The sequence below is a fragment of the Cynocephalus volans genome, chromosome X (assembly GCF_027409185.1).
Source record: "Cynocephalus volans isolate mCynVol1 chromosome X, mCynVol1.pri, whole genome shotgun sequence".
NCBI lineage: Eukaryota > Metazoa > Chordata > Mammalia > Dermoptera > Cynocephalidae > Cynocephalus > Cynocephalus volans.
The window spans coordinates 6,607,016-6,679,104 of NC_084478.1; positions in this window are offsets into that span (position 1 = coordinate 6,607,016).

The following is a 72,089-nucleotide window of genomic DNA, read 5'->3' on the forward strand; positions in this document are numbered from 1 at the left end:
CTAATTTGCTAGTCCAGGTACTCAACGGTGTTCATAAGAAACCTGGGTGTATATTTAAATCCTTAATCCATTTTTAGTTGATTTTAGTATACGGTGAGAGGTATGGATCTAGTTTCATTCTCCTGCATATGGATATCCAGTTATCCCAGCACCATTTGCTGAAGAGGCAGTCCCTTCCCCAGTGAATAACAGAGGAGAAACACTTCAGGAAATAGGACTGGGCACAGACTTCATGAATACGACCCCAAAAGCACGGGCAACCAAAGGAAAAATAAACAAATGGGATTATATCAAACTAAAAAGCTTCTGCACAGCAAAAGAAACAATTAACAGAGTTAAAAGACAACCAACAGAGTGGGAGAAAATATTTGCAAAATATACATCTGACAAAGGATTAATATCCAGAATATATAAGGAACTCAAACAACTTTACAAGAAGAAAACAAGCAACCCAATTAAAAAATGGGCAAAAGAGCTAAGTAGGCATTTCTCTAAGGAAGTTATACAAATGGCCAACAGACATATGAAAAAATGCTCAACATCACTCAGCATCCGGGAAATGCAAATCAAAACCACATTGAGATACAATCTAACCCCAGTTAGGATGGCTAAAATCCAAAAGACTATGAACGATAAATGCTGGCGAGGTTGCGGAGAAAAAGGACCTCTCATACATTGTTGGTGGGACTGCAAAATGGTGCAGCCTCTATGGAAAATGGTATGGAGGTTCCTTAAACAATTGAAGATAGATCTACCATACGACCCAGCTATCCCACTGTTGGGAATATACCCAGAGGAATGGAAATCATCAAGTCGTAGGTATACCTGTTCCCCAATGTTCATCGCAGCACTCTTTACCATAGCCAAGAGTTGGAACCAGCCCAAATGTCCATCATCAGATGAGTGGATACGGAAAATGTGGTACATCTACACAATGGAATACTACTCAGCTATAAAAACGAATGAAATACTGCCATTTGCAACAACATGGATGGACCTTGAGAGAATTATATTAAGTGAAACAAGTCAGGCACAGAAAGAGAAATACCACATGTTCTCACTTATTGGTGGGAGCTAAAAATTAATATATAAATTCACACACACACACACACAGACACACACACAGACACACACACACACACACACAAACCTGGGGGGGGGAGAAGAAAATATAACAACCACAACTACTTAAAGTTGATACGACAAGCAAACAGAAAGGACAGTGTTGTGGGGGAGGGGGGAGGGAGAAGAGAGGGAGGTTTTGGTGATGGGGAGCAATAATCAGCCACAATGTATATCGACAAAATAAAACTTAAAAAAAAAAAAAAAAGAAACCTGGGGGTCTTACCTAGGGTTCAGCAGAGATTCAGTGGACCTACCGAATTCACATTTAAAGTTTTCAGCAGTTTTTCAGTGCATTCTAAAGTGTACTTTCTAGAACAGTATGAAACTTTAATTTGAATAATTCAACAAAATAACATTCATGAAAATAGATAAATGAAGAATACTGTTAAATGAGAATAGTTCATGTTTGCTTATTTTTCTTGGAAATTCTCAATGCAATCATATACTATGAGAGTTCTCTCATTTACGGAATATATACATGGAATTTTTTAATCACCACTTAATTTGTTCCTTAAGTTCATTTTTTTGCATTGTCTTGTTTTTAAAATTATTTTTATTTGTACATATTTGTGGAGTATAGACTTGATGATCAGTATCTACGTACAGTGTGTGATGATCAAATCAATATTATGAGCACGTTCATTGTTACAAATTGTAATTACTTTTTGTGACCCTTACTCTCCCCTTTTCCCACATCTAGTAACTTTAGGTCTGTCCTCTCTTTCTGAAAGTTCAGTGTTTCTTTCTTTCTTTGTTTCCTAGCTCTCACTTACGAGTGAGAGCATGCAGTGTTTTCCTAACTTCACCTTGATCTTACATAACATATATGTGTATATGGCATAGGGTGGTATGCGCGAGGATTTTAGAAAGTAAAATAAAGTGGGGTTTTTTTTCTTTCATTTTTCAAATAATATTTCAAGCTTCACCACTTTTTAAAAAAAATCTGAACTATTTGGTTTAACTATCTGCATCACAGAATTTACTCTATTAACACAAAATCTTTGTTTGTACCACCTACCGTTTGCTGAATGGATTTTTGCAAAAGTGAGGAAGCCAAATTCATGTAGGGAAAAGAATATGGGTTCAAACAGCCCAGAGGAAATAATATAAAATGTGGAAAAATGTAACATAAACATGAGGTGATTCACTTTTTTAATGATAGGAAACAATTGAAAAATTTTAATGTTCACCTCAGGTGAATGGTTAAATAAACTATAAAACATTTTCTCAATTCAATATCTACCTTATATCCTCTACGAAAAAAATTACCATAAATTAGATAAATACGTGATATATCATTAAGTAATTGCAAAAGTGTGACAAAAATGGGAATCATGTGGAAATATTTTAAAACATACTCTTATGATGTTAGAAAAGCAGATAACAAAATTCTGTATCCTATGATTAAAGAAATTAGAGTACATATATATCAAAATAATAATGGTTGGGAATCTTTCCATATGATTTCCAAGTTCTTCATATACGCTTTTCATATTTTGATGATATTATTTTAAAATATAAAGTGCATTGGAGTGAAATCCATCAATACCTGGTTCAGGCATGATATAGCTGCTTAATGACTTGTCTCCCTTTTGTTTTTCTCAGTTTCCTGCACCTAGAAGGCTGGTCCAGATTTGTGCTTCTCAAATTTTCACTGGTAAAGGAACTCTTGTATAATTTCCAACTTGGGGGGGATGCCTTCATAAAATATATTAAAAGGGAATTATGAAAAAACAATCAAAAAAAGAGTTTAAAAAGGACATTTGAAGTAAAAGCCCCAATTTTTAACTCTATATGCCACTGACATAAAATTGTATTTTAGTAATCAAATTATGATAAACATAATGAAGGAAAAAGTGTAAAACCTGTACACATGGTGCAATGACAGTATGCATACAGATGATTGCTAGTGAATGACTTGTCTTATTATTTGGCACTCAAACCCAAACCCGGAATTATAAAGGAAATAGTGCTTGTTCATGTGGAATGCCAAAAAGCACACCATGAATACCAACCACACCAGCAATGTCAGTAATTAAAGTTATAATGTTCTGAGGGTGCCAACTTCCTTACGCATTGCTGTTGAATTCTCTAACCCAGGTTGGATCGAGGACCGTGCTACTCACAGGGGTTAATGTTCATCTGAACTCTTTTCTTCTATTTGTGGTAGAGAAACCAGTTGCAAAAATATGTTAAAGGACTAGAAGAAGGCTTTATAAAGCAATTTTAGCAAACTTGGGGTATTTTTTAAAGTAGCCCATCAAAAACGAGGCAAATTGTATTGAGCTTTCAAATTCATCTTTCATATTTCATTGGTAGCCAGCTTCAAAAATGTATCCTGTACAGTTTTACTTAAATTTAAATTATTTTTCCACAAAGTGAGTTCTGGATCCATGAATTTCCTATGCATAGTTCTTCTAGTGGAACATGTCATTTTAGATGTTCTGTCACATTTGTAAGGTGTTTGGGGATAATTTTTAGCAAATGCACAACATCAGGAGCGTCCCCTACTTCTTTGATAATTGTTGTCAGACTATGGAGTGTGTCCAACAATTGGTAGAAATTCTATTCTTTCAAGGTTCCAATTTTATTTGTTCTCAGTAATCTTATCTGATACTGAATAACATGCTGAATTCCTTTCTTGCATATTAAGGAAGAAGAATACTACGACCATTAAAACACCAAAGATATGAAACGGTTAACTTTGGTTGTCCAATTCAAGATCAGAAACCTGGTAAGTTTCCCATCTTGCAAAAGCACCACAAATATATTCCATAAATTCAAGCATTCTCAACAAAAATGTCCCCTCAGTTATCGGTCTACCTTGCCATTAAATAGTGGCTATTTAGAAGCATCTTCTATATTATTAGAAAATGAGAATGATCTCAAATTTACAGTGGCTTTTGGGTATTCACAATTTTTATCGCATCACTAAACACTCCGTGTAGTAAAAAGTACGTTTTTTTATAGCAAGGCTCTGTGTGACTGAAGCAGAGATTTGACTTACACTCTGCTATATGCCTCTTCATTTGGTGATGATTTGGAATGTGCTTCTAGCTTTGCAGCTGCTCCATGAGAACCTTTTCACACACAGATCTTCAACACTACGTTGCATTTGTGTATGCTGGTCATGAGCTTGAATGTTGCATCATGTGAAATTGCTATAAAATGTTTAATCTCAACATCCTAAATGCATAGTCTCAATATCCATAACGAACAGTTAGAGGACTGGCCCCGTGGTCTCAGAGTATCTAGATTACTGTCTAGATTAATGCTTCTCAATGCGAGCTTCACCTTTGAATCACTTGGCAGGATATGGGGAGGTTATGGGGAGGGGTGAAGAGATTTTTTAAAGGGTGATGCAACATACTACCCAGAACAATTAAAACTGAACCTCTAAGTTTGGAGCCCTGGCATCAGTAAGGGGTTGTGCTTTGAGGGTTTTAATTTAGGCTGCCTATGTTGCATCCAAGGCAAGATGCAGTATGGGGGCTGCATGATATCATACAGATTTAGGGCTTAGCTGTGGTGATAAGGGAAGTAGGAGACCCAGTTTATTCTATTTGCACTAGCAAATATGAAAGGAGATCAAACATGTAACTAAAAATAAGCCATAAAAATATTATAAAAATAAAAGTGAATGATTATATAATCTTAGTGTAAAGGAGAGTTACAAAACATGATACTAAAGGTGGAAGGCATAAAAGGAAGAGCAGAAAAATGCTATTATATAGTCATTAAAAATAGCTCTTTGTCCAAAATAATTAAAACGTTAAGACAACGAATGTTAAAATACAGGAAATTTTTTCAAACTATGACACGTGTCAATATTCACAATAACAAATGAGCTTTGTATGTCAGCTGCAAGAAAACAAAAGCTTCAATATATGTTATTTATTAAAGAAATATAAATATATGAATTTAAGTCCAACTTTACTGTTAAGCAAAACATACAAAAAGTATATGTATGTGTGTACATATGTATATATACAGAATTCTATATAGAGAATTATTTTTGTAAAATATCAAATACATTCTGTATATTTAGAGAGAGACCATAAAGAATATGCAAATATATTTAATACTCGGAAAATAACATGGTTGTAATCCTGTTATACAAACATTATCATACTGTGGTAAAATCATAAGTGGCAAAATTCTGGTAAATCCCCTTTCTTTATTTATTGCCTGTAATGAGCAAGTATTCATCTTGTCATTTTAGGAAGTATTTTTAAGGCTTTTTGATCATAAATGGGCATGACGCTGCTCTTCTGCCTCACTTTAATGGCTGAGAAATTATTCATGTGCCCACATGACATGATATCAGATGGGCAGCACTGGAATTGAGTGGAAGAACTGCAGTTGGTAACAAAGCTGTGCAGTTGTCCAGGTTTTCTATCAATCATAAATATGGGGACCAGGAGTGCATAAAAAGAAGTAGGGATTTAGCTACCCATGACTCATGGCAAGCCAACAGTGGTCAAGTAAAACGGTCAAGAATACTGGAAGACAGTGTTAAGTCATAGAAATTGCTTCAGGCAAAAGCTCAAAGAATAGAGAGACATGATATCCAAAGGAATGACAAGGTGTAGATTGATTGAAGGTGTGTTGAGTTGAGTGTAGCTGACTAAAGAAAACCTTGCAGAAGCCACAGCATCCAGTGGAATTCTGGTAAAATTCTGGTACTGGTCACAGCATATGCCTCTTCTATTGAAATGTAATGTAGAGCCAATGGAATATTACTTAGCCTTCAAAAGGAAGGGAGTCCTGACACATGATATAACATGGATGAACTTTGAAATCATGCTCGGTGAAAGAGGCCAGACACAAAAAAGAGAAATACCATATGATTCCACTTACAACGAAGTACTTAGAATAGTCAAATTTACAGAGACAGAAAGTAGACTAGTGGTCGCCAGAGGCTATGGGGGAGGAAGCAGAGAGTTACTGTGTTATGGGTACAGATTTTCAGTTTTGCAAGACAAAAGGAGTTCTGGAGATGGATGTTGGTGAGAGTTGCACGATCATGTGAACGTGCTTAATGCCAGCTCACACACCTGCTGAGACAGAAGAGATGAATATATATTTGTTAAAGTCATGCTGGAACATTTTTGGCTCATTTTTGCTCATTTAGGCTAGAAGTTAAAATCTGCTTCCCTGGCTTTACTGATTTACTCCTGCTCTTCCATTGCAAATTATCAAAGGCAAGATGAGAAAAGATGGGCTGAATTAGGCAAATTAATACCTCTTTAAATAATTAGCTTAAAGGGTTTCTACGAGTGGACCAATACACAAGTGGGGCAAGGCTTGAACTTCAGCGTCTTTAGTCCTGACATTATTAGTAATTAGTCGAGTACAAGGACATGAGATTTCAAGACCTTTCTCATGATCTGAGATTCACAGAGATCACAAACATCTCAGTGGAGTGGACCAGAATTCAAATCGCTTTCTACCAGCTAGAATAATGACCAAATCATAAGGTCTCTAGGAAAGGATCAAAGACATATTCAAAACCAAATGCAAGATGACCTGAAACCCAGAAAGGAAATTTTGTAGTCCCCCGAGAAGTGCCTTTCCAGCTCAGAGGCCTCTGGGACAGAGGACCACAGGGTGGGCAGGAGATGCTGTGCAGAGATTGTCCTGGGGCTGCAGAGAGGAGAGGAAGCAGGTCTGGAAGGGAGAAAGCTGGAACACACATATAAGCAGCGCCAAATCCAATTCACCTCAAAAAAGAAGAATCGTGTCTTTGTTTAGAGGCAAAGCAAAGGCACCCAAGGGGTAGACACTTGCAAACATCGCCAACCAAAGTACATTTTAGCACGTCAGCCATCGTTGCTCTGTAAACATTTTTTTTTTTTTTTTTTTTACTTCTAGCTCTTTGTGGAGAATTTCACGTTTACTCTTAGTTGTCTGATAAAAGCTCTGTTTGAACATTTCTGATCTTGTCTCACGTCAACATGTCAGAATCAGAGATATCGACAGACTGGAGTCAGGAATCCAGTCTTCCCAGGTGAACACGGATGGTACAAACATTGCAGACTGGCCCACAAAAAAATAGATTGTGGATCTTTAGTGTAGCTTAAGAAGAAATAACCCCCCTTAAGTATCTCTTATTTAATAAGTGGACAATATAAAGAGACTACACAGATAGCTGAGATGGGATCTCAGATTTCATTCGTAGAGGATGGTGTTGGACAAGTGTCACTCAGTGCAGTGCTGGAGGTGGGCCATTTGGGAACCACACGAGAAAAGTCGCTCAACTTTGTAAAGGCTAGTTTGTCTCATAAGTTGCAAGGAGGGTCATAATGCTTATCTTAAATGGGATTTTATAGTCAGTGAGCTCACAGGAGACAGACATCCAGGAAATTTGTCCTTTTACTGGCTCTCTTATCCCTGGATCAAGTAGGGACTTCCTCAACTCTCAGTTTCTTCCCTTCGTCTCCTTCAAAAATGATGCAGGGAGGATTTGACAATGAACATGAGGAGTGAACCGAAGCTCTGGCCTCGTGGTCACTGTCCCTTCTCCTAGTAGCTTGGCAAGTGTAAGCATTGAAATTGATGGGAAAGAGATTACTCTGGAGACATGAGAGCCTGGGGTGGAAAATCCCCATCTAGATCTCTAGTTTCAAGGCCACCTGCCCCACACATGTGACAGGGGCAACTTTGGCACTAGATCCTGTAACGGTAAGGGCCATGGAAGTCCCAATCTCAGCCCTTGCTTAGGAGGATACTGATATAAGGAAAGGTGTGATGGTGGCCTCTGGTAGTAATGGGAATACAAACCCTGCCCCTTACCTCCTACACAATTATGGCTGCGGCACCATTCTGCTTCCCTACAGATAGAAGCAAATTAGCTTGTTCCAAAATAGTACATCCTGTGGGAAAACAACTTGAAGGTCGATAATATGTGTTGATATTGACTTAAGGAATAGTCAAGCTGCTAAAAGGGTCGATGCTAGTTTTCTTCCCTTGACATATGTATCAATAATTTAGGATATGGAGAAAATAGGATGCCTTCTGGAATTGATATTAGTTGTAAGATGGCATATATCAATAGGAAAAGTGAAATAAAGCCAGGAGACCTTAAATGTTAGGTTGAGATTAAAATAATGCTAGATATGTCTTAGAATAAGCAAACAACTCAAGGTGGGAGTGTAAATAAATAACCTGTACGTTGTTTTGCTTTTTATTATGGCTTATGGTGATGGTTACAGTTTGTATTTGTCCCTTTCTGCTGCCTATAACAGAAATATCTGAAACTGGATAATTTGTAAGGAAATAATATTTATTGCTTATGGTTTCAGAGGCTGGGAAGTCCAAAGTCCAGGGAACACATCTGGTGAGGGTCTTCTTTTGTGGGGACTCCAGTGATGCGGGGTCTCACATGGTGAAATGGCAGAAGCAAGAGCCATCAGAACCATGCCCACAACCATCATTAAACCATTAGATGGACCAATCACTATGGCATGGTCCTTACCATCTAATCACCTCAACAAGGCCCCCACCTTTCAATTATAATAGAATGTCACAATCTCAACAGTGACAGTGGGGATTAAGCTTCAATGAATGTGGGGGACATTCAACCCACAGCACAGAGAATATGATGTAATTTTCTAAAAAAATGTTACCAGATCTCCTCTATGCAAATGAAGATTGCCTTTTAAAGTATCAACTTGTAAGGTCACATAATTATTCTAATGAGGTTAACATTACTTAAAATATTTTTTAAAATGCCTCCTTCAGAGCCTAAGTCATTTTCTTTAAATATTCTTATTAACAACAGATTTTTCCACAGAGTTTAGAATGTTTGGGATAATGCAAAAAAAAAAAAAAAAAATCTTTACTTAGGGGAACTGTGTGCTTATATAAACAATGTGGAAGGTTGACAAAACCATTTGGACTAAAAATGAAAGAGGAGTAGATGACCCAAAATATGACTGATGTCTTCTAAATGGATATGTGTGTTCTGAAGCTACAGTGGGGGGATGTCAAGAAAGGATTCACGCTCAGGTGTGTCATTGCTTGTGCTATGATCTATCCAGGTGACTCTACCTTTGCTTGAATATGAAGCAATTCTACAGGTCAACATGCTCTGGGCTGTGTCAGTCATTTAGCCAGCACTCTGTGCAATGATGGCTCCATCGTCTGTACTGGTCACAGGCGTGCAGGAAGGAGCTGAGTCATGCCGGGGTTCGTGAGATTATCACACACGGAAAGCAATGGGAAATGTGTTGCACCAAAGTGAATGTGGCCAGGGATGTCTGAAGGTCCTTCCATTTTCTCTGGTGCTCTCCTCCACACTTGATGCAAAGAAGAGGAAAATGAGAGACTTTGGTCTCAAAGCTGAGTCAGAAAGATGGATGAAGACTTGGTTAAGTGTTCCTGCCCCAGTGACACTCTTACATCTCAACTCTGGTTTTCTATGCTTTGCACAAAGAAAGAATCTATGGGGATGGGAAAGGGAGGCATAAAAGCAGCTGTAGATTGAGAATAAGCCCAGGGGAGAACATTTTTGAAGCATCTGCTCTCTTCTTTACTCAAGAAACATAACCTTTAGGAGCCTTTGGTGGTTTGGGTGCTGCAAAGCAAGTTTTCTCCCAATCACTGAGTTTCTGTGTCATTTCTCCTAGAGGTACCGACATTGGCTCCATTGAGAACTTTTTGGGTCAAGTCCAGATTTAGAGAGATCCTACGTTGATTTTTTTTCACAGAGAGTAAAAATCAAGAAGAAAGACGAACATGTGTTGAGAGCACTGAGCAAGTTGTTCTTTGCTTTCATCAGGGACTTTTCCTAAGGGGCTCACTCACTAAGGAAGACAGCTGACACAGGAGAAATCTAAAACAAATACTGAGTCGCTGGAATAAAGTACAGGTTCTTAAGGTGGAAAGAAATTTGAAAGGCAGGACTGATACTTAATACAGAACACTTACTATTTTGTGGGTGTATTTTATATCACTTTAAAAAATTGTATGTGCGTTTTCTAGTTTAAAAATAGAAAGGCCAGGGCAAAACATCAGAAATGAAATTCACGATGACACTGAGAGAAGGCCATTGGGTGTGAGATGGAGTCGAGACGTGGGAAGGCTCAGCCTCACTCATTTGCCTGGAATTGGTGCTGTATGTTGGCCTTGGTTTTTATTTTATACAGCTTTTCACTACCCAACGTCTGCACTGGGCTTCCTCACAGTGCGGGGATCTAGAGTTTCTTTGCCAGAGGAAGCTGTGTCATCTCTTGAGGCTTGATCTCTGGACCTCACCCTGCAGCCTGTCTGCCACATCCTACAGTCGAAGCACATCACAAGGTTATCCCAGGTTCAAGTGGGTGGATGCAGATTCCACGTCTGTATGGCAGACGCTAAGAAGTGCCATTTGTCCAGTGTCGTTACGGAAGCAATCTGCACCATTCCTTTCTGAATCGACTCCAGAAGAGAATGTGACCAGCCTCTTGATTTCTGAAATCCATGTCTCTAACCCTTAAGTGATGCCTTTTGTGATACATTTCTACCACATGGAAAACTAAATCTAGGAAGAGGAAAACATAAAGGAAGATCTAGAGTAAATATTTAGTCCTGACCTATAGATGGATAGATATAATTCATTTATTTACTTATTTTTATAAACCTGACAGGTCTTGGTATCCTGCAAATTTGTTCATTTAATTGTTCAGTGATTTTTATTTACTTAGTTGACATATTTCAATACGTAATACACACATATGATACAAAAGCCAAAAGTACACAGGACACACACACATAGTGAAAGCTAAGCCTCCTTTCTGTATGTTTCCCTTTGCCACCCAGTTTCATCCTCAGAAACAACCACATTGCTGTATTTATGGAAAATTTACATCTGCATGGTTTTATTGTATTCAAATCGAATGAGACTCAATGGGAAGTTCCCCCATAGAGTTGCGGAAGGGGTGGTTTATATTTGGTGACTACACACTTTGAAGTCAGGAACTGACTGCCGCCTCCAAGATTAAAAACGGAAGTGGCAAGGGGAGAAGGAAAAAACTTGGAGATGTATCGAGATATGAATCCAGGAAGCCCCACTGCCATCCAGGCTCCTGAGAGACAGATAGATAGACAGACATATGGACAGATAGACACCCAGGTAGATAGATAGACCTATAGACAGACAGACAGAGAGATGACAGATAAATAGATGGATGATAGATTGGTAATAGAGATAGGCAGACACACATATCTATATCTGTATTTATATGTCTCTACCTGTATCCATCCATCCATTTATGATCTACCCATTTGTCTACCTACTGGTTTTGTTTCTCTGGACAACCTTGACTGATACAGTCAATGTGAAGAGATGGACTGAGATCACTGCACGCTCACGGGTTAAACTTACTTCCAACAACAGCTTTCTTTGACCATTTCTTGATGACTCACATGCAGGGATTCTATCTGGATAAATTCACAGCGTTTCATTTTTTATTTCCAATCACTCTGCTCTTTGTTAAATGTTCTCCATCTTCACCACAATAGATTTCTTTTTGGCTCCTGGTCTGTTTGTTTTCTTCCTTAATCTTCATTAGTACTTCTATGTTCTTTTAATTATTTCGTCAGACCTGTCAAACTTTCTATTTTCTGAGATTTAAACTTTCAGTTAAGGCAATACAGGCTCAGAAATATAACATTCCTACAAGAATCAATATTTACCTGTCACTTTAATACATCAATTAAGAAGCATTGTTTCCTGTGAACACACTTTGGCTGCATAAAATCATTTGAAAATCATGTCCAATCCAGTAAAACAAATTAATTATGTAATTAATATCTGAATGTGTTTGTATATCTATCAGTCCACCACTTGTCTCTCAACCATTTAGCCATGCATGAATGCTAATGGGCTTGCCTTACTGACGATACCTGATTATTGTGTTATTCTACATTTTCATGTGTACTTTTGGATTATAAACCCAATTGCTAACTTAGATTGCTGTTTAGAAAAGCAACATAGATCTATTAGTTCATCAAAGGTCATTCAATAAATTTAATAGAGGTTTAATACCAGAAAAAAAATCTCTTTACACAAATTAGCTCCTGCGTCTTACAATTTGAAAGCACCATCTGATTATTTATAACAGAAAAACAAACAAAACAAACTTTCAATATCTACAAACATCTTACGTTATTTTTATGCAATATTTTAGAACTAAGAAAATCTTTATCTTTTTGATACCCAGTTAGTTCTTTATCTTTTTCTAAGTATTAAATGGAAGAATTAGATTCCTAGGAGAGAAAGAACGCTTATAAAAAGATATGTGAATATTTAATAATAAAAGTAGAAAATATATTACAAAATAAAATCAGAAATTTTATTGTCTCCGAGAGTGTCTTCTTTATTTTTCTTGGTTCTCTGTGCTACTTAAATTTTCTCTAATGTCTTTGCAATGCTATTGCTCTGCAGATACCTAAATTATGTCAGATCTACAGATGATATGAGGATGTAGCCATAGCAACGGACAGCGCAGATAATGGTTCTGATTTTATATAGATTCGTGAGCCCTTAAAAGTAGACCTTTTCCATTTTAAGGAAAAAAGAAACATCTCTACATTTAAGAATTAGTAAATGAATATTTTAAGAATATTTTACATGCTACAATCATGTAAAAAATGACCATTTGAAATAAAGGTGAGAATACACATGATGCAGTGAAGGAAACACAGATTCTGCTTTGAAAGGCCAGAGATGCAAATTCTATGTTGCAAGAAAAAATTCCTAAATCTCACTACTTCACATTAGTAGAAAGAGTAGTCTGAATTATACCCTCAAATTGTAATACATATATAAACATATACAACATATGTTTATTATTTTAAAAATTTGCACATATATGAAGAAGATCTTTGTTTTGCAAAGGTAACAATTTGCTAGATGGTGTCTAAACTATCATGAATTCTTAATTAGTCAGATCGGCACTAATGAAAGTTTATCCTAGGAGAGGAATAGCCTAAGTGCAGCTTAATCTGGTGATTGCAGAAAAGGCTTCTCATCAGGCATGAACCTGGATTAACAGCTAATTTTCCTTTGGCAACACCATATCCTGTCTCTCCGAAAACTTTCCAGTATAGCAGATGACAATTGTAAAGATCTGATGTCAACTTCTCGGGCCATATATTACGATGCACATTTTCTAAGGTCTTTTAAGTTTTTAACTGCATTTTAACTCTATTCTTCTTGTGTTCACCTCATTTTCATCCTCAGACATTGCCAGCTGATCTCCATACTAAGTGACATTCCATTTTGGAAACCCTCCACCCGTTCCATCTGGCCTAAATTATGTCATTACTGTCATCTGTTGATCTTCCATTACTTTTAGGAATCGGCGTTCAATTCTTCTGCTTTCTCACTGTTCTGTGTGGTACAAGGATACACCCCAGTTCCTGCACCCCTGGGTCTTCTCAAAGCAAATCAGTGAGGGATCTCCATCCAGCCTCTCTGCAGAAAAATGGCCCATCTTGCTTCTTTCTTTCCTACTTATGTAGAATTTGTCATTTACAATTCGAGAACTGCTAAAGACAAAGCTGTACATTTCCTGCGGCTTCTTATTGCGGGAAGGTATAAGGTGTCTGGGTGTTTCTTTCCTATGTCTCCCTTTCTGCAAGCTCTTTTCCTGGCATTCCCATAAAATATGGCCTCTTGCAAATGGCAGTACTGACCAAGTTCATGTAATAGGTTCAATAGACCAGACCAGCCATTTCATCAGGTTCTTCAAAAGTGTATTTTATGTCGTTGTCACAAACACACTGCAGGGACAGTATTTTTTCATCACCCCCATTTTATAGGTGGTAGAGCTGAGGTTTCTTTGAGTTAGGTGACTGGACAAAGTCCCACAGTTGGAAAATTCAAATTTTATCCTAGGTAATGTCTTAATTGTTATTCCATTTCTGACATTCAATATTTAAATGGAAATAAAGTAAAATGAATCTCCACTAAAGAATTGGTGAAGAGCTTTGCTTGGTTGAAGAAATATCTGTACCTGTGTTCTTAGCTGACTTTACAGATTGAGAGATCCAGGGTCTTTCTATGAAGGAAGTCAGGAATCGTCCAAGAAAAGTCCCTAGATTCTCTGCCTGGTTTCCTTCTCATGAGTCTGCATTAGGGTCCAAGTTCCACCAATAAAGACAAATCCCATGGCGTTAAACTAGCCTTTTCTCAATTAAATATGGAATTTCATTTTCGTAGGATGCTAATTTTGATGCTCTGGGGAATAAAAAAAACTGTTGAGTGATTAAATAAATTTGGGAGTCCTAGATTAAATAAAACCTAAACAGGTTTTAGTTTTCTGTTATTTGTTTTGTTTGTGTTTCTTAAAAATCATGACTTCCTAAAGTGTTTGGTATTCTCACTTCTGTCTCTGAGACAGTGACGTAATATGCACAGATTCACAAATTTATGGGGCTGCAGAACCCTGTTTTTCTTGACACACCCAATACCTTTTAAATCTCAAAAGAGTGTTCCTGAAGGAACTGCTATGTTAAGGCATTTTTTTTTTCAGAATGCCCTGATTAATGTGCAAAACCCCCCAGTGGCTGATAGACTAAACCCACGGCCATCTCTTTGCCCGGGATTCATTGGCTACACCTTAGAATCACTGGGAGGGAGCTTTAGGAAACATTGGTCTGGAGGGACACTGGAATTTTTGAAAGATGCCCAGGTTATTCTGATGTGCAGCCAAGGCTGAAAACCACTGGTGTAGGCCTGAGTATAAAATGGGGTTATCAGAGTGCTTTCCAATAGCGCTCACTACTTGTGGAGGCGAAGCTGGCACTTAGAAATAAATAGTGATGATTGTTTGAGTTTTCTTGGCTGTAAAGTTATTTGAGCTCTTTGTATATTCTGGATATTAATTCCTTGTCAGATGCATAGTTTGCAAATATTTTCTCCCATTCTGTAGGTTGCCTTTCCATGCTCTTGATTGTTTCCTTTGCTGTGCAGAAGCTTTCAGAGGTAGAAAAAGGGGACGGGAGGAGAAAAGGAGGGGGGCTAACGAGGAATTGGTTAAGGGACAAAAAGAATGGTTGCGTATTGCAATGCTGAATAAGCTGACTATCCCAATCTCACCATCACACATTGTACACAATTATTAAAAGTCAACAGTGTACCCCACAAGTATGTATAAAAATTATCTTAAAAAAATAAAATAAAAATAAAAATTGGTTTACAGCCACCCCCTACAAGGTGGTGGACATGTCCAGAGTCCAGGGAAGCAGTTATTAGGGAAGTTTAAAACTCTACATGGACATTAGGAGCACTGAACGTTTTTGAAATTGGCATGAACAGTGTTGTAAGAAAGAAACTAAAAAAAATAATAATAATAATAGGGGAATACACTTTCTCCCACCATATGCTTTTGCTTGCTGCTAGTCTCAGTTACTTGGGAACATGGAGTGAAGTGTAAACAGGGCCACGGCTTCTGTCGCCGTGTGACCTCCATCGTGCCTATCAGTTTTCAGTATCCACAAACATTCATCCAAGTAAACTCGGAGTCCTGATTTTTAAATTCTAAATTAACACTTGACATAAGACACATTCATTAAGAATCAGCAGTGTGCTAGTCATGGTAATTGTTAAACCACTTCCAAATTATAGATTTTATTCCTATGAAATTGCATATCTGTAGCCGTGTGTGCAAACCACAAATAATATGCTTTCTCTCTGCCTGTGCACTGTTATATTCATTAAAATGCATTCAATTTCTCTTAATTTGTAAACCAAAGCAAGCAGTCAATAAGTTTCCCTGCAATCTATTTCTTCTCTTGCCTCTGTAGCTGGTGTGCAATGCCATCTTTCTACGGGAAATGGATATTTCTTTTCCAATCTTAAATACTTAAGCTGGTGTGATTTTCACCTTTCTGTAGGTGACTAAACACCCTGCAGTTGTGAGCATCATTTGGTTTACTATTATTTTACCTCCATCCCCATTTCCTCAAAAAAATAAAAACCACATGTGCAAGTACATTGCAAAAAGTGTATGGTAAGATTTATTTTAAAACTGTGTTTACTTTCATCGAAGCAGCTTTGGACTATAAATATATTTGAATGAAGAAGAAAATGCAAAACCAATTATTATTTTTTTTTGCTTTTAGTCTTCAAATCTAAAAGTTATTAATTTGTTATTTTCATCCCAAAAGCGTTTTCTCTTATCTATACATTGCTCAAGCATATAAAGGAATTTTAAGAGATAAAGGCAAAAAGGTTGTTTCTTATAAATAATATCGAGTTGAAAATAACCAGTTAAAGAAATGCTTTGGGCAAGTTTACATCAGAAGTTTACATACACTTTGCTCACTGTTCTGCTGTGCACTGTATATGGGAAAATGCGCTTTGGGCTCGGGTTTGGAAAGACCGGTGCTATGGGTTAAATGTGTCCCCCAAAAGCTCACGTGTTGGAAATTTGACCCCCATTGTAACAGTGCTAAGAGGGTGGCAAATCCAATCATGGTATTTGAAAGGGGGCCTTTGATAGGTGATAAGATTGTGAGGACTGAGCCCTGGTGAAAGGTTGATCCATTCATGGAGCAATGGGTGTGGTTCTGATGGCTTTATAAAGACAGGAAGTGAAAAAGTTAGATCTCTCTTGCTTGGCCCATTCTCTCCATGTGACATGCTGTGTCACTATAGAGTCACCCTACCAAGAAGAAGGTCCTTACCAGATGTGTTCCCTGGACCTTGGACTTCCCAGTCTCCAAACTGTAAGAAATAAATTTTCTTTCTTTATAAATTACTCAGTTTCAGACATTGTGTTATAAGCAACAGAAACAGACTAACAAAGGTTTTGAAGATGGTGATTAGCATCTGAGTTCTGCTCTCACCAAACCGCATTTGCAACAATGCGCTTCTGCAGCTCCCCTGCGTGCAACTTCCATCTGATGCACATGACCATTCTTGCACAAGCCCTACTTGTCACTTTGTCACCTCCAAGTTAGATGACTTCGGACGATTCTCAGCATCAGCCTATCTGCTGATCCCATAAAATGACCTGAGATGGAGAACAGTGACTGGACTCAGGACCAGACAACTTAAAAGAAAGGTGGACATGGGCAAACCCCAAGCAAAATAAGGAGCAAGCTGACATTTTTCCTTTCATTGGCTATTTCCACCCCCTGTTTCTGCCTAGCTGCCCCGGGCCTAGGGTACTGGTGCCCAAGCATTGCTCTGTAATTGTTCCGGATCTGAGCTACTGTGTCTGAGCTCCCTGCTTGCAGAGCACATTTTTTCCCAGAAATATATTACTCTCATTTCCCTCCCTTTCCCATCATCATACTTCCATCAGGCTAAATGTTAACAAATTAAGATGACTGAAGTAGTTGACATATAAAAGGCTAGCTCGTTCCACAAGTTAGAATAAAAGCATATAGCATAAACTTTTATTCGATTTTTGGTGTACATAAACATTGATTTAATATTTGGTGTACTTTCAGACCATTTTCTCTGCCATTTGAACATCTCTTCCCCTTTCAAGGCTTGGCTCCAAGGTCATCCCCCGCAAACCACTAACCCCATCCTCATGCCCCACACTTGTGGGAATGAATCTCTTCTTATTTAACACGATCACAACTTTTTTTTCTGACTTCCATTGTGCATTGTATTCTGTCTGGTAGAGTCAGCTGCTCATGTGTCCTTATTTATATAAGCCACCTGATGGCAGAGGTTTATATTACGTCATCATTTTCAAACAATTCTGATAGAAACGATGACTTACTTGGGCAGAGATCTTCCGACCTTTGCTTCCTCTCCCCCATCATAAAAGGCTGGATTTTGTCAAGGTTTGCATCTCCAGACATATAGATCTGAATAGAAAAATATGTTGACGTTCCGTATTTATTTGTGTGTGAATTGACTTTTTTAAAAAATGCAGTTTTTAATCTGCAGTTTAATAAAACTGTTGTTTGTGAGATCATTTTTATCCTTCTGATGGAATATAATACTCAAAGCAAAAAGAAATGTCTGTTCAAAACTTATGCTTATCTAAAAATTGTATTTTGAACCACCCACTGTATAAAATAAATAGACTGGAAAAAAAAGATAGCATCCCTCTGCAAAAACAAGGATTTGTGGTTTTTTTTTCAGTAAAATTACTAGTTAGATTTTCTTAATCAGTTGAATGATTTATGCTGTTTTCTTTTTCTTTTTTTGTTTGCTGAGTCATATTTGGCTATTTTTAACTTAAGTTTATGCAGAAACCCTAAAGTGGAGAAAAAAAAGCACTGTTAATACAGTGCTTATGTTCCCAGAATGAAGGGAAACTTTTGCCTGCAGAAGTTTAATTTACAAAGCACAATTTATAACACTGTAAAGAGACACTTCTCTTGAAACCAAGAGCCCTATCATTTCTTTTCTCATTCGACATTGCAGAGGAAGAGTAAATATTCCTTAATTTAGAGGAAGGTAAGGCTATTTTTCAAGTGAACCCTCTAAATTAATCCACTGGAGTAGGCATTATTTCCTGCATCCCACGTCTGCCTTAAATATAGTACCTGTGCAGATGAGGCCAATGCAAAAATAGCTCAAGATTTAAATAGGTGATATTGCCTCACAGGTAAAGATGAGTCTCTTTTGTGATATAAACATTGCCCTTTTTTATGCATTTAGCAATTTTCGGTTGCTTTATTTTTCATATAGTTCCTATATTTGGAATGTAGTTAATGGAAAGGTTTAGCTTTGTCCTTCAAAAGTTTTCATTTTTTTAATAGACTTGAATCACTTGCTCATAATGAACTAGTGCAATATTTTTAGCTGCTTATCCATCTATTTTCTATCTCATTCATTTATTTATCTGTAGTCTGTATTGCTCCAGAAGCTACTAAGGTGTTAGCACTTGTTAGGAAATGTTATCCTTATCACGAATTATTCTCAATTTGAAGATATTGTAACTATGACATATGAAGGTTAAATGGTCTGGATTAAAAATCTGATTTTAGTAATCTATTCGACAAAATATCCAGTGTCCAAAATATTTCCATTAAATTTATATATTATTGCTATGCACACAGAGATACACATACACACATTAACGCTGGACCCTCAGCTCCCACCTATACTGACTCACTCAGGTACAATTCCCTGGCCTATTTTATAGAGGAATCATGCCTCCTGCTGCTTTGCATTGTAGACAAAATTTTACACTCACATTTGGAGTCCTCTTCTTTGCCTCTAACATATAGGACTGAGAGATGAAGCATAGAAAGTAAAATTTACAGGGACAGCCAAACTCCCTAATGAGAAAATCATCTCCTATAAAAAGAAACCAAGAAGGAACTAAAAGCAGAGAGTGTTCAGGAGCTGCTGGACTCTACATCCAGAAGCAGGGAGTCATGAGGAGTTTAATTCCTGTGAGATCATGGGAGGTGCCCCATGAGTCTGGAAGTCAAAGACTTTTCTTTCTAGAAAAAAGTTAAAGTTGAAGTAGCGCTGCTGGCCACTGCTCAGAGATCAAATTTCTGGGATGTCGAGATCCTGGGGCGTGGAAGGAAGCAGGTACAACTTCACCTGCAAGAACTGAGCTAAGCAGTCTACAGACTCCGAGAGATATGGAGAGATGTGTCTGCACATTGCGGGGTGGGGGGTGGGAAAGGCAGGCAGACTCGTTTCACTGACCTGCAGATCCCAATCTCAAGACATGAAAAAAAAAATCTGAAAGTAGGAAGGATGGTCTTCCAAAGTAACCACAAATTCAGATTTTAAGATAGACCTTAAGTGAGGTTATTGAGCATGGAGGAGGCTTTCTTGAGGGGAGCTGTCACCTTCAGTATAGGGACACTAATGCCTCAGGGGACTGCAGGGGAGAACCCGAGGAATGTACATGAGACAAGATTCAACAACTATGAGAAGAGCAAAAAAGTTATGAAACAAAAACAGGCAGAGACCAGATAAGAACAAGGAGGTATAAAAATTGCAAAATAACAACTGCAGAAACGAACAAAAAGATATAGTTGTGGAAATAAAATCTAATAGTATAAAGTATAGATTCTCTACAGTCAAAGTGAACACTGGGAAATAGTACTGAGGAAGCCCAGTGAAATAAAGAAATCAGTCATAAAGACAAGTTAAGTGACATGTTTATCAACTTGGGTTAAAAAGGGAGACGAGAAAGAAGGTCAAGGCAACAGTAGTTGAAGAGATAATGGCTGGGGATATTCCTAAGTTAAAGAAAGATATGGGCTCTCGGATTGAAAGGACACTCTTAAATACCAAACAAGATATCAGTAAATGTACACATTGATGTAAAACCAAAGAATATTTAAAGTAAAGGTAAAGCAAAGTACCTACCCAAGAGAAAAAACTATTCCAAAAGAAAGATTATTAAGCAGTAGATTCATATGAATATCAAGAAGATATTAGAGAAGTAACTCTTAGGTGCTGAGAAAAAATAACTGTCAATCAAAAATCAAATACCCAGCTAACCTTAGATCAAGACGAAGGTTATGGAAACACATTTACCACCCATATATTTTTAATGAGTAAATTAATAAGAAAAGTTCTCCAGCAAGAATAAAGGAATAAAAGGAAAACAGGCAGAAAAAAAATGGGCACTTAACATTTGTTAAACATTGGTAAATTTCATGAACCATCCACTGAGATTAAATAATAATTATTGAAAGTATTTTTTTAAGGTAAAACCAATTGTAGACGACAATAAAGAAGATAGGTGTGTGTGTAGGGGGGTGATTTTCAAATAGTATGAAAGTGCTGAATTTAAGTAAGTAAAACTTAGACTTTATTGGAAATGTCATAAGTGTCATGAACTTGTATACATCCAACAGTAGAATCTCAACACTGTGAATTTGCAGTTTTCTCTGCCTGAAATGCTTTTGACATTCATATTCAAACATCAACCATGTAGTTCATCACTGGATATTTAGAAGAAGCACCCAGATTGTGCTGTGTTGATAAAGACTGAGTTCCTCTGAAGTCTGGTGCTACTTAAACTTAATATGGACATAAGCCACCCAGGGATCTAGGTAGATGCAGATTCTGGTTCAATCTGCAGTGGGGCCTGAGATTCTGCATTTTCAACAAGGTCCCCAGTGGTGCTGAGGAACAGATCTAGAGAGGGCATATTGAATGGTGAGATGGATGGGCACCTCACTTCTCTCCAGCTGTTATTGGTAAAGCAGGGGAGCTTTCCTTCAGGATCTAGCTTGAGTGTTTAGAGAATGCATGAAGTACAACCAAAGCTATCATGAGAAGCCAGTTGTCCCCTGCAACCTATATCACACTTTTTCATTTTGATCTCTCCCAAGGAGAAGATTGAAAGCAGAGGATGGCAAACTCTTTTCTGCAAAGAACTAGATGGAAAATATTTTCAGTTTTGAGGCCACATGGTCTCTGTCACCACTTCTCAATTCTGCCATTGTGGCACTGCAAGATGTGGCACAGCAGTTACAGACATTATGTAAATGAAGGGATGGCGTGTCTGTGTTCCAATAAAACTTTATTTACAAACACAGGTGGCAGACAGGATGTGTCCCATGGGCCATAGTTTCCAGACCCCTGGACAAAGGATAACCCATGTCACTAATCCTCACATGCCATTTTGAGCAGAAAAGTCCCCAAACATGCCTTGATACATCTTAATACCCTTTATGTACCTCAGTTGTTAATCAAGTGTTATTTAACATTATTCTAAAAAAGGAGCTACCACTGAAGGCCTCAGAACTTGTGCCTGAGCATGTTCATGGTGATCTGCTGTAGCTGGGTAACAGGACTTTGTACAGGGGATCTTGGTGTTTCCACATGCCCCCTGATTGATTTCTATCTCAGTGCAGCATAAGTCACCTGACCTTTCATTTTAAAACACAAGAAAATTCAATCCCAGAAAGGTTAGGCCAGTTACCTGAGCTCATAAGTCTAGTTCGCAACAGAGTTGTGACCAGATTCCAGCTTTCTGGTTCCTTGTCCAATTCTTTTCTTATAAAACAAACAATAGTCTCATTTTTATGTTGAATATGTCTACTTTCCACCCTTTTGGGACCTCACCCTCTCCTTTTATGTGTTATAATGTTTGTCTGCATGCCAATTTATTTCACCTCTGTCTGAATGGCTTTCAATCAACAAGAGAACTTGTAGTTAGTTACCAGAGCCTGAGAAGTGAAGAGGGATTGGGGAGAGGAGAGGAGAAGAGGTGGGCCAATGGGTACAAGGTTATATGTAGATATAGGAAGAGTCAGTTCTGGTGTTCTAGGCAGACTAGAGCTAATATATTACGTTGCATATTTCTAAATAGCTGGAAGAGAGGATCTTGATGTTAACACTACAAAGAAAAAATAAATCTTAGGTGACAGATATGCTATCTAGCCTAAGTGAACCATTGTACAATATATACATGTGTTGAAACAATACATTGTACCCCACAAATATGCATAATTAAGAATAAATTAAAATAAAATAAGTTGTAAAGGAAATTTCAGTGACATCTAATATTCAAAACTCTTTTCCTCTTGAAAAAAGAATATTTTATGTAACCAGAATTAAAGAGTGATTTCCTACAATAAGAAAATCTTCCTTTCCTGGAAAGGAAATCTATTTTTTTTTTTCCCCAGCTCTTATTGCTGTTTTCAGACAAGCGGTATCTAGCTTGCAGCTATCCTTGATAGTGCAGGCAAGAGACAGGGAAGGGCATAGAAAGCCCTGCTTCTTATACTGGATTTAAAAGGCCATTGCTGATATAGATATTTTGTTTTAGAATCCATTCTGCTATATCTGGGAGCAATTTCTTTTTGCGACCTCCCCTTCCAGTGGCAGGCACGGTTATCTGTTGCATGGCTGCAGCTCATGAAGTATCTGTTCACAGAACGTCTGCACGCTGATAAGGGGCAGCAGTTCAGGCCATTTCATATTTTGTGCCATGGCTCTTAACCAGATGCATCTTATTCTTTTATTTTTCCTTGTCCACTTGCTTTTGAGCCAAGTATTATAGCCTTATGTTAAATGCTGGACTTTGTACTTGATTGTTGAGGGAAAACGCTTACAAAGATATGGTTGGGATTTTTCATAGAAAATGCCACATTATTCATTCAGCTAGTAAATAAAACAACTGTCCCATGGAAAGGTTATAGAGGAAGCCAGGAAAAGGGGGAAGCAAGTTTGATTCCCCAATGCCGGGGCTCAAAACCGGTGACTGTTCTTTCTTCATTCTGCTGGCACATTATTTTATGTTTCTTTTTCATTTTTATTGATTGTACATATTCATGGGGCACAGAGCTGACCATCAGTACCCGTGTCCAAGATGTGGTGATCGGATCAATCCTATCCGCACACCCACCACCTCAAATTGCAATTATTACCTGTCTCCCCCACCCAACCTCTCCCCAACCCCCTTCTTCCTTTCAACCCCTTCCCACCCCATACACCCCACATCTCTGGATCTGTTCTCTCCCTCTGCAAGTCCAACTCACCACTGTGGTCTGTCTGTCCTTCCTTCCTTCTCTCTTAGCTCACACTTATGAGTGAGGATATGTGGTATTTCTCTTTCTGTGGCATATTTCACTTCACATAATTTTCTACAAGCTCATCCATGTTGCTGTGGATGGCTGAGTAGTATTCCATTGGGTATATATACCACATTTTCCTTATCCAGTCATTTAGGACATTAGGTTGGTTCCATATCTTCACTATTGTAAATACAGCTGTGATGAACATGGGAATGCTGATATCCCTTCAACGTGATGATTTCCATTCCCTTGGGTGTATACCCAGCACTGAGATTGTTGGATCGTATAGTAGTTCTATCTATAGTTGTTTGAGAAATCTTCATACTGTTTACCATAATGGCTGCACCAATTAACATTCCCACCAATAGTGTAGGAAGGTTCCCTTTTCCCCATATCCTCACCAGCATTTGTTATTCTCAGTCTTTTTGGTTAAAACCAGTCTAACTTGTTGAATGTGTCCAGTCACAAGAGGATGAAATGTATTTTAAAACACACACACACACACACAGACACACACACACAGACAAACACACACACACACACACACACACACACACACACACAGAGGCATTTCTTGGGGAAATCCATGCCTTCCCTGCATTTTGAGAACTTATAGCAGTAAGCTTGACTGAATAATACACAGTTTTGTAACTCATGATACTCTAGAGATAAAATGAATAAAATAATATTATTGAGCATGAACCTTGACTTCCAGAGATGTGAACCCTCCTGTGTTCTTTTTATCACTTGAACAGAGTCGAGGTTGCTAGAGAGAAAGACTCTTAGGTACCAAAGGCATAGAGTTGGGAGTTGGCATTAAAAACCGTGGGTTCATGCCCAACACTTAGCACATCCATTCATGAACAATCCTGTGATAGTGCCTTTCAGTCCAGACTCATCCAAACTTGGAGTTGAGAAAATGCTCGTGAATCTTGGCGTAACCAAGGGTACCCTTTGCAGAATTACACATACAATTATTAGTCCTTCAAATAAATGTTTTTGCCCTCTATGTCACTGCCTTTGAAGCACCATATACAGTCAAAGGAATACACCATAGAAGAGCAAACATATTAACCTGTAGTTTACTTACTCATGCCAATGTAAAGAATGGTACTGCCTAAAATGTCTCCAGAATGAATTGAAATCTGTGGCAATGCTCACTTCCAGAAGAAACAAAGGGTGCCCATCCCACCAGCTCATGGTGCTGAAATGAGATTAAAAGTCAATTCTTATTCTTTTTAACCAGGTAGCCCCAAATTCTCAACTTCATGTATTGCCTATATAGAGAGGCAATTATCAGTCTCTCACCCATTTATGCCAAAAGCTTTCCTTCAAAGGAAAATCTTGCAATGATGGAACTGTACTTCTGGAAGAAACAAAAAGCATAAGGCAGGTGTCTGTAGAGATGTAAGAGCCATGGGGGGCCCCTGCTTTGCCACTGTATGTCTCTGTGCCTGAGGGTCTTCAGTATTTTACATTTGTATTAACTGCTTATATTTGTTTGAAATCTTATGAAAATGACAGGAGGAATAGAATGTGGGTCCAATCATTTCAAACATCTAAGCCAGGAGAACTTGAAGGGAAGGAGGCACTTTTCACAGTCTAGTTTTCTAGCCTGTTGTCACGAGGTGATTCTATTCTTGCTCATCTAGTGACCAGCAGAGTCACGGTAGTTTCATTAGCATCTGCAGCCCCATATGCCACCTTAGGTGTGACAAGCAAAATTAAACTATGCTTCTTGTTAGAGGTGGGAAACAGGTGGTCTGTCTAATCATTCTCACTAAACCTTATGGTTTCCAAATTTAAACCACCTTGTGAGGTCTGCAAAAGGCTGTGGGATATAGACTCTGCTTAGTCAACACGTACTTTATTATCCTATCTAGTCTTCAGCGATTAAAGTAAAAGTCAGGCTCTTCCAGGAGTTTTTGAGCTGAGGGTGAAAGAAAGGGACAGTAGAAGAGAAACCGTACTTATTGGAAGGAATATCAGCCACGTGGCTCTTTGGATGACTGCAGATGATTCTTCTTTAAGTCTAGCTATTTCTGTTCTCTGCAAACATTTTGTTTTTTCTATTCCCATTCCCTCACTCAAGATCCAGAACACGTTATTTACAAACTTTGACTCCTCTAAGCTGATGTTTCTAATTCACACAATAGGCACGGCTTTATTTAACAAAACTCCATGGTCCTTCCTGACTTCCAGGCACTGTGTTAAATGCTTACTCCACATGATTTTTTTCCATGCACATGACAACTATATTTTGTGGGTACTCATATTATCCCTATCTACAGGTGAAGAAATGGAGGTATGGGGAGCTTAAGTGACTTGTCAGGCAAACGGGTGGGATGGTCCGAGCCACATCTGCTTCCCAAACTTGGACTCTGAAACTTGCTTCCTCTGGATATACCTGCATGAAAGTGTTAAGACATTTAAGCAAAATAATGTAGGGTATCCAGCCCAAGGACAGGTATGCAGAAGGCAATTGCAAAGTGGAATTTATCTTTTTTCCTGAAATAGTATTATTCCTGTGACCTAGTATTCTTGGCTGTAGCTCCTGTCGCCAATGATTGACCCCTTTCCTACACGACTTTTGTACTCTTTAAACTGCATTTAGATAATCACATTACTGTGTCCTGGGACCGTGTGCAAAACCATATTCTTCAGCCAGGAACCTCCATTACTGAAAACTTGTAAGCTGATTGCAAGTAAAATCTCAATCCCTCCCAGAACCCATACTGTTCTTATATATGGTAAGTGTTCAATCAGTAATTGATGATTGATCCATTCACCCAGTGTAATTCCTCATGTGGATGAGTTTGCAGAGTCTTTTCCTTTGGGTACAATAGTTAATTTTATAACAGGGCAGAACGGCATAGAGACAGATCATGGAAGTAAAATAAGATAATATCTCCAGATGCGGAGGGGAAAGGGGGCCTTGCACCTGAAGGAAAAGGCTACCTTTCTCAGGCTTTGCTTAGGTGATAGTTGACTCCAACTCAACTCTTCCTCACAGTGTGTGTTAATCTGGTGAGATGCAAACCTATTTCAAGGCAGAGACAAATATAGTCCTTCAAAATTTCTTTCTAACTTTGTGTGGGTTATCTATAGAAGTGTAAATGGCTCACAGCAAGGGACTGCTTTTCAGAGAAGCACATGCAAGATACAGAAATCTCTAGATTTATCTGTATCTTAACTTTGAAAAAGAGAAACATTTAAAAGGTAAGAGAAGTTCTCCCTAAAGATTCATTTTGGAAAATGTTCTGGGTCTTTCTGGTACATAATCAACCTTGGAAGGAATTGGGGTTATTTTGAAATTAGAATGTTTGGATTCTTTTTATTCTTCCAGTATTGCAAATTTGAAGGCATGTGTGGAGTATAAGAAGACAACAACATAGATGAACATGGATGTGACTTAAAAAAAAATTTAAATTCAATAACAAAATTTAAATTTGCATTAGAACTATTAAGGAATGGAACTGACACTAAAAAATAATCAATTTTCTGGCATGTAAAAACATGGGACACTTTCCCAGAATGCAGAAAAATAGGACGAATCACTTAAAACGAAAAGAGATTAAAATTACAAAATGACAAAGAAAAGAATCAACTTATAATTACTGTTCTTGAAGATGACTTGAAAGCAAATAGAGCAGAAATAATAGTCAAGGCTGTAACAAAAGAAAACTTTTCTAAAGTGAGAAAATAATTGCAGACTTAATGGGTTCACTTGGATTTCAGAAAATCCTAATAAAAATAGAACCAAACAAGACATTTAAAAATGAAATGACATCCATAACTACCTTGCCAAAAAAGGAGATGACATAGAGAGGAAGTAGGGCTGGGCTGGTCTCAAGCATCCCTGTAGTATCAAACAATAGAAGATCAGTGACTTCTGCAGAGTGTTGACACATTAGGATTCAGGACCCAAAAATTCAACACCAAAACAGATTTTCCTTGAGTGTGAAAGCAACAGAAAGAGACTCTCACAATACCTACCACACAGATAGCTTTTCTGAAAAAATTACTGGAATACATATAAATTCCAGTTTACTGAAATATAGATTAAAATAATGATCCTGATGATGAAAATGTGTTTGAAAATGTGATTGTAATTGAAAGAACAAACTCAACATAATTTTTGAACAGCATTTGATGGTAAACAGAATAGTCACTATTGCAACCTCTGTTTTACAATGCACCTACTGGATGTCACTCATTATATTTTGGAATTCAAGTAAGTCATCTCTTTTAAGACTAGTGATGATCACATGCATCGTGTATTATATAGCCCAAACACACAGAGAAAAAACAGCTGGATGACACCATGTACCCAAGATGACATGGGAATTTTGTACGAGACAGATTCAGGATTGCAACACAGGTGTCCCATTTTAAAGTGATGCCTCATTAATGACAACACTTTAGTCCTTACTTTAGCAAAAATCTAGGCCAGCAGTTTCCAAATTTATCTGCACATTGGAATCACCTGAGGAGTTTCAAAAAACTGTGATGCTCTGTCCCACGCCCTTTCCCCTAAGATTTCGATTTGATTTTCTGGGATGTCAGCTGGTCTTTGGAGTTTCAAAACAATCCTCAGATGATACTATTCTGCATACAAAATTGGGAACCACTAATTTAGAAAATCATATCTGATTTCTTCTACAAAGACCTGGAAATTGTGTGAGAGGTACAGAAAGAAATTTAGATCTATCACTGTTCATATAGAATAATCAACAGTTAATGGTGTTTTTCATTTTGATAATTAGATAAAGATTGGTCAAAGAGCATTTAATACATGTTAAGGGACTCACTGGTTGGAAACATTAGAAAAGTCTCAGGGGGAACATTCCCATAGAATGGAGTTGAGTAAGGACAATAGTGCCCAACTGGGGGTGACAGTGTCCCCTGGGGACACTGGGCAATGTTTGGAGACCTTTTGATTGCCCTGGCTGGGGCACTTGGAAGGTGACTATTGGTATGTATTGGGTAGGAACCTGAGATACTGATAAAAACTTGGGGGAAGGCATGGGTTCCTGCTAGGTAGCACACAGTAAGGTTAATAATATATGCCCTAAACATTTAGTTTTCTTCTCCTGATAGAAATTAACCACCCATCTGTGTCTGTGTGTGTATACTTACATGTGTGCACAAGCATATTTACTTTGTACTATATTTCTATTCTCTAATTAATTCGTTTCTTCAAATGACCTTACATCCAGCATGTCAGTAAATTGAAAGACACTCTATATTTACCTCTGTTTCTTTATAATCTTTCAACTGTGATCACATACCCATGTTGTTTTTCCAGGTCATAAATTTTGAGTGATGTCTGAATGATGTTCAGGAGTAAGCTTTGGAAAGGAAAAATTTTCAAGTATGTTGCCAGTACACTGTGATATTTTCAGTAGATGCATATATGTGTCGCATCTAGTGTAACACTCAGCTAAGTTCATATCTCCCAGCCTTATTTCTACATTCTCCTCTGGGTTGTGGATCTTTTGTACAAGAGTCACACAGATCATTTAAGTCAGAGATGGGAGCTCAGATGCCTGCAGGAGACAGGCACCGATCGCATAGGCAGGGTTCAGTCTGAGAGTGAACAGCAAAGAACCAGGGATGTCTACAACTGGTGAGTGCTTGACAACTGCAAGAAGGAGGAGGAGGAGGAAAGAGAAGGAGAAAGAAAAGAAGGACACAAGCAGGAGCTTCAGCCTAGCCAAATAACGTACTTCTGCAAAATAGCATCACCCCTTGTGTCTCTCCTGCCTTTGGTCCTGGTCATGCACTGAGGACAAAGGGGCGGGACTGGCATCTGTGAGCCTCCCAAGGAAATCTAGATATCTTAGATGTTTTAAAGTAAAATATATATAGAAAACAAATATTGCTATATTGAGTACTTTTCAGAGCGTGTCTATGATGCATTATTTCTTTCTTCTGTTAGAGACCACTCCCAGGAAATAGTGATGGGTGGAGGTGGGGGAAGTCTGAAACCCATCCTGTCCCACCTTGAGGACAACCACTGGTGTGGACTACTTGCCATCTTAAGGAAATAGCATGTTGAAATCTTCACAGCTGGCTTAAATGGACCTTTTTGCAAACACATGCAAACCGTGTTTTATCCATAAGTAACTAAGGCCAAAATCCCTACTCAAAAGGGTTGTGTGAAAAGGGATAATTACTGGCTCCTACAACTCAGTGGTTGACCATTTGCTGGAGACAGTTCTGCCTTATGTTGGAGCTGTTTTCTTTACCAAGGACTATAAATATTCAATAATTTTTGGTAGCAACTATGCAAGTTTTCCCTATTGTAAAATTTTAGGATAATTTATTCTGATGAAAGAAATTCTAGGCCTTATCCTTAATATTGATTGACCAACTGCTCAGAGAAATTGTTTCCTGAAACTCTCTCTCAAAACAATTAGTCATTTTCTGCACAACAGCAATGGGTTTAAAAGAAAATAGCATCCGAAATCTTTCAGAGAATGTATTTTTGGGGCTCAGGATACACCACCCCAAAATATGACTGTAGAAGAGCAGATTACGCCATCCCCAAATATACTTCTTTGGCATATTTTGAGCTGGTTCTTCTGAGAAAATGCAGACCCAGGAGTAGCTCTGAAAAGTGGTCCTTCTTTAAAGAAAACATTTACATCTATGAAGCAAATCCGCATTAGTATAGGTATAGGTTTCTGTATCAAGAAGAGACTTTTATCTGCACAACAGGACAGACTTTGTTCAGCATACATTGTCTTCCCTTACCCTCCCATAACTTGTCTCCACCAACCTCCAGAAGCCCCAATCCTCTATTTCTTTCTGTAGTTCAGGCTGCCATCTAAAGGTAATATGAATCTCTCCGTGAACTTTTTGAAGTATCCTCATATAAGCTCCAATCACCTGACCCTTCTTCGAGTCTCCTGTTTTGTGGAACTCCTGCACGTAAGTATATAATTAAATATGGGTTTTCTCCCATTAATCTGCCTTATTATAGTTTGTACCCAAGGTCCTTTGGCTGGGTACAAGTTGCTCCCCTACAGTATCAAAAGAAAAAATATAAGTTGAAAGTACAAATTGGCTTTCAGAATAAATTTTCCAAGTAAATTGTTAGTCAACTGCTCCTTTTAATAAGCAGTTTTAAACATCCGCTCTTTGACTTTAGCATAACGTTCCTCGGGTTCATCCACATTTTCACAAATTATAGGATTTCTCTCTTTTTTAAGGCTGAATAATATCCCACGATATGTATATACCGTATTTTCTTTATTCGTTCATCAGTCAATAGACACTTGGGTCGTTTTCACATCTTGGGTGCTGCATATGAAGCTGCTAGAAACACGGAAGTGCATACATCTCATCAAGATCCTGATTTCCATCCTTTTTGATACGTATCCAGAAGTGGGATGGCTGGATCATATGGTAATTCTATTTTTAATTTTTTGAGCATCCTCTACGTTGTTTTCCATAGATGCTGCATTATTTTACATTTCCACCAACAGTGTATAAGGTTCTGATTTCTCCACATCCCAGCCAACCCTTGTTATTTTTTGTTTTTGGTAACAGACATCCTAACAAGTGTGAGGTGGTAACTCACTGTGGTTTTGATTTGCATTTCCCTGGTGATTAGTGATGATGAGCATGTTTTCATATACCTGTTGGCCGTTCGTACATCTTATTTGGAGAAATGGTGGTTCAAGTGAAATAAGCCAGTCACAGAAGGACTAATACTGCATGATGACACTTACATGAGTATCTAAAATAATCAAACTCATGGAAGCAGAAAGTGCAAGAGTGGCTGCCAGGAGCTGGTGAATGGGGAAAATGAAGAGTTATTTAATAGGTATAAAGTTTTAGTGATGCTAGATGGATCAATACTGGCAATCTGGAGTACAACACCATGCTTTTGGTTAACAATACAATATTGTGTGCTTCAAAATGCGTTGAGAGTGCAGATCTCGTGCTAAGTGTTCTTACCACAAAATAAATTAAATAAAGGGATATAAGAAAACTTTGGGAGGTGTTCAAAATGTCTGTCATCTTGGTTGTTGCAATTGGTATCATGGGTGTTTGCATATGTCCAAACACATCAAATTGTTCAGATTAAGTGTGCACTTCTGAATATACCAATTACACCTCAGTAAAGCTGTTAAAAAATAAAAACTAAAGGAAAATAAAAAATAACTAAAAGTTCACTCACTGAAAAAAAATTACAGTATCAAAAGTAGAATTAGGAAAAATATTAAGCTAAATTCAAGGTAAAGAAGGCAGCAATTGATGGTCATTCACAAATGACTTTTCATTTCTGAAAGCCACAATATGACATCTCAAGGGAAAATTGAGAAAAGCACTTTAAGAAATAAAGCTTGTACATTTAAAAAGTCACAACTAGATAATGGGAAATTTTCAGTTTAAAAATTGTTAATCTGTATTAAGAGCGTCCTGCCAAAAAAGAACTAGGAATTTTTCATGAATTTATAGGCACTGTTTGCCAACCTGATCCAATTTTTCTCTTGTTGAAACTGCTTCATTAATTTAATGTGCAAGAAATAAATATTTGATGTGCAATTAGTTGGAGATTATTATGGCCATAATGGAATCCTTCCAAATAAACAGCTGCTCCAGCACTTTAAATGCATGAAAAGCAAGGCACAAATGGAAAATATAATGAAACGCCAACTCTACAGAGGAAAAAAGTTAAAATATTCAATTAATGAGTAAGATGGCTGATCATTTAGAAGTTTGATGGTGGTTTATCAAAGCATAACAGCAAAAAAGCTGTCACACATTTAGGCAAATATCCATCCACCTGAATTTTCATGAAAACATTTGCCTGCAGATGTAGTGCATTCTTGTCCAAGAAGAAAATATTACTGAAATAGACATTGACCAATTTCACCTATTCTTTCAGAATTTTTCTATATGAATGAATGTATATCAATGTATATTTGTTCAATTTTGATTATCCTACATTAACATTTACGTACATACTCTAAATAACTATCTACCTATGAATTGTAATGATTTTATTTCAAGAGAGAATGGTGTTTGTCTTAAAAGTTCCATGTTGACTGGACTATTTTAAGTGTGCATGAGCCTTTGGGGTTTCATAGCACATAGGCCATTAGAGTACTTAAACTCTCTTTAAGTTTCACAAAATTTCACCTTCTTTTCAAGATAGACCATAGGAACTGGAGTTAGTTGTCTACTCCCCTTACTGCATTGAAAACCACCTGAGGGTAGAAACTGAGGCTAATATCTCAGTATTTCCAAACCCAGCAATAGTTCCTGACACAAAGTATATCAATCCATAAGTATTCATTGGAAGGATGCCTAAAGCTCTGTGCGGTACAGACAGGGAGAGAGAGAAACATCAGAGGGTGAACACCGTGAGCTGCACAGAAAATTGTTTACTAAAAATAAATAGGCCGATGTCTTCTCTACAGATGGGAGCAAAGCCCGTGGCCACATCCCTCCACTTGGAGCTCAATAGCAAAAGGTCAAGGGAGTTCCTGGAATTGGTAAAATCTGTTTTGTAATTATGGATCTGAACATCAAAATAGTCGGATGGAACTGCTTACAATAACCAGTGCTCTGGTACATTTTTCTAGAAAACTGACTTGGGGCACATTTATTACATATTGAGCCTCTGCCCCATTTTGAGATTCGATCCTGCAATTAATGACATTGTTCCCTTCTTCTTTGCTGTAAAATAACCCCCACTAATTCAAGGAAGTTCACATTCTGTTATTTTTTTTCTCTGCTCCCTGCTGCCTCCTTAAGCAACACACACACGCACACACACACACACACACACACACACACACACACACACACACACACACCTACTATGGAGAAACAAATGAAAGAGTAAAAGCATTAATTTTACACTATTTCATTGCAGATCAGAATACAGACAAATGTAATTGATGGAAATGAACTGCCTTACACGCTGGGGTAGACTGCCTTGATGGTCCTCCCATGAATAAGTAGGGTGAATGCTTCCTCCCTGGATTCTGGGGACCTGTGATATATGTGGAAGTGATGCTCAGTGTTTCCCAAAGGAAATACAGCTTCTTCCTAGTTCTTGTGGCGTTCTCACCTTGGGATGCAGGCACCATGCTTTGGGCAAGCCCAGTAGCCCCATAGAGTCACACGTCCAGGCCAGCAGCCCCAGCTGAGGTCCTAGGTGATATACAAGGACAATTCCCAGACAAGTGAGTCAGACTTCCAATCCTTCAGCCCCCAGCTATCCTTCCAGCAAGCCAGCTGTCGCACAGAGCAGAGACAAGCTGTGCCCACCGAGACCTGCCCAAACTGCGGATTTGTGGAGAAAAAAAAAAATGACTGCTGTTGATTTCAGCCGCTAAGTATCAGGGTGATTTGTTAGGAAGCAAAACATAACTGAAACACATATGCACCAGGAACTGAAGCCAGTTATTGAGTAAATGTTTCTTTAGCTTGTAACGTACAAAAGCTATTCAAATGTGTGGCGTCGCTGCTATTGCTGCTACACGTATCCCGCCAACCCCACATTATACAGTAGGGAAAGCATATTTAGTAAAACTATCACAGTGGGAAGCCAGAACCTAAGTCATTTCTGCTGTCCAGGCGTTTGCATTAGAATGGGAGAAAATGGGGACAAATACATAAAATAGTACCATAAAATAGGACACAGGGGCACTTTGCAAGTTTATTATTCAACTACTGTGTGCCAGGAATACTGTTCTTTGCACTGTAAATGCAGCAGGAATGAAAACAGACAAAGACTCTGCAGTCAGGGATCTCATTTGTATACCCGTCGGGTCAATAACCAAAGGCAAGCACACATAAAGCCACTTTAGGCCAAGAAAAGCACAGCAAGGTGGAGCGCTGGGAGGAATTGGGACCTGAGATACTGAAGGAAACAAAGATGTGTCACCCGGCAATATTCCTCTTCGACAGGAAAATTATTTTTCAGCTGAAGGCAATCAAGAAGCAGAAGACAGAGCAAACACTCTCCCAACCTCCCACATTTCTGCCTAAAGACACAGTGTAAACTCTCCTTTACTGGTGACAACTGGAGACGTGTCAGCCCACAGGAATCTGCAGTTTCCTCTGTTACTTTCTTCCCATATACTTACCTTGCTACTATTTCCTGCCCCTGGAAGCCTAAAGCTGCTCTTCCTCATCCAGTCCTTCCTCCCCCAATTCATTGTTCTTTGCAGAAGATGCTAGAAGAGCCAGAGTTCTAAGCCAAGGCTGTGAGTGCTTTTCATTGAGTGTTCTCCCCCCCCCCGTGACGTGCTCAGCAGGCGTGAATATACTTGATTTGTCTTGTTCACCTATCTTTTGTTGCAGGGGTCCAGCCCAACTAAGAACTCATGGGGGTTGAGAGACAATGTTATTTCCTCCCCAACAATACAATATCAGGAATTTTTTTTTTTTTAATTTTTTTTTTAATTTTATTTTGTCGATATACATTGTAGCTGATTATTGCTCCCCATCACCAAAACCTCCCTCCCTTCTCCCTCCCCCCTCCCCCACAACAATGTCCTTTCTGTTTGCTTGTTGTATCAACTTCAAATAATTGTGGTTGTTATATCTTCTTCCCCCCCCCGGTTTGTGTGTGTGTGTGTGTATGTGTGTGTGTGAATTTATATATTAATTTTTAGCTCCCTCCAATAAGTGAGAACATGTGGTATTTCTCTTTCTGTGCCTGACTTGTTTCACTTAATATAATTCTCTCAAGGTCCATCCATGTTGTTGCAAATGGCAGTATTTCATTCGTTTTTATAGCTGAGTAGTATTCCATTGTGTAGATGTACCACATTTTCCGTATCCACTCATCTGATGATGGGCATTTGGGCTGGTTCCAACTCTTGGCTATTGTAAAGAGTGCTGCGATGAACATTGGGGAACAGGTATACCTTCAACTTGATGATTTCCATTCCTCTGGGTATATTCCCAACAGTGGGATGGCTGGGTCGTATGGTAGATCTATTTGCAATTGTTTAAGGAACCTCCATACCATTTTCCATAGAGGCTGCACCATTTTGCAGTCCCACCAACAATGTATGAGAGTTCCTGTTTCTCCGCAGCCTCGCCAGCATTTATCGTTCATAGTCTTTTGGATTTTAGCCATCCTAACTGGGGTTAGATGGTATCTCAATGTGGTTTTGATTTGCATTTCCCGGATGCTGAGTGATGTTGAGCATTTTTTCATATGTCTGTTGGCCATTTGGATATCTTCCTTAGAGAAATGCCTACTTAGCTCTTTTGCCCATTTTTTAATTGGGTTGCTTGTTTTCTTCTTGTAAAGTTGTTTGAGTTCCTTATATATTCTGGATATTAATCCTTTGTCAGATGTATATTTTGCAAATATTTTCTCCCACACTGTTGGTTGTCTTTTAACTCTTTTAATTGTTTCTTTTGCTGTGCAGAAGCTTTTTAGTTTGATATAATCCCATTTGTTTATTTTTCCTTTGGTTGCCCGTGCTTTTGGGGTCGTATTCATGAAGTCTGTGCCCAGTCCTATTTCCTGAAGTGTTTCTCCTATGTTTTCTTTAAGAAGTTTTATTGTCTCAGGGTGTATATTTAAATCCTTAATCCATTTTGAGTTGATTTTAGTATACGGTGAGAGGTATGGATCTAGTTTCATTCTCCTGCATATCGATATCCAGTTATCCCAGCACCACTTGCTGAAGAGGCAGTCCCTTCCCCAGTGAATAGGCTTGGTGCCTTTGTCAAAGATCAGATGGCAGTAAGTGTGTGGGTTGATTTCTGGATTCTCTATTCTATTCCATGGGTCAGTGTGTCTGTTTTTATGCCAGTACCATACTGTTTTGGTTATTATAGCTTTGTAGTATAGCTTAAAGTCAGGTAGTGTTATGCCTCCAGCTTTATTTTTTTTGCTGAGCATTGCTTTGGCTATTCGTGGTCTTTTATTGTTCCATATAAATGTCTGAATAGTTTTTTCCATTTCTGAGAAAAATGTCTTTGGAATTTTGATGGGGATTGCATTGAATTCGTATATCACTTTGGGTAGTATGGACATTTTCACTATGTTGATTCTTGCAATCCAAGAGCATGGGATATCTTTCCATCTTCTTGTATCCTCTCTAATTTCTCTCAGCAGTGGTTTGTAGTTCTCATTATAGAGATTTTTCACCTCCTTGGTTAACTCAATTCCTAAGTATTTTATTTTTTTGGTGGCTATTGTAAATGGGCAGGCTTTCTTGATTTCTCCTTCTGCATGTTCACTATTGGAGAAAAGAAATGCTACTGATTTTTGTGTGTTGATTTTGTATCCTGCTACTGTGCTGAAATCATTTATCAATTCCAACAGTTTTTTTGTAGAGGTTTTAGGCTGTTCGATATATAGGATCATGTCATCTGCAAACAGGGACAGTTTGACTTCATCTTTTCCAATCTGGATGCCCTTTATTTCCTTCTCTTCTCTGATTGCTCTGGCTAGTACTTCCAACACTATGTTGAATAGGAGTGGTGAGAGTGGGCATCCTTGTCTAGTTCCTGTTCTTAAAGGAAAAGCTTTCAGCTTTTCCCCATTCAGGATGATATTGGCAGTGGGTTTGGCATATATGGCTTTAATTATGTTGAGATACTTTCCCTCTATACCTAACTTATAGAGGGTCTTTGTCATGAATGAGTGCTGAACTTTATCAAATGCTTTTTCAGCATCTATAGAGATGATCATATGGTCCTTGTGTTTGAGTTTATTTATATGGTGTATCACATTTATTGATTTGCGTATGTTGAACCAACCTTGCATCCCTGGGATGAATCCCACTTGATCGTGATGAATAATTTTTCGTATGTGTTGCTGTATTCTGTTTGCTAGTATTTTAGTGAGGATTTTTGCATCTATATTCATCAAGGATATCAGCCTGTAGTTTTCTTTTTTGGTTATATCTTTACCTGGTTTTGGTATCAGGATGATGTTTGCTTCATAGAATGAGTTTGGGAGATTTGCGTCCGTTTCAATCTTTTGGAATAGTTTGTAAAGAATCGGTGTCAATTCCTCTTTGAATGTTTGGTAAAATTCTGCTGTGAATCCATCTGGTCCTGGGCTTTTCTTTGTTGGGAGCCTTCTGATAACAGCTTCAATCTCCTTTATTGTTATTGGTCTGTTCAAATTTTCTACGTCTTCACGGTTCAGTTTTGGGAGCTTGTGTGTGTCCAGAAATTTATCCATTTCCTCCAGATTTTCAAATTTGTTGGTGTATATTTGTTTATAGTAGTCTCGAATGATTCCTTGTATTTCAGATGAATCAGTTGTAATATCACCTTTTTCATTTCTAATTTTGGTTATTTGAATCTTCTCTCTTCTTTTTTTTTGTTAGCCTTGCTAATTGTTTGTCAATATTATTTATCTTTTCAAAAAACCAACTTTTTGATTCGTTGATCTTTTGAATTGTTTTTTGGTTTTCAATTTCATTCAGTTCTGCTCTGATCTTAATGATTTCTTTCCGTCTGCTGACTTTAGGATTGGATTGTTCTTGTTTTTCTAGTTCTTTAAGGTGAAGTGTTAGGTTGTTCACTTGCCATCTTTCCATTCTTCTGAAGTGAGCATTTAATGCAATAAATTTTCCCCTCAATACTGCTTTTGCAGTATCCCACAGGTTTTGGTATGATGTATCATTGTTTTCATTAGTTTCAATAAACTTTTTGATTTCCTGCTTGATTTCTTCTTGGACCCATATGTCATTAAGTAGAATGCTGTTTAATTTCCATGTGTTTGTATAGTTTCCAGAGTTTTGTTTGTTATTAATTTCTAGTTTTAATCCATTGTGGTCTGAGAAGATACATGGGATAATTCCAATTTTTTTGAATTTATTGAGACTTGATTTGTGACCTAATATGTGATCTATCCTGGAGAATGATCCATGTGCTTCTGAGAAGAATGAATATTCTGAGGTTGTTGGGTGGAATGTTCTGTAGATATCTGCCAATTCCAATTGGTCTAGAGTCTTGTTTAGATCTTGTGTTTCTCTACTGATTCTTTGCCTAGATGATCTGTCTAATATTGACAGTGGAGTGTTCAGGTCCCCTGCTATTATGGTATTAGTGTCTATTTCCTTCTTTAGGTCTAATAGAGTTTGTTTTATAAATCTGGCTGCTCCAACATTGGGTGCGTACATATTTATGATTGTTATGTCTTCTTGATGGATCAGTCCTTTTATCATTAAGTAGTGTCCCTCATTGTCTCTTTTTATGGTTTTTAGTTTAAAGTCTATTTTGTCAGATATAAGAATAGCCACTCCAGCTCGTTTTTCTTTTCTGTTTGCATGGTAAATCTTTTTCCATCCTTTCACTCTTAGTCTGTGTGAATCTTTATGGGAGAGGTGGGTCTCTTGTAGGCAGCATATAGTTGGGTCCTGCTTTTTGATCCAGTCAGTCAGTCTGTGTCTTTTAATTGGGGAATTTAAGCCTTTAACATTAAGAGTTGTTATTGAAAGGTGTTGATTTATTCCTAGCATTTTATTGGTTGTTTGGTTGTCTTAGGTGTCTTTTGTTCCTTGCTTTCTGATTTACTGTTTGGTTTCTTTGTTTGTTGGTTCCTTAGGTTGTAGATAGTGTTTTTGTTAGCTTGTTTTCTCTTCATGAGTGCCATTTTTATTGTACTAGCGGGTTTAGATTTTTCTTAGGTTTTTATGGCAGTGGTAGTTATTTTTCAGGAACCAAACCCAGTACTCCCTTGAGGATTTCTTGTAAGGGTGGTCTTGTGGTAGTGAACTCCCGCAGTTTTTGTTTGTCTGAGAAATATACTATTTGCCCCTCATTTCGGAAGGATAGCCTTGCAGGGTAGAGTATTCTTGGCTGGCAATCTTTGTCTTTTAGTATTTTGAAAATATCATCCCATTCCTTTCTAGCTTTTAGGGTTTGTGATGAAAAGTCTGATGTTAACCTGATTGGGGCTCCCTTATAGGTGATTTGACGCTTCTCTCTTGCAGCTTTTAAGATTCTCTCTTTGTCTCTGAGTTTTGCCAATTTGACTATGACATGTCTTGGAGAAGGTCTTTTTGGGTTGAATACGTTTGGAGATCGTTGAGCTTCCTGGATCTGAAGATCTGTGATTTTTCCTATACCTGGGAAGTTTTCTGCCACTATTTTGTTGAATATGTTTTCAATGGAATCTCCATTTTCCTCCCCTTCTGGAATACCCATGACTCGGATATTTGAGCGCTTGAGGTTGTCTGATATCTCTCTCAGATTTTCTTCCATGTCCTTGATTCTTTTTTCTTTCTTTTTGTCTGCTTGTGTTATTTCAAACAGCCCATCTTCAAGTTCAGAGGTTCTCTCTTCAACTTCGACAAGCCTGCTGGTTAAACTCTCCGTTGTGTTCTTTATTTCGCTGAATAACTTCTTCAGTTCAGCAAGTTCTGCTACATTTTTTTTCAGGACATTGATTTCCTTGTATATTTCCTCTTTCAGATCCTGTATACTTTTCCTCATTTCATCATGATGTCTAGCTGAGTTTTCTTGTATCTCATTCAGTTTCCTTAGAATTATCACTCGAAATTCCTTGTCAGTTATTTCAAGGGCTTCTTGTTCTATAGGATCTAGAGTATGAGATTTATTAACTTTTGGTGGTGTACTTTCTTGATTTTTTGTATTTCTGGTGTCTTTTTTTTGGTGTTTATTCATTGTGGCAGGGGGTTTCACAGTCCACCGGTTTGAGACTAATGACTAACTAGGATGTTGCTGTGGTTGCCAATTTGGTATGGCTCCCGCCGTGACTGCTCAGTTGGCCTCTAATGTCTTTTGTGTGTGGTTGCCTCGGGTCTTGGGCTTCTCCGGGGATCCACCTTTCTGGTCAGCTGGTACTCTGCTGGGCTGGTGGATCACGTACCACAGGGTGTGTGATCTCTGTTGAGCTTTCACTTTCTGTACAGGACTTCTCCCCGTTCCGTGTGTTCTGGCCCAGGCTGTTAGATCGTGCAGTGGCGACCCCACCAGGTGTGTGGTTTCTGTCGAGTCTCCGCCTCCCTGGCCGCACGTCTCCCCCCTCTGTGCGCACTGTGCTGGGCTGGGGCGTGTCTTCTGCACCCCTCGTCTATCAGCTGGGCCTTCAAGACCCTGCTCAGCACCACCTCGCCTAGGAAGTCTACCAGGTTTCTGCTAGGCACAGACGACCGGTCTCTCTGGGTGCCTTTGTAGCACTGTGTAGATCTTTCTCGGGTCTTGTTCACCTTTGTATCCCCCCGGTATAAACTGAGTCTAGTGCCCGACTGCAGCCTGCTCTCCGGCAGGTTCAAGCGGACCTGGGAACTCTCCTACCACACTATTCCCAACCAGAAATTCGTTAGGCTTTTTTCCAAACTGGTGGTCGCAGAGATGGTATCTGCCTCCCAGTAACAGGAAGTTTACCGGGCCGGAGTCCAGGGTGTGGTGGAGTGACAGTCGGCCCGCCCGTACTTCCTAGCCCTCCCAACACTGGTCGGGACGCCCCACACCCCCAGCCCCGCCAGAGAACTGCAGAGGGAGTGGGAGAGGAGGCCGGCCCACAGGGTCCGGAAAGCCCTGTACCAGGCCAAGCAAATGGGCTCAGTGATGGCCAAGCAGGGCGGAACTGCCCGCACCTGGGAAAATGGAGGCAGCACCGGGGCAGTGAGTGGCCTGGTGGTGCAGGCGGGAGCCACGTGGGCATCCACCCCCCGAACAGAGCTGTGCCAGGGATCACTCACAGTGCTGTGCCAGGTCGGGTGTTCGCTCTCTGTCTCTGGTTTGTCGCCTTCCGTGTTCTCGGCCCTGCCGCCTCGGGCTGTTCAGTCACGGCGTGGCTCGGGCGCTCCCAGGAATCTTCTTTAATGCCGGCCTGAAACCTCGAATCCTGAATAGGGCAGCTGGCCGCCTTCAGTGCGGCCCCAGCCTCCGGGATCCTGGCTGCATCCACAGCAGCCCTGGCGCCGTGTTCCCTGTTTCAAGACTCGCTTTTGCAGCTAAGAATCAGTTCTTTTCCTGCTCCACACTTCAAAGCTGTTGCCTGTAAATGAGGCAGCCTCTCCTGCCGGGGGCAAAGTGGCGTTGAGCCCCCACGACCGGCCAGCAGCAGCAGTCCTCCCTTAAGAGATGGCAAGAGGAAGGTCCACAAGTTTCCAGGCTGCCTGAGGCCCAGTGGCCACCTTTTCCACCTCAGCTACTCCGCGCCAGCCGCCGCAGCCGCCGCCATGTTGAAAACTCAGGAATTTTTTTTTAAAATGGCATTTAAGCCAAGACCTTATGGTGGAAGGTCGTTGGCTATGCCAGCATTCAAGGGAAGAGTGAGAGAACAGCAAATAAAAAGGCCTTTACAGGGGCTTTGAGAAACAGAAACTCAATAGAAACAGGAAGGGAGAAGGAGAGAAAGGAAGATCTTTTGGAGGAAGATCACAATTGATTCCTCATGGGCCATGGAAAAGCGCTTAACTTTTTATTACTCTGATTGCATTGGGAAGTCACTGGATGGTGTCAAGCAGAAGAATCTATAATAATTATTGATATTGCCTGCAAATCTGAGTGCTGTGGTGCACAGGTCAGAATAGAAACAGGGAGGGGACAGCTTAGGACGCTACAGTGATCCTCTTTATTCTCAGATTCTGTATTTGCAAATCCATCTACTCACTACAATGTATTTGTAACCCCCAGATCAATACAGTGGTCCTCCCATATCTGCGGGGAAAAGTGTCCCAAGACCCCCAGTGGATGCCTGAAATGGCAGATAGTACCGAAAACTGTATATATATTTTGTTTTCTCCTATATGTAACTATGATAAAGTTTAATTTATTATTAGGCACATTAAGATGTTAATAACAATAAGTAATAATCAAATACAGCAATAAACAATATACTGTAAAAAAAATGTTATGTAAATGTGTCCTCTCTCTTCTCACTCTCTGAAAATACCGTAGTATTTTTCAACCACGGTTGACCTTGGGTAACTGAGCCACAGAAAGTGAAACCTGGGCTAAGGAGGGGACTGCTGTACTCTTTGGCCATTCACTGACACGCTTGGAGCAGCAAAATATTCTGGCAGGTTCCAGCTGTGGTTCAGCAAGGCTACGCTCTGCTTTCTATTTCGGCTCTCATGCTGTAAACAAGTGTGCTTTTCATGGTCTATCCAGTGCTATGTAGTTTGCATTTTTTTGTGCTTTTTTTTTTTTTTTTTGGTGATTTTGCAGTTTCAAATGGGTCTAAGAGTAGTGCTGAAGTGCCATGTGGTGTTCCTAAGCACAGGAGGTCGCCTTCAGGAAGCAGTACTTGGGTTAGGTACACTTCCCTTAGGCATGAATGATCCTGTTGTCAGCTGTGAGTTCAGCGTTCGTGAATCAGTTCAGTGTATCTGACAAGGTGTTTTTGTACAGAAACACACATTAAACAAGGTTATGTATTGATTGATTGACCAGAATGCAGCCAGGGGGCTCACTGAAACTGAACCCTGAATTTCCCTGGGAGCGACAGTTCAGCATTCAGTGTTCATGGTGACTTCATAGAGCTCCTCCGAATAGCAAGGACTGACTGCATCCCGGTAGTCCCGGTGGGAGACAGAGGTTGTGGGGTGACAAGACATGGCTGAGCCTGTCAGCTGACAGGGGGTGAGGATGACCTGGGTGTTGGGCGGAAGAGACAGAAAGGTGCTCCCAAGTTTGGTGCTGAGTGGATAGTTGGAAAAGCACCCTGTCAATGGGGAAGGAGGGAATCCTGCGAGGGTACATGAAGTAGGCAGCATTTGAACTGTTTCTTGAAAGGGTGAGCTAATGCATTTAAAATTTATTTATTCATCACATACACATATGTATTTAAGTGGAAATTATCTACTCACATAGCATAGGAATGTAAAGCTTAGGAAATGTATGAGCAAAGTAGAATTATTTCTTATAGTACTTTTAAGGGACATGCTTGTTTTTCGTGTACATACTGAAAACCTCAGCCCTTATCTCATGGCATACAGATACATTAACTCAAAATGAACCATAGGTCTGTACACAAAAGCTAACACAATAACACTTCTCAAAGAAATCACAGGAGAAAAATCTTTGCAACTGTGGGGATAAAACATAAAACTGTAAACTACAAGAGAAAATAATTGATAAACTGGACTTCATCATTGCTAAAAACTGCTCTCTGGAATACACCAATACACAAAATAAAATGTCAGGCATAGGCTAGCAGAAAAGATTAGCAATTCAAATATGTGACAAAGGAACGGAATGCCATGTAGATAAAGAACTCTGATAACTCAATACTAGATTAACAAATCCAATTAAAAATGGAAAAAAAATTAAATTGACACTTTACATAAGAAGATATACACATGGCCAATAGTGACAGGAAATGATGCCAAACATCATTTGCTATCAAGGAAGCGTCAATTAATACTACAATGCAATTCTTCTGCACACCTAGTCTGGTTTAAATAAAAAATTCTGACCATTCCAAGTGTTGCCAAAATGCTGGAAACTAGAAACCTCTTCCATGGCTTGTGGGAGTGTAATCAGAAAAGTTTTGAGCATTTCTTGTAAAGTTAATGCCATTCCTTTGTTCCTTCCCTTTCCCCTTCCTTCCACAAAATTTTTAAGTATTCGATGAGCCCTTCTGATTTTTAAGAGACTGCTCTAAAGTCTAGGAGCACCATGGGACTTACGTTCTGTTGTGGTAAGGGTCAGGGGATTATCGAGCAAAAATATATTTAACAAGAGTATTTCTTTACATGGGGTTAAATGTTATGAAGAAAATAGAGCTACATGTTGTAGGTCGGAAGGGAGTAAAGGAAGAATGTGGACAGTTTTACATAAGCTGATTAGGGAAGCAAAACTAGAATAATGCTATTTACAGGTAGAAAAATGAAATTTATGGAAGTATCTACACTAGATGGTATATTCCTATACAATCTCCACCTCTAAATATGTAGGTATAGATAATTCCTCTTTGGCCTATATATAGGTCTTGATTTTATTTATTTATTTTTTTGAAACATAGTTGATTGTGCATATCTGTGGGGTACAGAGTTGAATATCAAAACCTGTGTGCAATATGTGATGCTCAAATCAGGATAATTAGTATGTTCAACATTATGCAATGTAATCGATTTTCATGGCTCTTTACCAATTCCTCCCTTACCCTCTCTCCCTCCCCCTTTCCCACCTCTAGTAACCTCAGTTCTGTTCTCTCCTTTTGAAAGTTCAACATATTATTGTGATTGTTATATCTTTCTTTGTTGATGCGTTTTTTTGTTTTGTTTTGTTTTTTTTAGCTCCTACTTATGGGTGAGGATGTGCAGTAGTTCTCTTTCTGTGCCTGGCTTATTTCACTTAACATAATTTTCCCCAAGTTCATCCATGTTGCTGCAAATGGCAGTATCTCATTATTTTTTATGGCCGAGTAGTACTCTGTTGTGTGCATAAGCCACATTTTCCTTATCCAGTCATCCATTGATGAACACTTAGGTTTATTCCAACTCTTGGCTATTGTAAATAGAGCTGCAGCAAACACAGGAGTGCACATATCCCTTATCATGATTGGATATCATGATTTCCAGGTATGTAACCAGCAGTGGGGTTGCTGGATCATACGGCAGTTCTGCCTGTAGTTGTCTGAGGAAAATCCATATCATTTTCAATAATGGCTGCACCAATTTACAGTCCTATACATAGGTCTTACTTTAATGGAGATTTTGTTTAAAAGAGAAAGGAAATTTAGTTGAATCTAAGGGGTGACAGACATCGATTACAAACTTGGGACCAACTTTCTGGCAATCTTATTATTAAAAAGCCCTTGCGATGATTACTTGGCACCTTAAAGTTTGAGTGCCACTGGTTGTCTGGTTGCAAATTCCAATTGCTGGCATTGAGTTGAGGGGGCATACTTGCTTCTGGGTACACAGACTGGACCCCACCTTTGTGACAATGAGGCATGTGTACTTCCTCACTTCATGCAGGAACTTCACAGCTGTCTGGACTACCAGGCTCTCGTCTTTCTTGGAGAACACTGAGATGTGAATGGAAGATTGTGGGGCCAGAAGTTCTAGCTAAGTTTAAGCTCTGCTGATGCAGGAAAAGTCTCTTTAGATCTCAGAGTCTCAGTTTGCATCTCAGAGTAGGGGATCAAAGAGAGAGTACATGCAAAACCATATTGCTCCCCAGCCCCATTTCACCGAAGTCCTAAAATGAGACTGTGGGTCATATTCGTACACCACATGTTGATATTCACAGGTGCCATGAAAAAAGGACAGAAAGTGATTGACTTTTTACATCTTCTCAACACCTTTTAAAATATTATCTCAATTAAAATAAATTGATGTGATCCTTGTCCTAACAGTTTAAGGACAGCATTCTTTCTATATTCTGTGAGGAGAAATAATGTGCTGAAACAGTAGCATAGAAATTCAAATTCAAATCTTGTTTTTTCCACAATTTAAGGCTAACTGTAGAGGCCTTATTTGATTATTCTAAATTCTTTTCTTTTTAAATTAAGAGCATTACATGTTCCCCTTGTATGCATCAACCAAAAAAGAATCAAATTTGGCTTTCCATAAATAATCTGCCACCCTTCCTCGTATTGTTTAATATCATGTTTTAATATTGTGATAGTGTGCCTGAGTTCTAAAAATGCACTTTCCCATTTATATAGCGGCTTATCAATGGCAGCAGGTGTAATATAAACAAGGGGAGACACTAGTCTCAAGAATTTATATTTTTTATTACTGATGATCTAAAAACTGCTAGAAAATATTTGCCAATTGTATTTCAAGTAGTATTCAATGAATACATTTTTTTCATCTGTGGAAAAATAAGCAACACAAAAAAGTGCACGGTGGGCTGGCCCGTGGCTCACTCGGGAGAGTGTGGTGCTGATAACACCAAGGCCACGGGTTCGGATCCCATATAGGGATGGCCGGTTGGCTCACTTGGGAGAGTGCGGTGCTGACAACACCAATTCAAGGGTTAAGATCCCCTTACCAGTCATCTTTTAAAAAAAAAAAAGTACACTGTGATGAAATGTTCCATTTCAGCAGTCTAAGGAAGAAAATGTAGCATACTATTTTATACTTGGTTTTCCTGGCTTGTGTAAAAAATCCCAAGCCAAAGAGAATTTATGGTAATTAATCATAACAAGGTGTCATTGTAACTCCCTATATTTACTTGTCATGTTTTCTTATTTTCATTTCATCTGTGCCCAAGAATAAGGTATTTGGCTGTGTTTTTATTAATTCATTCATTTTAACACATATCTTGAGGATTAACATATTTAACATATTTATATTGAATATGTATGGTTTTTAATAAGATGATATTTAAATACATATAAATAGCATTCTGCATTATTTTTTGTTTTTTGATAATAGGTATCCTAACAGGTTGTTCAATGGTCCCAATGCCTCCATATGTAGGTATGCATGTGTATATGTGTAGATACATACATATATACATGTGTATATGTGTGTATACATATGTGTGTATACATAACTTTAAAATCATAAATAGTACAAATATGACTTTTAAAAAGCTACACGTATATACACACATGTGTATACACATATATAGTACATAAATACCATATATACATAATATAAATATACATATATGACTTTTTAAAAGTTATGCTCTCCAGGAATCTTTAGCCAATATTTGTATGGAATCTAAAGGATTCAATTCATTTATCCTAAAGCCTACCTTTTCATGTAACGTTTAAAACTAGGATTTTATGGCTAGATTGTAGTGTTTCAATGAGCAAGACTGTCTACATGATAATTCATGTAAAAACTTGCCATTTGAATCAATAAACAGCACCTTGCAGTCAAGGAATTTAAAAGTTTTCCATTATTTTAAGCTTTAATTCACTTATTACACAGCAAACATCCACTGGGGAAAGTCTAATACTTCTTTGGTTAAATGTGTAATGTTTGAAATCCAATAAAACTTAATAAAATAATATTTTACCCACAAGAGAATGAATTCCTATTAACTATTTACCTATTTGTACACTCCATGGCTCATCATAAATCAAATAAAAGCATGATACCTCAGAGCAGAGAAGTACAAACAGCATACCCATCCCAGCATGATTTTTATGACCTGCCTTTCCTCTGGAGGAATACAGAGAGTGAATTAATACAACTGGCTTTTATTACTGATTCCCTGCATTTAAAATGAGGAAGCCACTTTGGATATTCAAGAATTTACATGGAAAACAGACTAGGATTCTAAAGTCAGCTCCTAGGGAAGGAACAGAGTGAAGACAGAGCTGGAGGGGGGTCCTGATACGAAGTCCCAAGGGGACTGCGAAATGCCGAGATGTGTACAAGAGTTTTGAGTGCCCAAGGCTGTCCAACAGGTTGTGATATTCATCTAGACCCTGCCAGAGTTGGGGCAGGGGTGGGGCAGGTGTGGCTTGCCAAATAGTGAAAACGGGGATCCATGATTTCCTCAGCAAGGAGACCCCTTTGACAGCCTCTCATCATGACCGACAGTATGCGAACGATTTGAGTTTCCTTCCCTGTGCCCGTGACTTAGCTTGACCTGGGATATTTCTCAGCAAGAGGGAGCGATACTGGATGAAAGGAAAGGGATTCATATCACTTTGTTTTGTGAGCAGAAGGGAAGTGAGCAACGGAGGGGAGGTTCTAAAGTGCTATTCGGGTTCTATACGAATTCCTAACTTTTGCATTTAATGTCTTTCTCTCTTGCTGAACAGGAAAAGCTGCTTCTGCAACATACCCCAGTATGTGGCTTTCAAAAGGTGCTTGACCAATAATTAATAATTTGTTGAATAAATGAATGAGGATAGTGAATAGATTGAATGGTAGGATGGATGGATGGATGGATGGATGGATGGATGGATGGATGGATGGATGGACGAGTGGACAGTTCATGGTGTATAAAAAAATTTTTTTTTAAAAGTTATTACATTCTTTTAAAGTTATTCAAAAATACAAACAAAACAGGGTAGTCTTTTCAAAGAAAGACTGGATTAGGCAGAGCCTCTTGTTTTAGGTCTTAAGCTCTGTGAACCTTTGAATCCTCTGTTAGACAAGAACCTTCTACACTATGTACAGAACACGAAGACAGGATCTAAGCAGTTTCTCATCTACCACTGCAGTATGACCTAAAGCTAACAAAACTCTTCCAGCCTCCTGCTCAGTGCTTGCTCTCTCAGTCTCTCTTTCTTCTTTTGTTTAAATGCAGGCAAGAATGGGCTTGGTTAAAACAAATGTTTAAAACCCTCATTTACATTAGTTTTGATTTTACTCCCTGGCAGTGGAGTCAATTCAAGAACTGTTAAGATTTGATGATGGAATTTGACCAAAAATCATCAGAGAATCCTCGGTGTGGCACAGGACGGGGACCCCAAGACCCTTGGAACTTTATAAGAGCATCAGAGAAACGGGATGGATGATGCTGAGAAGAGGGGTCAGAGGGGTGACAGTGACACTGTAAAGTTTCACCTGTGTAAGTTTCATCTTGCCTAAGACCATCCGCAATGAAGCACATTGTAAATATTAATCACATCTTCGGTAAGTAAGTAATTCACATGCACAGATGCATAAGTGAGCTACCCAGATTGAAGTCTTCTATGAGGTCCCCAGATACCGAGGTAAGGGAAAGAAAAACCATCAAATGGAACTGAAGGAGTATTCAGAAACATGAAAAATGATTCTGGGAAGGATGTGTTTAGGCAATGAAAGTTAAAAACAATAAAGGAGGAGCCATGGGTCGGACAGACTGAAAAGAAGCCAAGATGTCAAGGAGGCTTAGGCTGGAGTGGAAGAGCTTGAGAGGATTCTAAGAGTTTTCCTCAAGCAGCTAAAATGTATATTTTCTAAGAGTTGCCTAATATATGCAGGAGGAGTTTACCGAGGATACGATCATGATACGAAGGGAGTGAAGTGGAAATGCAAGTTTCCATGACATGTAGTTTCATGATTGTGTCTTTAGAGAGGATGATCAGAGAATTCTGGAACCACCTGTCATAAAACGTAGTGTAATTTATAATCTTAAAAAAGCACATTAGGCTGCTGCTCGATGAAAGTCATTGCAATGGCCCGAAGCTGTGCTGCTCTTCAGACGTCTTGTTCCTCCACAAATGCACATCGGTGAATTATATTGAAATACGCTGAAGAGCACAGACAATTGCCCATTGATGAAGTACTTGAAATATGTCATGTTAATATAGCACTTACAGTCGGAAACATCTTTTCACATACATTTACTTAGTTCCCCCAATATTCTGTGAGGCAGGGACTAATCTCGTTTTACGATGAGAAAACTGAGTGTCAGAGAGGCTGAGAGATGGATCCTAATAAGGGTAAGAGTTGTCCTTTATATCAACTAGTTCAAGAACCATTTACGCTTTTAACTCCATATTAAGTGTCTTTTCTCTTTTTCTGTAACTGTGGGAAGACAAAAAGTTTATCCCAAAGTGTCTACTGTAACATCCGTCCTTCAAGGCACGTTTCTGTGCACGTCTGAGAAGCTGACGTACAACACTGTGAATTCACTTTTCTGTTCTTCCGTTGTCCCATCTACAAAACACTAACAATAAGAAAAATACCTAAGCCTTGGGTGCTATGACAACTAAGTAAATTAATCAAAACCACAATGAGATATCACTTTACTCCAGTTAGAATGGCTACTATCAAAGAGACAAAAAATAACAAGTGCTGGCAAGGATGTGGAGAAGAGGGAACTCTCACGCATTGTTAGTGGGACTGTAAATTAGCACAGCCATTGTGGAAAACAGAATGGAGGTACTGCTGGGTTTTTAGCCAAAGAAAAGGAAATTAGCATACTGAGCAGATGTCTGCACCCCCATGTTTATTGCAGTACTATTTGCAATATCCAAGATATGAAATCAACCTCGGTTTCCATCAGCAGATGACTGGATAAGGAAAATGTGGTATATCTACACAATGGAATACTACTCAGCCATGAAAAAGAATGAAATTATGTCAATTGCAGCAACACGGATGAGCTTGAAAGACATTATGTTATGCTAAATAACTCAGGCACAGAAAGATAAATACCAAATGTTCTCACTCATATGTGGGAGCCACACAAAAAAAAGTTGAGCTTTTAGAAGTGGAGAGTGGAATTGTGGTTACTGGAGGCTGGGAAGGTAGAGGCTGGTTAACAGACACAAAATTACACAAGATAGAAGAATAAGTTCTAGTGGTGTACAGTAGTGTTAGACATTTATAATTAACAATAATTTATTGTATGTTTGCTCAAATGTTCTCATCACAAAGAAATGATGCATTTTTGCCATGATGACTGTGGTAACTACCCTGATTTGATTATCACACATTGTATACACATGTTGCAAGATAACTCTGTACCCCCAAAATATGTGCAGTTAATCACGTTAATTAGAACATAAATAATTTTTTTAAAAAGCAAAATAACCTTAACCATGCGGTACTTTGAGAATTAAGTAACACGAGCTTTTTTAGAAGAGTGCTTGGTAAAAGCGAGCACACAACACATGTTCACCATCATTACTGTTGTGGATGTGGTGTTTTAGGATTAAAATGAAAAATAAAAGTACACATCTTCTGGAGGGAAGCCAGTTGTTCACTTGTGACACATCTCCACTTGGTAATAAACTGTTTTGTTGGCTCCCATTTGAAACAGGGAAATATTCAAATGGTGATCAGGGATCAAATTGGAGTGCACCTGCCTGTGCCTGTCCAAGTGCTCTCAGGCTCTGAGCCTTCCACGAGCAGCAAACACCACCCCCAGAATCATACACGTTCACTCACACACACACAGTCATGCACACACTCTCGCACACATGCACTCACACACAGTCATACATGACTCACGCTCACACACACTCACCGGCTGTGGGCCAGCATTGCTACCCATACCATTCAAGGACACCATCCTGTTGGCAACACCGAAATCACCGAGGTCCCCCCCGGCTGCTCTGGAACTGCTTCTTCAGAGCCATGCTGGGACGAGTCCGCTTGGAGGGCATCGGAGGGCATCGTGCCCTGCATGTCACGCTTTCTGCTGTGTCTCATCCGTGTGCTGCGGTAACTGCTTGACAGAGAACCGGGTGAAGCACGTTTAGATCGGTGGCCACTCCCAGGCTCTGTGTGGGTGAGAGAAGGTGATACGAGCTGAGGAACTGCTGGCAAGTGAGCTGTGGCCAGTAGGAGGGACCTGGGGGGCGGGCTGCTGGCCACAGAACCCGCTTCACAATAGCCACTGACCTCACAGAGGGGGTGATGGGGGAGGGTGCAGGAGCACCCAGAGCAGCTGCAGGAGGCCCCCAGGCCGCAGTCTCACGGCCTTTCTAGTTTCCTGCTGCGCGAAGGCACTGAGGAATGGACGCAGACATTAGCTCCAGGAGCTACAAGACTGTCTCCTGACTGCTAAGCAGCTTTAGTGCTGGAAAGAGAGGAATGAGCTAACGCCACAAGGTTTCTTGTGTTCCGGAGCTGCCATTTGAATAGGTATGGGACAGATGACACATAAAACACAGGAACAAACTATGTTGGTTAAAATTAGGGACGATGAAGAACATGAGGGACGGTAATGGGATAGAGGGTAGCATTGGATAAGACCGGCTGCTCTGCAGAGAATAAGACAGTCGTGGGCTAGAGGGTGGATTGGGGGCAGGTATGGCCGCCTCAGTTGGTGGGTGTGACAACTGAGCTGAGAATTGGGGAGAAGCAGTCACCCATGCAACAGACACGTGGAGTGTGTGTAATCCCAGCAGGAGGACCAGGAAGGGCCGAGGTGCTGAGATAAAGAGTTTGTGATGTTCCAGACAGGTCCAGCATGCTCAGGCTATCATGAATGGGACGTAGTATAGTCGCACATAAACCCAGAGACGTAGAGAGGGCCACTGCACGCAAGGAAGTGCCACGGGGAAAAGACGGGCTTTATTTAAATGACTATGGAGAGCCATTGATGGGTTAGTAATAGTCCAATGAAATGGCCTGGTTTGTAATTTTATAGGAACATTCTGGCTGACGAGTGGAAGGCAGTTAGAATGGGCACGGAGGGTGCATTGTGAGAAAAGCAGAAAGACACAGAGTCTGGTCACAGACACACAGACAAGAGTGTCCCAAAGGGACATGGCTGGAGACCGTCGGATGTACAGCACATTGTCGAGATAGAGATGGAAACTCGTGGTTGGAAGAGATGCAGGTTCCGAGCAGATGATGACCGAGGAGAATGACTTTCCAAAGGAGGAATAAAATAAGATGAATGGAACTGAGCACTTTATAAAACCCAGTCCTCAATGACTGCCAAGGCCAGAGCAAAGGATTCCAGCTTGAAGGACCCTCATCCTTCACACCCCCACGAAGAGTCATTCAGGAAAGGCCATGAATGTAAAACATTGCTCTTGGAGAGGATAAAGCATGGGTGCTTGCCCAGAGGAACCTACCCTGGCCAAGCTTCATATTCTGCTTTCCTAAAATTCCTTTTTTGTGTAAAATTTTTAAGTCACCCTTTTAAAAGAATAAATGAAGTGGAAAGTTCCTGTGCAATAATTCTATCGACGTGGCAAAACCGTGTGTGTTGCACGATCCATGTACTCTGCCTTGCCACATACGTGACAATGGCTTGTGTCTGTCCTTCCTTTCCACGTTGTAATGATTATCTTCCCTACTCCACTATTATCCTGGTTTCCCCTCCCTTTTTTCTCAGAGTTGTTATATAGCAGTTTATCATTTCACTTCCTGAAGGAGCTCAAGTCCCCATTTTTATTTCCAATTTGTGATTCCTGGCTGTACATTTGATAATACTATATGCTCTGTGCATTCGGTTATTGTAAAGTGATTTCCTCTTGCCTGGATTGGGGGCACTGATTTGTAGCAATTTAGTCTTTCTTTTCCTTTAATCGGCTCTTCCGAGAAGGCCGTTTGCTGACGTTTATGGAGTTTGGTCTATTATGGAGAGTAGGATGTGCTCTGCATGAGGACGTTTCTATCACTGTTCATAAAGCCAATGCCAGGCGGGCTCCAGTGCCCACGCGGAAACGGAGCACGAGGTATGAGTCATCTCCATTTTGATGTTTTCAGTGAGCATCAAAGAAAGACAAGACTGTACCGCTGTGCTGCTGATGGCACCAGAAACTTTTTTTCCCCATGAGAACGTCCTGATTATGTTCTGCATTCAGAGACGGAAGATGTTTCTGGGTGAATATCATTAACCCTCTGGCACTGACAGAGAATATCAAATTCATTAAGGACGGGCAGCCTCAGAGGAAGGAGAAAAAACTTCTGCAGTCACGTGCAGTTGTCAGGAATGAGTCATCTCCCTGAGTCTGACATCGAGCATCTCGGTGGGTGACAAAAAACCAGAATGAGACACTCGAGTCTACTCTGTCATTTTTCTTCCTCCCTGGCAAACTGCTTCCCCAAATACCAGACACAGAATGCTCTGAAAACAGCAGCAAGTTCAAGATGTGTTGTTGCAAAGAAAACGTTCTTGGATAGATATAAACATCTGGAGACTCTGAAAAAAGGCAAGGTGCTTCATTTCAGATTGTTGATGCTTGAGAGAAAACGATGTGCAGTCCTTCTGGAGTCGGCAAAGCTTATCAGTGCATTCAGATACACACGTCCTGGACCTTCAAGAATGTGTTCATCAGGAGGCACTTGCTATTATAGCCTTGTCTGCTCCATACAGTATGTTACAGAGAAGCCTGTTTGAGTGGTGTTTTTTGTAATTTTGCAAATGAACTATTGTACATACCATCTTCTGTCACTCATAAAAGCCCACACAATAAAACATTCCTTGAATTTTACTTTGAGTGATAGGGATACAAAGGAGGAAAGATATTCACCCCTAGGAATAAATGTGTATGCTTTTTCTTATCAGCAAAAGAAAATATTGGACCAATGAACCTCTCTTTGGCTTAGCTATCAACAAACGTTGACCTAAATTCACAGCCGAAGCTTCTTTAGCTCCTCAGTCTGAGTACTCAGGAGCACCACAATCTTCAGGGTTCTTTGATGGACTCTGTTTTGATTTATTCTTTATGTTTCTATTTTGCACTCTGTCTTCATTCGGGAGTCACCAACCTTTGGTTGTCGGCAGATATCAACATCATATGAACGAGCAGGACCGTCTTTTGTTGGAGCAGTTTATGCCTCATCTCCCTGAGAGTCTCAAGTTTCCTAAGGTGTCCAGAAGTCATTTTCTGCATTATGTTGAAGACGCAATTTGGAGACACAAAGTCTCCTCACAGCCAAACTCCCCCTGGGGCATCTGCAATGGAATGTGTTTATCTTCCAAATGGTACAGCAAAAGCAGATGCCATCTCTATACACAGCATTGTATGGATCCATGACACATCAGGTCTATGAAGGTAAAAGAATTAAAACCTCAATGAATGCAAAAACTATATTCTCCACCACTGGGGTTGTTGGCTAATGATAATTAAAGGGTGAGCTGACTTTAATGGGTGGAAAGGAACATCCGAAGGATCAACCAAATCATAGATGACTCAGAAATAGATTTGAAACAACAGACATAACTAGTTCCAGAATCTGAATCTATCATCTTCCCACCTTCTAAACGAGCCTCACCATGTTCTCATCTACCAAATCTTTCTCCTGATCATAGATAACTCTTATCCTGATTGTCGTCATATACGTTGGTGGAGTCCTTCAATTTTTTATTTTTTTAGGGTAAATGCAACTTTGACAATGATCGTGCAGACCTGTTGAAAACACATACTTGGACTGAAGTTGGACTACCTCACCTCTCTGATCTGGGCACGAGTCAGTCTTATTCACTCAACCTTGACCACAATGACGATGGTAATATTAATATTTTATGGCTTTCTGACTATTTTCCATGTAGACAGTGGAGGTTGTCAGATTTACTTATATTTCTTAGTAGCTGATATTAGGTCAATTATTGTTCTTACTTCTACTTTCTTCCTTGACTATCAGGTTTCTTGAAATGTTGGTTAACTATTATCCCACCTGGTTATTTTGTAAAATTAAATTGTATGACAATGCTGAAACTTCAAATTTTGTGAAAAGCTTGATGCTTAGGAATCAAAACCTGCTGAGGAAAGAGAACCTATATTGGTTCTTTTCTGATTCATGGCAGGCTGGAGACATCAGGGATCAGACTTGAGCTTCTGCTCTTGTTTCCAGTAACTGAGGACAAGAGAGAGTGTGCATCTAAGAATCAAGGTTAAGGACAAAGAGTCTTCCTTTTGAGGAAGTTCATGGGTCCACCATGATCACTCCTTCCCCAGAAAGTTCCCTTTATTTAGTCTTTAGGCATAGACATGTCCAAACATACATTAGCTACAGTGTACTATCCCCCTGACTAAATTTAGACTGTGAAATTGGGTGCATTCAAAGTGAGTGAACATTACTCTAAAGGCAATTTCCTGCTGACAGATGGCATGGTGTTCTGCTGCTTTTTCTCCAGAAATTACACTTTCCCTATTTATTGGTCAGGGAGAATGCAAATATTCACTTTGACATGTATGAAGAGAATACAGATTGTTAAATCTGTAGCTTAAGTGCCCACCCATAGAATTCTGCTTTTATGCGGATAAACTAATGCTAATAAATACAACTTTTGGAAACAGAATGCTCTTATTCCAAGGTGATGTTCTGGTTGGAAACTGAAATGATCTTGATTGTACTTTGGCACATGCAGAGCTCCTAGGCGGAGGCTGTTATGACCTCTCTGCTATGTGGCATTCATTTGAGGTGACCACCCGGGAAAACTAAATAAACAAGACATCACTGAATCAGGTAATCAGGTACCATCACTTATGAGGTAGTCACTTTGGGTTTGAACCAAAGGTGTAGAGATTATAGTAGTGACACCTGAAAAAGACTTTGTCCTTGATCTAGTTTAGTTGGCTCGAGAAAAGGAAGGTGTTTCTTAACTTAGATCTCTCTTTGGACCAACCATCACGAGGATAATTAAACAATTCATGCAGCATGATGAAAACTTATTTCAGACATGTCTTAGATAGTTGAGATTCCTTTCCTTGATATGCACTCATACGCACACACAAATAAGTATACAAAACATATACTTGCGTATATTTTAATTTTATAATTTTGGTTGCTATAAAGGTAAATCTCAAAAATTTTTAAAAAGCAATTAAAATTCTTTAGCTGTTCTTAAGCTTTAATATTCTTTTTTATTAAACGATTTCTGTTATAAACACATTTTCTTATCTCCATTGATAGCATACACTTAGCCATCTCCTCTGTTCAATTTGCAAATATTGGACTCTCCTTGGGCTCTGTTCTTGGCTTCCATTTTTCCTCTGGTCCTTCTGTCTCTGCAGACAACGTTATCAACTCCAATGGTCTCATACACCATTTCTATCAAGACGACCCCCAAATTTCTATCTCCAGCTTGACCTCTCCCCTAAAATCCTAAATCCAATGGCCTAATTGATGTCTACACTTAGATGCCTTCAAGGCAACTCAGAATTGACACATTCAAAATAAAGTTAGTGGTTCTACATCCTGCACAAACTCAAATTCTTTCTTCTTCAGTTTCTCCATCTCAGTGAATATCACGGGCACCCGGGTATACACATGTGATTTCCCACATCCATTAATAGATTGTATTAACAACTATTGTCAGCTGTACTTTTAAATTATATTCCACATCTGTCCAGTCTTCATTTCCACGTGTGACACTTTATTCCACGCCACCATCATCTTTCAGAATCTTTGTTCTTGCAAGAGCTTTGTAAGTGGTTTCCCAACCACCGTTCACCACAAATCCCCACACTTTTGGTTATAAAATAAAACAGGTTTCCGAAATTCCCTTTCCAAAATAGACACGTATTCTATTTTTTAGGTCTAGTCAAACTGATTTCAAATAGTTCTCATGAAAAATAACCTATATGACAAAACATATTCCTATTTTCTCAAAAGATTATTATAATTAGAAAGAAATGTATCAGCATAAAAATGATATAGGAATTACAAATTACATATCATTCCACATTTGTAATGTACGTACCACTGTTTGGAATATCTCATTATTTTAATTGCAACCAATTACTCCAGTTGAAATAGTCACACCAAGCAGTATTATATATTTTAGGAATAAATTAAATATATCACTCAATAGATCATCTTAACATCCTACTTTTGCATTCATTAAAGGACCAAAGTTTCCATCAATGCTCAAAGGCATTTCAAATCCACATAAATATATCATTAAGCTGAAGGTGAACATCTTCCAGGTAGATTTACCAGCAGGTAGCAATGTTAAAATGATAGCTAATATATATTTCTACTTTTAATTTATTAAATGTAGTTGTGATGTTGCTGCAATGCTCATATCTACTGCACCGTCTATAAGGTTTAAAGACAACATGATGATGGTGTTCTGTAATTGTTTTATTGGGTTTTTTATTGTGTGTGAATCCAATATTGGCTTTGTTTTGCCTATTGATTCCTCAGGTAAATAAATTGTTTTCCAGTTTCTTAAAGTAGACAAATATGTTTATTCAATAACAGAAATGAATATTTTGAAAACAATTTTCAATAAAAATATCCAGTGTTTTAAGACAGAATTCCAAAGATTGTGGTCTAAAAATTGAATCTAATAATGTGTCTTTTTACTGGACTTTCCCCTACTACTAAAATAGAAATTCTTGTAGTTTGGAGCTAGTGTTACTATAAACTTTGGTACTTTGTTGTATTTCTCAGGCCTCTTCCCAATCAACCAGCAGAACATATTTTATCTGCACTGTAGGCAATGGCTTGTGTGGTTAATTTATGTGAAGGTGTGTTAATTATTTTTAATTTGGCATTTCACTTTCACTGTCTGGCAAGCTTCTGACTACGTAAACTTTTAGCTAGATTCTATCTCTTCCTGTATTTTCCAAATGTTTCTTCATCATGTCCTTCCTTCATTTGTATTATTTCTTGTGAATCTTTCAATGTGGTCTCACTAATTATACAGATTAAGAAATAAATTGTATGAAAATGAAAATACACTTAGTATAAGCTTAATATTGGAGGAACTAACCAATTTAGCTCCATTTTTTCTGGAATTTGTGCTTTTCTTATCCAATAAGAATTTAGAAGTGGTCTAAACTTCCTCACAGGTTGCTTGTATCCTGATTGATCAAAAATACAAACACATTTTAATAACATAAAGCATTACTATGAAAGAATCAATATACCATGGCTAAATTCATTTTCCCATAACAAATGTTATTTCTTAGATGGATATAAACAAGGTTAATATAAAACAGCTATTTCTATCATGGTTCTTGCATTACAAAAAGGTTCCATTTTTACATAAGCAAAGTTTGAGCACCATAACACTGTATAATTTATGTTTATATCTTGGCTTTGGTGGGAGTTAGTACAATGGAAAGAATAAGGGATTTGAAACCGGGCCAACGTAAGTTCAAAACCAAGGTCTGATATGTGACTTTACGTTGGTCACTGCACTTTTCTGAGCTGCCCTCCATCTTCTGTAGGACAGAGACAACCACACCTTCAAAAAAATATTTGTAAAGCCCTTAGCAGAACATAAGGCAAATTCTCCTTCAAAACGTTTGTAGCTATTTTCAACCTCCCTAATTATTATTTGGAAATTCCACTGAATTCTCTACCTCATTGCCTATACCCAACCAGCTGTTAAGCTTTTTCTATTTTATATGGAATAAAGTCAAGAACGGCTGTTTGGCCTAGAATGCCCCAGTAGGAAGGCAGTGGATATTAGTCAGTTTGGGCTGCTATAACAAAATGCCACAAACTGTGTGGCTTATAAACAAGAGACATTTATTTCTCACAGTCTGGAGGTTGGAAGTCCAAGTTCAAGGTGTGGCACGTCTGGTGAGGACCTGCTTCCTGGTTCATAGATGGCACCTGTCGCTGTGTTCTCACATGGTGGAAGGTGTGGGGGAGCTCTCTGGGGTCCCTTTTATGAGGGCACTAATCCCATTCCTGAGGCTGTACCTTCATGACCTCATCACCTCCCAAAGGCCAAACCTTCTAATACCACCTTGGGGGTTAGGGCTTCCACATATAAATTTGGACGGCACACAAACATTTGGTTTGTTACAGTGGGTGATAGAAATGATGCCAGGAGTCTGGTGGGGTCTTGTTCATGGGGACCCCAAGTGTCACATTCAGTTAAAGCTGCTGTTCACCCTAAAGGGCAAAGACCTTTGAACGTGTCCTTGTCTTTTCCAGGACATCTTCTATTCTGTCTTTATCCACTTCCTCTCCCTTCTCCTCTCCAGATTAGCATGTGTGTAGTGTCAATTCTTATGTCAAATCTCCATAAAGAATCATCTCCCCCAAGATGGAACCTTTTTTATTTTCCTGCCACACTTCATCTGCTCCTTTTGGTTCCTGATAGATGCCAACTTTCTTCAAGAAATTTGACTTAAGCCACTAACTAACTGAGGGGCCTTCTAAGTAAATTGACATGTACACCAATCTCCAGGCATTCATCATACCACCTTGTAATCACTTTTGGGAATGCACCTGTTTCTCCTGCGTGCCTGGCCTCTCAGTGACCACAGGGATTGCCCCGCCCTTGCTCATGCTCATCCTCTCACTACTCTGTCACCCTCCAGTCAATCTCTTCCGTCCTCCCACCTCCAAGATCCCTGTTCCGCCAGCCTTGGACTCTCCCTCTTGTATTTGGGGACTCAAGTATGATGCCTTACAGGAACAAACTGCAATAAATACTGATTGTACGACACAAGAAAGTGAGCAGTACATAAAAGACACAGAGGTCTTCTTGCCGTGCCTGATACAAGCCGTGCTTACAATATACTCAATTGTTGTTACTCCCACTGCTGCTGAGAATTCACTTCTTTTTCCTTCCATTTCCTTTTTAATGCGTTTCCTAGTTTACTCCAAAGACATATTTAATCACAGACCTTGTAGCACTTAATTAATTTCCATTGAGTATAGCCTGAAAATATCTAACGCTTAAATGCAGGGTACAGTGCTTTCCATCAATGCCTTCCCTGGCAAATATTGAGCTATTTACCCACAGAGCAGGAAATATACACAATCCCATTAATCTCTATTCTGCCAAGACCCCCCCTCCAACATCAATGTGAAACAGATTGAGTATCCAGTCTCATATATTATTTAGAGCCTACCATTGATTTATACAACTTTTCCTAGGTTGAAAGTCTAGTGATTTGTTGGCCGCATACTCAAATTGACCACAAGAAGAGTTACTGTTGGTGAGAATAGCACTTCCAAAGCATGCCACTGTGGTGGTGGATTTTATCTGGGTTAGCCAAACAAGAGCTCTTTGTATGTCCAACAACCTGAAACATGTGGAGTGTTTGGAAGATATATTTTGTAAGCAGGGTAAGATATATTTTGTAAGCACACGGTAATAGCTGAAAAGAAATGTAACAACTATTAAAGTAACCACTAATGTAACAACTACTAAACCGCATTTTAAAATGTAACAACTACTAAAGCTGACTTAGAGTCAGAAATTATCCCACCATCTATGCATAGTGGAGGAATGTTGAAGGCAATATGGATCATATTTCCAGGCATTTTGACAATAGTGACAAATAAATAGGATGTGTCCAGAACTTCTTCCTCTTTTATATTCCTGTATTAGACAAGTGCCTATTTCTAGCTAAGCAGTACACAGCAAACTTCTATTATTGCTTTTTTGTGTACATGTCTTAAAATATTGACATTAGTTCATCTAACTTCCTAAAATTATCTAAACACTTGAAATCTCTGCTCACACACTATATTTTATAATGTTTAAAAAATTTAAAAAATAAATAGTTTAAAAAAAAACTTAATGCCAAAATCTTACCCTTAGAAAAGAAAGGGTTAGCAGCAGTCTGAGAATCCATTAGCAGGAAAAGATAGAAAGGTAGCCCCGTCAATTCCTTGGTAAGCTTGCAAATGTGAGATGTGGCAAACTCCATAATGGTATTTCCTTGTAGGAAAGTTTATATTTATGATCCAGTTTTAGCTTATTGTAGCTAATCTGGCTAGTTTTGTTTATGGATTTAGGGACACAGATCCCTGAATATTACATAAGTCATATAACTATCCAAGTGTAAAAGGAAATGTTTCATGAGAGAAGTGGCTCCCTTCTACAGAAGGAATGCTCCCACGAGCATCACATAGAGAACTCATATCTTAAACCCAGGGCCAGAAAGTGTCCTAATTAAATAAAGGATTCAAGGGAGAGCACTGAAGATCCCAGACCTTGCTTCACCTGTGCAGAATTATTAATAGAGTTTGATATTGGGCAAGATTTCAATGTCAGTCTCATTAAAGAATCCTATGTGTCTTATCTCTGTGCTGATTTTATTTTAGTAGATATATCTAACTTCTGCTCATAAGCATAAATATGTCATATTTTAATATTTTATATCATAATGCTCACTATCTCTGTCATATTGTTTGTAAAGACAAAGGCTCAAAATTAATGCACTAAGCATACAACTTTAGAAGATAAATGAAGAAATAGCAGAGATATGTTTCTTTAGGAATATTTCCCCCTTTCCTCTGAGTCTATATTTGTCTTCTTTTTGTTTGCTTTGGTCTATACATCATGTTAAAACTTACACCAACTATTTGATCCTGAACATTTCATTTTGAGAGTGACACACTAAAATGTCAACTGTTAGCTCTTGTTTTCTAATGGTGGCCTTTGCAGTAGAATAACTCAGTAAAGACCTTAATATTTCACTGGTTGAAAACACTCTCAGCATCTTAAGTTTTTTTTTATCCCCCCCCTAGCAACCTCAATTTCTTCAGAGAGAAATTCTGGCTGTCAATAATTGGTGAACAGGAGAGAAAAGGGCTGAGCAATGAACACTTGTATATTAAGAATTTAACCTACTTCACGGTTTTGAAGGTGAGGGAATTCTACCTTGACAAAAATCATAAAACAAAAAATAGTTATGTTGGTATGGAATTCTGCAACAGAAATACTTGTAGCTGGAAGCCAATGAAGTAATACCTTCAAAAATCCATCTGAAGATTATTCCCTACCTAGAACCCAATGCCAAACAAGTGATCAATTAATTATTAGCAAAAAATACAAATATTTTCAGTATGTGAAATCTCAAAAAGGTATCTTCATTTATGAGAAAACTATTAAAGAGTGAATTTTACCAAAAGAAAAACAATTGAGGAGAGTTGGCTGGTTAGCTCAGTTGGTTAAAGGGCAGTCTTATAACACTTGGGTCCTTGTACTGGCCAAGAGTCACCAAAAAGAAAAAAAAAAAGCAAAACAAGAAAAGAAAGAAAAAAAGAAAAAAGAAAATATATTGAGAGTAAAGATATAAGAATTCCAACACAAGAGAGAAGCCAAAGAAATTTGGAGAGTGTTGGTGAAGAGAAATTCCAATATGAAAGCTGCATAGCATGTCCAGAGGCAGTGAGTACAATGATTCAAGAAGACACAGAGGTGTTTGAATATTTTAAGAATAGATGTATGTTTTCTGTGGAAGAAATGGGGATAACTCAATAAAAGATATATAAGAATTAGACAAGCAAACAAAAGGCAATTACTAACTCCAAAAAAGTATAAAAACCCATACAGCTGTTCGAAAAGAGAATGCAATCATTTCATTACATGGTTTGACTGTTAATAATAGGTATACAGTTTTAATAATATAAACAAAGTATAATTGATTTAACCAAAAAATATAATTATTAAATGGGGGTAGGGGGTGGAAGAAAAAAAATGTGTGAGTGGAAATGGTAAGAGAGATAATAAATAATAGGTGGACTAGATCTACATCAAAAAAATGAAAAAAACATAATCTTCCTATTTAAAAAAAGAAGGAAGTAAATATCTAGAGAATCAGCCAAAATGTTTAAAAATGCACACCTCTGGAGTGCTGCAGATGAGAAAGAGTGAGACTGCTGGTTTTCATTATAATCCAAGCAAGACAATTTCATTAAACATATATATAATTAAAACACATTTAATTAAACATTTTTGCAAATAAAAGGTTGAGACCTTCCTGTTTTCCAGAAACAGCCTCAATCCAGACTCCTTGCCTTTCTGCCACTAGCACCCAAACCATCCTCAGTTTATGAACTGGATCACAGATGGCTGTGATCACTTCTGGGCACCCTCTCATGGTGCTTTTCTCCAGTGGACTCTGTCTGTGAGGAAGGACTCAAACTCAGATTTTTTTCCATATTGCTAAAGGAGCACATGCATTGTCGTATGTAAAGGTCAGTTTAATTTGCATAATATTTTAAAATCTCCTACCTTCAAAATTTTGGTACCATTGGGTAAAGCTGTGTCCCTTCATTCTAGCTGAAGTTCTCCTTTGGAGGAAAGACTGTCAAAATCTGGCCTTATTCTTTCCAGGTTTCATTCATTCCATCCTCTCCCATTGTCTGCCCCTTGCCCGTGTTGAAACCGTCCCTAAGCTTCTTCACGCTCTGCACCTTCTAACATTAAATTCCTGTACCTGCCCCCAATAGAAGAGAAAACCTAGAATAATTTTTTTCAGGTTTCTATTTCTTTCCCTAAGGAATGAATACTTATCTATTTATATGTTTGTCCTTCTGAACTGAAATCTTCAAAGGCAGACTGCGTCTTATTCGTATTTATTTTCTCAAGACTGGCCTAGGACAGTAGCAAGCCCTCAGCAGAAGGGCAGTCAATGAACATACTCTGAATAAGTTATCGGATGAATGACCAGTGCAGGTGCAGTGTAAGTCACTTCCTTCTTCTACATGTTGGATCTGCCACTACTGTCTGCAGTGCCGCAAAACAAAACACCAAAGCCGAACCCATGACAATTTACACAAACCGTTGTTCAAAGACTATTTATATGAACCAAAGAAATGAATCAGCTCCTTTACCAATTTTCAAAACATCCAATTGTATGCAAACGTGTAATACCATTTTAATGAGAAAGTTGCCATAATTGAAAGTAACTGTGTCTATCAGCAGAATAAAATTGTTTCTATAATGGAATTCAAACAAAATACTACAGTTGTGTGCTTGGTCACTCAGACTGAACTTCCTGAAATACTTTTCTTGTGATGTCATTTATGTCTTGCTCTTTATCTGCCTTCAATATGTAATTACATATTATGCAGATGAAATACCAGTGATGGAAATCGTTTCTGAAAGTTACAGAGAAATTATGTGCGAAGTTCATTGAGTCGACTGTAAGCTATTGTTCAACTTCCCATGATCGTTAATGTGTGGAAGGGAATGTTAAGTTGTGGGATTCTCTAAACAGTGTCTACATTTTTACATGGAATTTTGTGTTTGTCTCTTTCTTAGCACTCAGTGCTGAATTGCTACTTTCTGATTGTGCTGTCTTGCATTCAGATTCCTGTGAACTCTGACCAGAGGGCCGGAGTCTCCACTTATTTTTACACATTCAACACCCAATATACTGTTGGTGTTTTGCATAGTATATACTTGATACATTTTTGTAATGAATCAATGTAATTAAGAGAAATGCAATCTGTACGGATGAAGAAAATAGAAATATACCAACATGTTACCAGATGTTATGAACTATATGTTTGTGTCCCCCTAAAATTTGTATGTTGAAATCCTAACCCCCAACTGGTATTAGGAGGTGGGGCCTTGGAGGAATAATCAAGTCATGAGGGTGGAGCCCTGATGATGGGATTGGTGCCCTTATTAGAAGAAACATGAGATAGCTTGCTCTCTCTCTCACTTCTCTCCAACATGTGAAGACACACAGAGAAGACAGACATCTGAAAAACAGAAAGTGGCCTCCACCAGATGCCTTGATGTTGGACTTCCCAGCCTCCAGAACTGTGAGAAATAAATGTCTGTTGCTTAAGTCACCCAGTCTGTGGTAATTTGTTGTAGCAGCTCAAACTGACTAAGACAAATTAGTCAGTAATAAGTCATGGGGAATTATGGGTAGGGAGAACACAGGATGATTTCTTTTTCTTTTTTACTTTTCAGTATTTCTTCACATTACTAAAGATTTTTTAAAAATCCTCTAAGGACCCACTACTTACATTGTGACCTGTTGCACTCTCTTTGTCCTCACACGGATTTGTCACCTCTCTTCCCCTGGGTGACAGAGACGCAAAGGATTACTCAAAGCCCATTTATTCTGAGCAGTGAGACACCCCAAAGGGGCTAATTTCCCAGAACCCTCAAGGGAGAGGCATTCCTCTTTGGAAAATTAACCCTGAACTGGGGTTCTGTCTCAGTATTTATCCTCCAGGGCAGAAAGTTACAAAAAAGGAACATAGGTCGAGTTATGGTTAAGTATAGTTTAACAATAGAAGCTGGTAACATCAGTCAAATAGCAAAGTGACTTTCCATAATGCAATTTGCAAAAGGTTAAGTCAATCCACCAACGAAAGCTTGTTCTTAGCAAATACTGTCCTCTCTCATAGCAGTTTCCTCAGTATTTTTACATAACAATAAAATAACTTTCTTAACATATCAATCAGTAGGTTAATCTGCTCCAAGGACATCTGTCCTTGAGCCAGCAACTTGGCTGTGTTACAATTCTTTATCTACATCAGAGACTTTAGCCTGGGGAAACTTTCCTGTCTTTTGCCAGCTTAACATTTTCATATGTAATTTTAAAAAGTTAGGTTATACCTGAAACTACAGGGCTTTGGAAACTAGGCCCTGTGAAATACATTTGCTTTATAAATGTTAGTATAACCCACAGTGGCCCACAGACCAATTGCATCATCAGCCTCAGCATCACCTGAGAGCCTGTTAAAAATGTGAGTCCCCTGTCCAGACATACTGAATCTGAACCTGAATTTTAACAAGATCTCTGGTGTTTTGGATGCACAATTAAGTTTGAGAAGCATTACTTTGAAAGATTTTGTCTTAAAATCTAGGAAAATGTGTGTCTTCCCATTTTTAAAAAAATTGTCTAGGTTGGCATTATCTGTGCTATGATTTAAGTGTCATTCCATCTACTGTGTTAATAGAAATGAATAGGAGAGAAAGTTTGGAATCAGGAATCCAGTTAAGATGTGACTGCTGTACCCCAGGAGAGCAACGATGATGGCTTAGAGGGGGTGGCAGAAGAACTGTGGGGAAGTGGTCAGATTTTGCTTATACTTGGAAGGTTGACTCTATGGGATTTCCTAAAACATTGGATGTAGGTTATTAAGGAAACAAAGAGCTCAAAGATGATACTTGAGTTTTTGAGTAGAGTTGACATTAAGATAAACATGGTGGCAAGGAAAGCAGAGACACATTTCCTTTTTTCCTTATTTAACATTTTTTTTATGGTTGTGGCATTGGAGGAGGAGGGATGAGTACTTCGCTTTTTGACATGTTAGACTGAGATGAGTAGTAGGCATCTATGTAGAACTCTCAAGGGAGAATTGGATGGATGAATCTCAGGTTTGGGTGAGAGAGACAGACTGGAGATAGAAAAGCTGCTAGCAAGAGATGGGAGTTCAAGCCACTAGGCAAGATGAGACCATGGAGGGACTACGTGCAGATAAGAAAATGGAAACATCCAAAGACCGAATGTGGACCACCGCAATGTTTGAGATGAGGACAAACTGACAAAGGAGGCTGGAAACAGTGAGTGAGGTAGGGAGGAAAAGAACACAGTGTGAGGTGCCCACAAGAAAATGCTTTCCAAAATGGGAAGCGTCATGATGACTGTGTTAACTGAGGAGTAGGTCCAGTTGGTTGAGGCTGAGATTGGCATTGCTTGCAAAAATGTGGAGGTCACTGGTGATGTTGAAGAAGACCATTTTCACTGGAGAGTTGTGAAGAAAGATCTAGAAGAGGAAATGGAGGGCTGGCCAGTTAGCTCTGTTTGTTAGAGTGTGGTGCTACCAACACCAGGGTCCAGGGTTCAATCCCTGTACTGGACAGTCACCAATAAATAAATCAAAAAGGAAATGAGGATGAGAAAGAGCTTTTTGGTTTTTTTTATTTTATTATTCTTTCTTTCTGTTTTGGTTGGGATGATAGTCATAGCCTGCTGCTCATTGGAGTGATCTGGTCCTGAGTGGCTATCTGATCATGACACAGAGAGTGAGAGAACTGTGGAAGGGATAGAGAGGTCTACGCTGGTGTAGAGTGCAGGTGCTTTCCTTTGATGGGAGCACGGATGTTTGTGGTCACAAGAGGGAAGGGTGGCATGTGTGGGCATTGTGGCTGGTACTTGGGTAGGTTGGAGGGCAGAGTTTGTGAAATCTCTCTACTGATGGTTTGGATTTTCCCTGTGAAATAGGAACCAAGCTCATGACCTGAGAACGAGGGTGGGTAGAGGGAAGGTGTTGGACTACTGGACATTTGAGGAGAGAGAAGGTAGGAAATAGCCCTCTAGGTCCCTACTATTCAGAATGTGGTCTGCAGACCAGCATCATTGGCATGACCTGCGAGCTCCAAATGGAAAAAAACAGAATATGTACTTTACCGAGGTCTCCTCCAGGTGATTTCTTAAGCCCGTTCTCAGATTCACACACTGAACTCAATCAGGAAGATTTTAAAAATACAGACGCCCAAGCCACACCCAAGACCAATTTCATGAGAATTTGGGGGTGGTGGGGTTGAGACTCTAGCATCAGTATTCTCTAAAACCACGTGGGTGATTATAGCATGAAACCAATTTGATGACTGACTACACTGTGTATGTAAGGAAGCGAATAAACTTGGGAAAGCTCCCTTGAGGTTAATGATCCTGTCCTTAAAGAGACCGATCTTTTGGGCTGTGAGTTTTTCTGCAGCTATATATGGCTGTACAGATGCAAGTGTGGAATATGCAATGAGGTGAATTTGACGAGGGTTGAGTCTTTGCCAAGCAACTGAGAATTGCTTGCTAACCTGCCTTTTCTCCCACCCACACAACTTCCCTTTCCAACCAGATAGCTCCCTTTTTGTCTACATTTTAGCTTTCTGCAAGAGTAAAAAGGACCTTTGTAAGAGCTTAATGCACTGGTAACATACTATGACTTTTCCTCCTTGCATTCATCAGATTTTTGTAAATGTGATGATACAGTGGTTTGCCATCAGGTGTGCATGTGTGTGAAGGTTAATTCTAGGTTTCAACTTGATTAGATTAAGGAATGCCAAGAAACCTGGTAAAGCTATCTTTTTAGGTTTGTCCATGAGGGTGTTTTCAGCAGAGAGCCTGAAGGGACTGGGTGGGAAAGATCCGTCTTCATTGTAGGCGGGAACCCTCCAATCTGCTGGGGGACCAGAAAGAACAAAAAAGAAAAAAGGTGAATCTCTCTCTCTATCCGCCGGAGCTTGTATACACTCTGCTCTCTTGTCCATGGACATCAGGGCTCGAGACTCTTCAACTTGTGGGTTCCAGGACTTACAACAAGGATACCATCGGCTTCCCTGGTTTTGAGGCCTTCGGAATTGGACTGAGCATCCAGTTTGCAGATGGCCTATCATGAGACTTCTCTTCACAATCGTGAGCTAATTCCCCTAATAAATCCCCTCTTGTATTTACCATATCCTATTGGATCTATCTCTCTGGGGAACCCTGACTAATACTCTGTGGGGTGGGGGGGTGGAATGTGTATGACATAGGATTGATATTTAATTCTTCCAGCTTGAATAAACTCATCAGTAAATCTATGTGACCCTAGAGTCTTGAATATCATTTACTTTTTGCTTTTCCATTTTTTCTTTTATTGATTTATACAGATTTCCATCTTCCTCTTAAATTCTTGATTTAATTTTGATAATTTATATTTTCAAATGCTATTCTCCACTTCTCTAAAATTTCCCAGTTTACCCACAGGGATGTGTGCATAGTGTTGCCTTATAATCCTTGAATCTCTTCTCTTTGTCATATTCAATTTCTCATGCCTGATTTTCTTGATTTCCTTTTCTGCCTTTTTCCATCCTGCCTTTTCATTATATTTTACATACAGAGTTTTGTCTATCTTACTTATTGATTCAAAGACTAATTTTCTAGTCTTCTTTATTTCAGTTTTCTCCTTTTTTAATAAAATAAAAATTCATGTATATAAACCAGCATGTTTATTGTAGACAAATTAGAGCGATGTGCAGGAAAAGGGAGAAAGGTTATCATCAGATAACCTGTGAATATTTGACAGCTCTCTCTAAAGATGCTTCCTGTGCATTTATGTACAGACTATGACTGCCAGCATGTATTTTAAATGGCCCCATATTATAGTCTTGATCATCTGCTTGACTTATTCTTAGTTCGATAGTATGGAAAGTGATGAAGTTAGAGATGGAACTGTGGAGACTGAGATTCAAATTCTTATCCTGCCACTTTGCTTTGAGACATTAAACATATTTCTTATGACTCTGAAAAGCTTCCTTCTCAAGTACTCTCTGTGGAAAGCAGAGACGGTCTACCTGACAGGAATGATGAGAGAATTAGGAGTTTATTTTCCATCTCAGTAAATAGACATCATTGTCTGTACATAGATCTTTTACAAGCTGCTCTGATTATACATTCGTGTTTCAGTCTTTATCGTTATAAACAAATTATTTTTAAATCTTTCCATATAAATATTGGGTATGAATCTGATAATCTTTACATTTTCCAGAAGTACTATTGGTTGATAAAAGGACTTAAAAGGTTTCAAATAAATAATACTTCCCAAAATGCAATAGTTGATATGATAAACAACAGTCGATATTATAACGCCACACTTTCATAGATGAGAAAATTCTGTTATTTCAATGTGAATTTATTTGAATGCCATGGAGTTAAACAATTATTCTTCAATGATATGGAAAAAGAATATACTCAAGACAAGTGGATAAGTCCATGCAGTGCTTTTCAACCTGGATTCCTTGAGATAATTGGTCCCTACAGCAATGACTTTTCTTCTGTGTATCTACCAGTAGTAGTTCTAAAAAATAGTCACGCCCAATTTTTTTTCCATTTTATTTATATTTATTTTTATGGGGTATGTTTTAGCTCACCCCTCCCCCCCCCACCTCTTTTCCAGCCTCTGGTAACCATTATTCTACTCTCTACTTCTATAAGAACTACTTTTTTAAAAAAAGGTTTTTTAGATTCCACGCATGAGAGACTATGCAGAATTTGTCTTTCTGTGCCTGACTTACTTCACTTAACATGATGAAGTTAAGTGAAGTAACTTCATGTTGCTTCAGATGATAGGACATCATTTCTTTTTACAGCTGAATAGTATTCCACTGTGTGTATATATATACCACAGGTTTCTTTTATCCATTCATCCGTTGATGGGCATTTAGGTTGATTCCATCCCATGGCTGTTATGAACAGTGTTGCAATGAGCATGGGAGTGCAGGTGCCTCTTTGATATCGTGATTTCATTTCCTTTGGGTATATACCCAGCAGTGGGATAGCTGGGTCACAAGGCAGACCTATTTTAGTTCTCTGAGGAACCTCCATACTGCTTTCCACAGTGGCTGTACCAATTTACATTCCCACCAACAATGTAGAAGGGTTTCCTTTTCTCTGCATCTTCACCAGCTTTTGTTAGTTCTTCAAACCCATGAATATGGAATATCTTTCCTTGAATTTTGTTTCCTCTATACTTTTTCCCACCAACGTGTGATAGTTTCCATTGTTATGGTCTGTCGCTTCCTTGGTTAAATTTATTCCTAGGTATTTCATTTTTTTTCCCTTCTTTTTGGTAGCCATTGCGAAAGAGACTACTTTCTTGATTTCTTCTTCAGCTATTTTGTTATTGGCATATAGGAAGGCTATTGATTTTTACATGTTGATTTTGTATCCTGCCACTGTGATGAATTCATTTATTAGTTCTAGCAATTTTTTTTTTGTGGAGTCTTTAAGGTTTTCTATGTATGTGATCAAGTTATTTGCAAATAGGGATATTTTGACTTTCTCTTTTCCAATCTGAATGCCCTTTATTGCTTTCTCTTGCATCATTGTGCTGTCTAGAACTTCCAGTAATATGTTGAATTAGTTGGGAAAGTGGGTGCCCTCGTCATGTTCCAGATTTTAGAGGATAAGCCTCCAATTTTTATTCATTCATTATGACATTAGCTGTGCATTTGTCATATATGGCCTTTTTTGTGTTGAGGTACATTACTTCTGTGCCTAGTTGTTGAGTGTTTTTATCATGAAGGGATGTTGGATTATATCAAATGCTTTCTGTGCATCTATTGAAATGATCGCATTTTTTTTCTTTCACTCTGTTGATGTGATGGATCACATTTATTGATTTGCCTATGTTGAACCCATCCCTGCATCCCTGGGTTGAATCCCACTTGATCATGATGAATGATCTTTTTAATGTGTTGTTGGATTCTGTTTGCTAGTATTTTGTTGAGGATGTTCACATCTGTGTTCATTGGGGATATTGGTCTGTAGTTTTGTTGTATCTTTTTCCAATTTTGGTATGAGGTTAATGCTGGACTTGTAGAATGAGTTGGGAAGTATTCCCTCCTCTTCAATTTTTTGGAAGAGTTTGAGAAGAATTGGTATTAGTTTTTCTTTAAATGTTTGGTCGAATTTGGCAGTAAATCCATCTGGTCCTGGGGTTTTATTTGTTGGGAGACTTTTTATTACTGTTTCAATCAAATTACTTGTTATTGGTCTGTTTATGTTATCTAGTTCTTCATAATTCAACCTTGGTAAGTTGTAT